Source organism: Rosa chinensis, chromosome 3, assembly GCF_002994745.2.
Source record: "Rosa chinensis cultivar Old Blush chromosome 3, RchiOBHm-V2, whole genome shotgun sequence".
Taxonomy (NCBI): domain Eukaryota; kingdom Viridiplantae; phylum Streptophyta; class Magnoliopsida; order Rosales; family Rosaceae; genus Rosa; species Rosa chinensis.
Window position 1 is genome coordinate 16,695,440 of NC_037090.1, and position 72,089 is coordinate 16,767,528.

At 39.8% G+C, this 72,089-nt stretch overlaps 2 protein-coding genes, 1 long non-coding RNA gene and 1 pseudogene across 4 annotated transcripts; 3 read left to right on the forward strand and 1 right to left on the reverse strand.

The window, feature by feature from the left end:
- Nucleotides 1-4,942: 4,942 nt before the first annotated feature.
- On the reverse strand, nucleotides 4,943-24,002 carry LOC112194194 (annotated as a pseudogene).
- Nucleotides 24,003-29,975: 5,973 nt separating this feature from the next.
- On the forward strand, nucleotides 29,976-32,732 carry LOC112194822. The gene is made up of 3 exons (XR_002934153.2): nucleotides 29,976-30,568; nucleotides 31,857-31,921; nucleotides 32,042-32,732. It is a non-coding gene; the product is annotated as an uncharacterized LOC112194822 (long non-coding RNA).
- Nucleotides 32,733-37,056: 4,324 nt separating this feature from the next.
- LOC112194195 lies at nucleotides 37,057-37,512 on the forward strand. Its single transcript, XM_024334440.1, has one exon. It carries the CDS (start codon nucleotides 37,057-37,059, stop codon nucleotides 37,510-37,512), a length of 456 nt encoding a protein of 151 aa, XP_024190208.1.
- An 11,484-nt stretch (nucleotides 37,513-48,996) lies between these two features.
- Nucleotides 48,997-51,004, forward strand: LOC121052022. Of its 2 annotated transcripts, XR_005807783.1 has the most exons (3): nucleotides 48,997-49,500; nucleotides 50,271-50,335; nucleotides 50,772-51,004. XR_005807783.1 is itself a non-coding variant. In XM_040515853.1 (2 exons), the coding sequence occupies exons 1-2, from the start codon at nucleotides 49,250-49,252 to the stop codon at nucleotides 50,332-50,334; spliced, it is 315 nt and encodes a 104-aa protein (XP_040371787.1). In that variant the 5' UTR covers nucleotides 48,997-49,249; the 3' UTR covers nucleotides 50,335-50,546. The 2 variants fall into 2 exon arrangements, 1 of the variants encoding a protein (XP_040371787.1); XM_040515853.1 differs by lacking the exon at nucleotides 50,772-51,004 and having other exon boundaries at nucleotides 50,271-50,546.
- Nucleotides 51,005-72,089: the final 21,085 nt, after the last annotated feature.

Sequence of the window (72,089 nt, forward strand, 5' to 3'; positions counted from 1 at the left end):
AACTTTTAATGAGATCAAGAATGTTCAAGAACCTAAATCCAAATCACCTATAACATAGAGCGAACAAGAAAAACGAGAAAGGAAGAGGAAGATCGAAGACTTACCATTGTGTTCCATGACAGAACGAAAGGAGTGATAGAAGATATGAGAGACTGGCGCTCTTTTATTTTGGAACCCCGCTCTTAGTCTTTGAAAAGCCCGCTCTTCCCTCATTTACTTATTTCTAATCTCTTTCATAGCATTTACAAAAGCAACAGCAATTATTACTTAAATTAATAGCATTTTGAGAAAAAACGCTATCACTAAATGCTATCAATACACACTTTTGTTGTAGTGATAGTGACTTAGTAATCTGCTTTCACTATCAACAAGATGAATTCATAAAAACTTCAAAGGTCAAGATACCATAAGTTATTCCCACATACATAATGCTTGGCAGTGCCTGTCCATTATTGCCCCAAGACAATTTAAAATATGACAACGAAAAAATAAAACACACACTACATACACTGGCTACACAAGTACTAAATATGAACATTTCTACAACAAAGTATACTTACAGAATTTGCGAAGAGGAGAGACACATAAGGAAAACGTCACCGTGCTTCCAAGTGAGAGGTCTACAAACACGACCAAACCGTTTGCTTTTAATCCCACAACGCGTGGCCAACACGGCAGCACTCATAAGTATGTATACAGCCAAGCACGTATGCTGCGTGTTATGCCCGGTAAGAACCATAGACGGTCCTGCTATAAGCCCTGCTAACAAAGCCCTCCACTTAGCTGTCCTGAACTAGAGTAACACCGGAGCATAATCAATTAAACCAGAGCAAACAACTATCTTAAATCTCAATCAAACAGACCATGCGAAGCTGAATATAAAAGAACAAGGAACATGCCTACGGTGGCCTCCCAAAGAAGCAATAATCTCATCCACTGAAACAAATATGCCTGCAAAAGTCCCAAGAAACAGACCATATCTCAAGGTCTCGTTCAAAATAGCAACAATTGCTTCATTATTCATAATCGCACCCTCAGTGCTAAACAGATACACATCAAACACTTAAATTATAACCAATAAACACATTAACAAGTTTGAATTGTTCAAATATTCGATATAATTAGCACATTAATCACTTCAATTATGACATAATTAGGTTTGAATTACTGAAATATTAAGTTTTTACCTAAGAGAGGCTAAGAGCTTTCTCTTTCTGAGTTTAGCTAGGATGGAGAAGACGGCGAGGCAGCCTTTGAGGCCGGCGCCGATGGTGAAACCCTTAATCAAAGCAGTCACGACCCGCCGTAGCTTCTTGGAATCGCTCGACGGCACAGGAACGTATTTGACTGAAGAGGAATAGCAAAACGACGATGGAGAGGGATCAGATTTCCAGTAATGCGCGCATACCAGATCTTCGGCGTGATCAACGTTGGAGCCGCCATTCTGGCAAGCGCAGCAGGTGCAGACGTCGCAGTCTGGCGACATGAGAGCACGAGTGGATTAGGGTTTTGCAGGAATGGGGTGGCGCGTGGAGACGAAAGAGGGATTCAAAGGAGATTGAGAGGTGGGTGATCGTCGATTCGGAGGTCGTGCTTTAGCCAAACGACGGCGGCGCCGGTTTTCTCTCCGCTGTTAGTTGAAATTTGAGCTCGGAAATGGCACCATTTCGGAGAGTAAAGGTGGGTTCTTGGGGAGAAGGAAAGCGAGGGAGAGTGATGGAGAATGAAGAGTGAAGCCATTACTGTCCAGATTGAGAGAAGGATTATTCCCCTTCTTTCAATCTTCTTCTAAGATCTGAGATTTGTTAGAGAGAGAGAGAGAGAGAGATCTGTGCCAAAGCACGATGTTTAAGAGAAGTCAAGGTTTTTGGGAAGGGACTGTGAAGTGTGAAGAAAGTGACAGAGAAGTCTTTGATGGAAACGATTCAAAGAAAAACCCTTATTTTGTCTAAGTGGGAGTGAGAGGAGACAAATAGCTATGGTGTTTTCATGAGAGGCCCATGGTGTTTTCATGAGAGATTGATGGTTTTTGATGATGTTTAGAAGAGAGCTGCTCGACGAGTTCAGGAAATGGCTGTTTTTGACAAAGTGTTGATGAGGAGATAGCAAATCCAATAAACCTAGCTATCCATTTAAGTTGTCAAAGGCGGGCTTTTAATTTTTGCTTTACGAATCAGACAACACAAAGATGAAGTTTTGTTGTCTGATTTTGAACAAATTAAACCTCAGCTAAGGTTCCAAAGAGGGAAAAGTTCCCGCTATAATATGCAACCAAAGTAACATGCTAGGCAATGCTCATTCACACAACGGAAACAACTCATTTGGTTGTGGGATCATCAATCTGGTGCTATATTTCAATCAAAACTTGGAAGTTTTTGGGGAGCTTCAGTGCCATTTTGGGCCAAATAAAGATCACACAACAAAAGGTAAAAAAACCGTTGTATCATGTTTTGCATGCTACTCTCACACAACAGATATAACTATACTGTTGTACTATGTAGTACCAATTTGGAGCCAAATTTGAGTCGATCTAGGAGGGAAATTTGCCGCTATTTTTTTTATGATTCACACAACAGATTATTCTTGTAACCCGTTGTGCAATGACCTTCTAAACAAAAACTTCAGAATTTTAATCACCTTATACAACGGAAGTTTAGTAAACATGTTGTGTGATTCACTTTTCTTCATCACACAACACTTTTTTTTTTTTCCGTTGTGCAAAAAGTGTTGTGTGTTAACATTTTTGGTGTAGTGGAGGGAAGTTGATTGTAATAGCTTTGGTCTGGTCTTGTTTAGAGTTTTATTTTTGGTTAGTCTTTTCTGGTCATTAGTATGTCCCTACTCTTTTTAGCTAGGGATGGGTCAAATTGAGGTGTCATGGATTTGGTGTCATTCCTGGGGACGAGTTGGTTTAGTTTCAGTTTTATCTTATAGTCAATGTGCTGACAAACGATCCTTGCACATGGTCTGGTATCATTGGGACACAATGTGGAAGAGGGTGTTGGTTTTTATGGACGTTATCTATGAGGTGGTATCGAGATTCTCTGTAGCTCGAGGGGTTGGGCGATATAGGTGGTTAGGGGTTGGGCCCTTTCAGCTCAAGGAGGTCATTCTGGATGGCGGACCTGTAACTGGTTTAGGTTTTAGGGAGGAGAGTGGGGAGTTCTTGTCCACCACCGGTCATTTTCATATTATGTAATTTTGGTTATCAATAAAGGTTTCGTATTCTCCAAAAATATAAACGGGTCACAGCTTTACCCATTTAAGAAATTTAATTGAAAGAAAATGCACTAATCTTGAAGTAATAATACATAACTTCACCACTTCACACATTTATGACATTAAACCCTAAAATATATAAAAGACTACTAATTTTTTTGTTTTGAAATAAAAGTCTACTAAATTTTAAATGGGTCTTGTATATGAATTTCATATAACAGGACTCAATCTTTTTAATATTTAAATGGGTTACATGAGTTGATTTCGTGTTAGCGGGTTGACATGCAAATGACTCGTTTATTAAATGGGTCTTGGCTGGTTGACATGAAAATGATCCGTTTTTTAATCGTTGCCGGTTCAACCTATTTTATTTCATGCAGATTCAACTCGTTTTATTTCGTATGAGTTTCGAGTCATGTCGGAATCGATAGCCCTACTGCTAATAACCACAATGACTTCTCTTTACAACAATTTTATGCTTTTATACTAATTGTTTACAATTCTTAGCCAAACATTAGAATAATTATGTATATGGCAATATTTTTCATTGTTACTGCTAACGAGCAACAGATGATGGAATTAGAGATTCAGACTAACAAAAGCTCCCCAGATGAAACCCCCTTCATCTTTAAGAAATCGATTCGGCTAGTCAAATTGAAGGTAAAGCATATATATCATCAAATCACATATACTCATTGGTCTTTGATCTTGCTTTGTAACTCTTCAATGTTTGATTGATTGAAAGAAATATTCCGTACGTAGTTTGAGGACGTAATCTACAAGATTAGAATTAAGAATGTGGGAATAGGAGGAATATTATGGCCACAAGGAGGAATATTAAGGCCACAGAGGAGGAAGGAGTGAGAAAGTGATATTGAAGGGTGTGACAGGAATGGGTCTGCCATTACAATTTACAAACCATCATCAGTAACACTTCAAATTAAATACAGAAATATTAGCATGTGAAAATAATAGGGTTTTGTCTATTTACCCCATTTTTAGGGATTTTTTTTCCCACTTACCTCATTAAATTTTTTTAATTCTCACTTACCCAAAACACTCTAAAGATGTGTTCCCTAATACCCCATTAAGATTTTTATTTTTTAATATCATTTTACCCTCTCCCTTTGTTACTTAGAGAGAGATAGAGAAAATGGAAGAGGGAGAAACCATAGGAGACTTGGCCGGAGCCGGTCACCGGCCGCCACCAATAGAGGGCAATAAACCTATATTGCCCCCCAATAGACGTCTATTGCCTCCTAATAGGCGTCTATTGTCTCCCAATAGAACTTTCGTTCTATTGCCCCCCCAATAGAGGGGTCTATTACCCCCCAATAAGGGTCTATTGCCCCATAATAGGCGTCTATTGCCTCCCAATAGACTGGCAATAAAGGTCTATTGCCCCCCAATAGAAATATATTACCTCCCAGAATTATGATAAGAACAAATGAACCAAACAAATTGCTACAAAGTGAACCAAACTCGCTGCTAAGCTAGCTAGTTGGACTATCAGAAATAGCAAACGATGTTCGAAGCATCAAATTCAAAATCAAATCAGCAGATTGATGAAGAAACAGAATTTCATATTATTAGCAACAAATTCAAATGCTACATGGAAGAACCATAAAATTTTGCCACCAGGAATATATGTAGTCATCATGATCATCAGGGAAATGTTCAACATCATGGTCCAGCTCTTGATTCGGCTCCCAATTGCGGGAATTCAACAACACTTCCCATTCTCATCCTCATCAGACTCAGATCCAAACCCAACGAGCCTCACCCAGCTCTCAAACGGCTCCACCCTACCTACAGAAGAAGTCTCCTCACTGGATTCCGACCAGGAAACCCTCCTTCCCATGAAGAAGTCATCTTCATCAGGATCATCAAAACAATTCCTAAAATCTAACCCTAACCCTAACCCTAAACTCAAATCCAGATCCAACCCATCATCCATTTCGCAATTCCCCTCCACAACCCCAAAATCGGAGTTGCCGGAGACCAAACGGAACGGGCCGTTACTTAAGACTGCTCGACGTGCTGCTGGAACAGATCCATGACGAAATTGACCTGGTTCTCGCTGTCCGACGATAAGTGGTTGGTGTTAGAAATTGAATTGGGCTCCGAAACAACGTCGTCGTTGTTTCGCTCGGCGTGGATTGTGGAATGGTACTGGGGAAAGATGTCGTCTTCGCTGTCAAAGTCTTCGTCGTCTTCTTCGTGGACCGTGACGAACTGGGCCGACAGAAAATCAGGATCGGAGGAGATGTAGAGGTTGAAGTCGTTGGAGGACCAGTAGGGGAGGGATTCGAAGGCTTGTTTATATGGTTGTCCTCGTCGGCGAGAGAGAGAGAGAGAGGCAGTGTGTTGCTCGTGCCGGAGAGAGAGAGGAGAGATAGAGGAGCATGGCATCGATGTCTTTTTCCAATTAGGAAGAGGGCAAAAATGTCATTTTACTTCAAATATGGTAAGTGAGAATAAAAATCTCTTACTGGGGTAAGTGAGATAACTCTGATTCATTTTGAGGCTTTTGGTCAAGGACCCAAAATAATATCTTTATTAATTAAGTAAATTTCAAAAAAGAATGGTTAAATTTTTAAACTTCCACAAATGCCCTCACTTAATCAATAATTAAGAAATATATTATTTATATATCACGATACAATAGTAATTCAATAATATTAGATTAAAATAAGGACAAGCTTTGAATCGAACTAGTGTGTTGGAGTGCAAATACTATTTGGTGTCTAGTGACATAAATCTCTCATTTACAAGTGAGAGGTCGTGAGTTTGATTCGCAATAAACTAGTTGTTATATAAATATTTGATAAAAAAATAAATAAATGAAAAACTAATGTTTCCAACACACGTCTGAAAGAAGGGCAACCACGTTGCTCATGGATTGGCCCCGTTAGCCTTGAAAATTTTACAATCTTGGTATTGTAAGGAGGTTGGACCTCCATGGTCACATGAGCTGATTGATATGTCTTGATCTCGTTGATGTGACTATTGGGTGGGATGTGAAAAAGATTTTCTTCCTTTCTGGATTCTGGACAATTACTTGAAATGTGCATGGTTCCTATATATGCTTGTTCTCTAATGGTAAAACTTTCTGTGCATACCAGAATACTAACCATATGAGGCTACGAGGCCAATTTTAAATGCCAAAACATTTCCCAGATATAGTTGTCTATATCAAATACATAACCATAATCTTTTATAGAATGGAAAATAATCTCTATTTTCAGGACAATTTGGAATGTAATCTTTCGATTAAAGAAGGTTATTGAAAATGTTCATGTATTAGATTTGGTCAATGATACGTATCAGATGCATGCATCTACCTAACAATTGCCAAACATATTTTCAAATAACATTTCCAAGATTTAATTGGCTATATCAAATACATAACCATAATCTTTTTTAGAAAATAATTTTCTAATCAAAGAAGGTTACTGAAAAGGTGTGTATTAGATTTGGTCATTGATACATATCACTATCAGATGCATGAATCTACCTAACAATCGTCAAACATATCCAAAATGTATGAACTTTCAAATTTTAAAAAGGCGGCCGGTAAACAATTTTGGTTAGGGGTGGGATCGGTTTGGCTCGGCTCGGGAATGAGCCGATACTGAGACCGATATCGACTTTTTAGTCAGCTCGGATTTGTTCGGGATGGTGGAATTTTAGCAGGGATACCGATTGGTCCCGAAACCGATCGATTTGGTACAGTTTTGGGACCAATCGGTTTCAACAGTTCGCAGATGGAGATGAAGAGCAGGCTGAAGGGGCTTTCGAGCGGCGAAGCAACGCTGACGTCAGTGAGTGGGATGACTGAGTCTGTGGTGTTAATGGAGGATTACGAGCCTTAGGAATGGGAAGGGCAAGTGGAGCCTGGTGTGCTTATCACTTTCGATTCAGGTAGCTGTTTTTCGCCTTGTTTCTGGAGTTGGATCTGACCCCCTTCCTCAACTTCAGCCTCGCCCTCTCCGTCACAGGCAACTTATTCCACCCGGGCTTCCACGCGCACGATACCACCACCCCTCCGTTTCCGTCAACCCGTACCCATGACTCACCACGAATCCCAGCAACTCAATCCGAGAGAGAACCGCCACAGGAACCGCCGTCATGATCTGGTTTTTGCTCGATTCGGTCAATACGGTATGTTTTTCACCCATACCTGTGCCGACCCGTTTGCAGAGGTTTCGGTACGGTTCGGATCGGGATTCCGGGGAAACGACTCATCATACTGACCCGATCGGACGAGATCAGTTTCAGGATCTCGGTTTGGAATTCCCAGCCCTAATTTTGGTAACTCCCACATTATTGAAATGTAATTCACGTACCTTATTTCGAGAGTTCTTATCACGAAGGAACTCAAAGACCCTTTTGCGGGGAACAGGAAGCCAGAATGAGGTTGCTGCAGTGAGCACAATGCCTTGAGGCCTTCCTGGATCATCCACACTCTTTCGGGTCATCACACGAACATCATCAGCCCCTGTTCGAGATAGCGTCGTCCATGTATGAGTGGTAGATGCACTCTCACTCACTCCGGCACAAAAACTTATAACCATTCTCTCGGCCAGCTTCAACATGCTCTTCCTCCCTTCTTGAGTTGTTGTCACTAAGCAACCATGCATTCTGATGCGCTAATGGCAAGCACATAATTTAACCCTGAAATGTCGTTAGTAATATAAGTAAGTAGGGATCCTTCTATTCCGGGGATTGAGGGTACACCTGTCATTGTCAAACATTTAAACAATTAAAATTAAAACAAAGTATAATATTCACAAATATATTCACAACTATAAACATTATTTACGAAAAAAGGGGGGATTTTGTTTTTGGATTTTTGAAAATAAAACTAAGTTAACAAAATAATTAAAATGCAAAAACATAAAAATACGAGTGGAATGAGAAAACAAAGATCAAAATCAAAACATATGATTAAAATTGATTCAAACCCTAATATTGTTCATCTAAGTTATGAGAAAAGAGTTGATCATGTGAAACGTTAAAAGCAAACAATTTCCCATATTTTACTTTTCAATGCTAATTAACCTAAGCGAAAGTACCTAGATCAATCCTATCAAACATGCATTCAAGCACTAGAAAGCTAGTTAATCACAACATGTTTAATGCATTACACATAGAGAAAGGCTATCAACTCAAGTGTACAACTTAGTATGGAAAAGTCCACCTAATTGCAATCCTCGTTAATTAAATTCGATCTTTGTACAAAACCTTTACTACTTTGATTCAAGTTTACACAAAACGAAAAGTCGATTTCATGTTCTTAAACCTAGCAACAATTATGCATAAACCCTATAAGTGTCGACCCAAATAAGATTAATACACAAAGGATATCTATAACACAAATTTAATTAAGCAAACCCACATAAGCAACTCTCGAAGAACAATGATATGAATCTGAAAATATCAATTAATCAAAAAAATTCCAGAAATAATACTTTGTTCATCCATATATGTCAACTAGAACAAAACCAACGAAATCAAAGCAAAGGTTACAAAGGAGAATTGGATTACACCGTGAGATGGAGATGAGATGAACGAATTGAGGATGTAGTCTCTTGAATCTCGAAAGCAAGCTTCAAGGATGATGATGGAGGATGATGCTCACGGCAATTCTTCTTCTCCCTTGGCCTTGCTTGAACTCGTAGCTTGCTCTAGAGGGTGGAAAGGAAAATGAAAAGGAAATGGAGAGACAAGGAGATGGAATGGATGAAGGAATGTGTCTTAGAATGAGAGGAGAATGTGTTTATATAGGGAAGAAAAAAGAAGAGTGAAATGATGAGTGGAAGAAAAATAATAAAAGTGGATCTAAGTTCACTTGTAAAATATGGAAAAGATAGAGAAATGATGAAATGAAAGCAAAGCATGAAGGTGCAGCAACATGGAAGTGATGATGATCTATTAAAGAGATTGTAGAAGAAAAATATATCAAAGGAAAAAGAGAAAAGCATCTAGCTTTCTTCATGTGGGTAGGAAACATGAACATGTGAATATTGAGCTGTTTTTAGGTCAGTTTCTGCCCCTTTATTCCTTCAATTATTTCTCCAACAAGACTTCATATTGGGCCTCCAATTTCTTCATAAAAAAATGTTCCTCTATGAGTGTAGATCATCCTGATCAATTTTCAGAGCTTCAATCCATGTGGTTGGGCCAGAAATTCTGCTGGACTCCTCACAGGTCTAGTTTTCCAGTTTTGCTTATGCAGAAAATTGGACTAATTGTTTGAAGGCCTTCCACTTCTATCTGGATCTTGCACTCTTCATATGAAATGTTCCTTTGGGTCTAGAATGGATCTGGAAGGTTTCAGCTCATTTGAAGTTCATTTGGTCAGGCGGCCGCTCCTTCTTCTTTGCTTGGCTTGGTTTCTCCTAGCCGGAGTAGGAATATGTGCAAAATTGATCTTTTAGTACATTTCCATTTTTCTCCATCATTTCTAGGTAATTATGGACCTAACGCTCATTTCACCTTCATCTACTCCAATGTACCTAAAAATAGAAATTGAATTAAAAATGGATTCAGTTAAGGAATTAACTAAGTAAAATGTGAGGAATTAACTATTAAAATATAACATTAAAATGCTCCTATCACATTCAAAATATATAATATCAATCGAGTGAATCGACTAAATAAACCATCTAACCAAATTAAATCTAGGGTTCTTAATAACTAGTCTCTAAACACTCATATGTATCACTATACTTATTAGTTTTTTTTTAGGAGAACGGAAAACTGATCCATTGATATAAAATCATACGACCGCACTCAGTCAACCCCTTATATTACAATCATTGCTCAAGTGGTGCACTGATTGCACATAAAAAATGACTACTATGCCTTGAACACTAAGAATGAGGTTGCTGCAGTGAGCACAATGCCCTGAGGCCTTCCTGGATCATCCACACTCTTTCGGGTCATCACACGAACATCATCAGCCCCTGTTCGAGATAGCGTCATCCATGTGTGAGTGGTAGCACTACTAGAATTTTTGCTTTTTACATCGGCCAAAAACCGATGTTAAAAAAAAACTCATCCGATGTCTTAGTGGGTGATGTTAAAAATCACGATAAAAAAGACATCGGTGAAAAACCGATGTCCAGATCAACAATAGACATCGAATAAGCTTATGGAACCGATGTAAAACAGTTATTTTGATAACATATTAGTGTGTTTAGATATTGTTAAATCTTCATATTTTGCCATTTAATGCTTAATGAAGTATAGGTCCAATAGCATAAATATTCATTTTAACATCGTTACTCATATTAGAAACGATGTTTATTATGGTATCAGACATCAGATTATTTTCATTTTGCCTGCCGTTTGTGAGGTTCACACATATTTTAAATATCGCTTCTTACACAATACATCGTTATCCATGAAAAACGAGACATCGATTTTAGTTTCGAAACTGATGTATTATCTCTTTCTGGACATCGTTTTTGTAGTTTAACACTGATTTGAAACAAGTATATATGCATCATATCTTTTATATGAGATTATGTCCAAGAAATTAATTATAGCTGCTAAAATGCTTGTAATCCACATTCAACAACATGACATTCTGAATTAATTAAATATGGGGCATTGCATTAATTTCTGTCGAACAGCAGAATTATTAATAGTTTCAAAAATAGACAAAAACATTCCAACCTACATCAAGGCTAGCCCAAAATAGACCATTGCAATAACTATATGCAGTTTAGTTCACCTGCAATTGTACAACATTCTACTTCAAAATGATTCTACAAAATCTAGCTAGCCTTACTCAAAATCACTTTGGTAGAGTCAGCATCTATAGCAAAGTCTGCAAATAGTCAGCTACTTCAATGCAGACCTCGTCAAGTTCATCTTGGGTGTATACTTTCCGAGTCTTCGCTGTCCACTATGAATATATTCAATAACAAAAAAAGGGCAGAACTGTAGGCCACTAGGAACTGTAGAAAAGAAATATACATAATCCAGGACCAGTAGGACAACCCCAGTTCTGAGCGACCTCAAATAAACCCAAAAAACACAACAGATACTATTCTAAAACAACTTTCCTAAAAGACCAAGTATAAGCCAGATTTCAAGAATCAATAGGTAAAGAACAAAATCAGAACCAACCCAGAAACTGAATTGTGTTTCATCTTCAGAGGCATTCTTCATTCAGTTGTAAAAATCGTTCTTCGCATTAAGCAGGCAAACTCTACACCTTTTATTCTTTGCTGATGAAGCACTAGTGATCAAAAGCTATAAAATACCATGCTACTATACTAGTTAATTATGTGATTGGCTGTGCCAAGGGTCTTAAAACAACTACACCTCCATTCTTAACACCTGCCGGAAACCCATGGCCATTGGTCTTTGTCTGTACCCTGTTTTATATCCTAGACTCCTAGTTGATTAACATGGCTACATAATACTTTTACGCTGACCATATTCTGAGACAAAATCATTCTATTGCACGTAACAATGGAGGTTGTAAAAATAGTAGAAGTGTTTGCCAAAAGCTGTTTAAAGATACCCTCAAGCTGTCAGACCATTTTAGGGATATTCTATCAGTTTTTCTAACCTTTACACTTTTAAGTCCTATTATACTGATCTAAAAACCTCACTACAAAAATAACAAAGAAAAAACTTACCACTCAATAAGTTTGACAAAAGTGAGCTCAAAGAGTGTAATCATAAAGTAGAGAATCCAATACGTACGCCATTGGCGATCATCAGTTTAGAAGCTTTGAGTCTTGTTGAGATATAGTACAGGGCAGTGAACACTGATCGGGATTGTCCGCTACTATCCCATATTCCTTGGAAGAAAGCCGAGGCTCAGTGCAACTTACTTGGTTTGATTCGGAGGGTTCCTTCAAAGACTGGGGGGAGTCTTGGGTACTCCTCTTTGAAGATATCCTCACAATGTTATACACTTAGGACCAAATATAAATGGCTCCTATCTGAAGAACAAAAGACACAAACCAGATAAAGAAACATCAATACATAATACTATTGAGATCGAAGAAGATGACGAAGAAGAAGTGTACTACTTACTGCCATTGAAAGTGATGCATAAGCCATTCCATAAGTGTCACAGACATCAGGAGCTCCAAATGGGCTTCCCTTTTCTTTACAGACTGCTAGGATTATGATGAGGAGAAAGTTCCCCAAATTTCCTATTCATATCAAGTCAGGTATTAACTTCAGAAATCATTGGTACGAATTAATATTTCGAAATCTGAAAGCAAATTTAAAATTACCAGCCGCACAGCATCCCAAAATGAGGCCTCCGAGATGTGGAGGTGGTCTTGCTAATTGGATGAGTATCCATCCAAGTACAGAACCAACAATGAAGGTGATTAGGATGTTCACAGGCATAAACCACCTTTATGAATAATTAAATACAGAGTCATATGCACCATACTTAAAACACTAATCACTGAAAGTTTTGAGATTAACTAAACAAAGGATTTGAACTCACAGTTTAATCATACCGTCATATGTAATGGTCCGGGCAACGTTAGTTCCCACCAGAGCTGGACTGAATACATAAAATACAACTTGTTCACAAACACAACAATTGTACTATGTCTAAAATTAACCAAGGTAAATCTACATAATCCCATTACCAAAAGTTGATTTGGAATTAACCAGGTATTTCATAATCAAATTACATGTATGATTTGGAATTAACAGAACCCAAAACTCAGAATTTGGAAAACAAAACAGAAATGAAATCCCACCTTGGAGCTTGAGAGAAACGACGCCGTCTTCGACGGACACAATGTCGACGTTTCCACCATCATTGATGGTCTAGGGGCAGACGTCCTCGAGAACCAAGTCAATGTTGGGAACTGTGAGCTCAAATTGCTTGGCCGAGTAGAGTCCCGGAGAAGCAGAAGAAGACTCGGCAGCAGCGCTTGCGTTTGAAGCTCTAATGGCTGAATAGAGAATGATTCTTCTTTGAGGAGCTAGACGGCACCGTTTTACAAGCATAAGTTGTGGGGATCGATGGGATTTCGCTGGGATTTGAGAAGAAGGAATTGGGGTTTTGGGCAACCAGGAGAAATCAGAAGGAACTAAATACCTACCGAAAGGATTTGCATCCAAATCCAGGACTTAATTTATCAAACCATGAATAACCCAAATTAAAACCAAACGGAGAGGGTTTTAGAGAGAGAAAGTGTGTGTCTATGAGAGAGAGAGAGAGAGAGAGAGAGAGAGAGAGCTTGCTTGCGGAGGCAATGGCGCAGGAGAGACGTACAGTAGCAGGAGTGAGCGGAGGAGAGGGAGGCGGTGGTGGCTGTGAAAAGAGAGGGAGAGAGGAAGGAGGAGAGGGCTAGGGTTTCGGGGAAGAGCCAGAGAGATGGGTCACCGTTCTTTCGGAGATAAAGTGAGAATGAAAGGGGCTGCCAGAGAGAGTGGGAAAACTGACCTAAGTGTGAGGGAAAGGAAAATTTTGTTCCCCCCCTTTGAAATTTTTAACTTAGTCTTTTCCGCGTTTTTTTAAATTTTCAGAATCAAATCGTAGACATCGGTCAACAGTAAAAATCGATGTCAGTAATATGCATAGAAATCGGTATTTGAGGAATCGATGTTAATGACATTTTTTTACATCGCGTGTATTCCTCACTGATGTAATTGTCATGATGTCTAAGGCCAAAATTCTAGTAGTGTAGATGCACTCTCACTCACTCCGGCACAAAAACTTATAACCATTCTCTCAGCCAGCTTCAACATGCTCTTCCTCCTTTCTTGAGTTGTTGTCACTAATCAACCATGCATTCAAAATATATAATATCAATCGAGTGAATCGACTAAATAAACCATCTAACCAAATTAAATCTAGGGTTCTTAATAACTAGTCTCTAAACACTCATATGTATCACTATACTTATTAGTTTTTTTTTTAGGAGAACGGAAAACTGATCCATTGATATAAAATCATACGACCGCACTCAGTCAAGCATGATGGGTACAAACACCCCTTATATTACAATCATTGCTCAAGTAGTGCACTGATTGCACATAAAAAATGACTACTGTGCCTTGAACACTAAGAAGCTACAACACCAAAAAATTCAGTACATCCGCCTAAGACCCTCATGGTGTACATCAGTACTGATCTTTGGGCACATTGTAACGTCCTAGAGAAACAAGGTATACAAGGCCAAGGCTCACTGCACCCACCCGTAAAAGAGGGAGCCTTATTAGACAAAAAGAAATAACAAAAAAAAAATGAAGTTGGGCCCAAAGCAAAGCTCAGACCCAAAAGCACTCAAACCCTAGCCAACTCCGAGCTGCAGCAGCCACCACACCTCCACCCCTGTTACAAGACTCTAGCCACCGCCACGAGTAGCCGTTGGCCACCATCCACTCCTCCATTATCGCCAGCACGACGACAAGAAGCACCACCTCCCCCAAAACACCTTGTCCCTGCATGGTTCTAAAGCACCCATATCAGATCGGAGAACTTCGATCCAAAAGAGCCCGTCAAAACCCCACCTCACACTATCCTGCCAGCCACCGCCGATCAAGGGACATAATGCCGGTACCACTAGACTGCTCTCGCCACAGCCTTTAAGCGATCAGAAGATGTAGGACCACCACAAGGCTTGCAAGCTCGTCAAGGTTCAAGCCACGCCGTCGCAGCAACAGGCTAAGAAACGGCCATAAAAAAAGTTCCTGCCCAGCTGCACTCACTGCTCACCGACAAGGCTAAAAGCCTTGCACGGCACGGGAGCCGCCGGACGAGAGCCTCCAAGTTTACCCAAAGAAACCCTAGCCGCCCTCTTCTTGAGAGAGAGAGAGAGAGAGACTAGGGACTCTCATTATACTTATTAGTTAAGTGTGACCAACTAATTAATAAGTAGTTATTACATACCGGTAGGGACGTTTGTCGCCAAGGCTCTGGCGAGACGCTCACATTGGCGGTCCAAGGTCGCAACCCATCTTTTTGCCCCGAATGCGTGGCCAGAGTTGACCAACTGCTTGTACAGATCGTGAACACCTCTTTCATCCACTTCTACATGCTCAACCCAGGTTTCAAATTTCGGTTTCGGTTTCGGTTTCGGTACTTCAAATTTAAGGAAATTTCGGAGAAAGTTTCGATTTCGGTGGAAATTTCGGTTAAAAATAAAGAAATCAAATTAATTGCATTTATAAAATGATATTTTTAAATGAAACTTTTACATAGATTAAACTAACCTATAATAAACCTATTTACAATGGAACATCTCTAAAATTATACATTTATAACAGAATTATGATATTTTATATGGACGAGTAATTAACTAGTACTATAGTAGATTGCTAAACTAGTGTTTTTATCTCTGTGTATTGATAATGTGTTGTATATTGATAATGTAAATATGATTTACTTTTTTTAATAATTAGAAAATTACAAGGGGGTGGGGCAGGGCACGTAAAACCAAAACCCCGTGAATGAAAATGAACAAGTACAACAAAATAAAAGCTACTACGATGTGGTTCGATCTAGCTGGTTGAACTTCTTTCATTTGGTATTATATAATACTGCTCCCAAGTACATGAATTTTGGAAATGATTTTCGTACTTCATCACATGGTTATTGTATGTGTACGTGTTGTTCCCTTTCCACATGCAATCCATATATCGGATATTGTGGGAATTACCTAATATGATGTGACAGTGTATGAAGCATACAATATTTGAGACGAAGCAAAAAGGAAATCGTGTTATGGTTGGAGCATTCAACTTTGTAGCAGATAAAAACAAAAAGATTTTTTGTTGTATTCAACTTGATTGCAAAAAAAAAAAAAAAAAAAAATCAAAATTTCATATTTTCTCTATAAAAGTATGAAGTAAAAATTAATTGTAGGTGACATAAAATTTAACAGAAATTTTAGAGAAATTTCGGACAAAATTTCGGTATGAATTTTTAAATATATATTGTGTGTGTAGATATTTCGGAAATTAAAAATTTCGTGGAAATGTACTGAAAATTTCAGAAAATTTCGGGAAACTTCTGACGGAAATGATATAGCATATGAATTTCATTTCGGTACTTCAAAATTACGGAAATTTCGACGGAAATTTCGGCAGTATCGGAGAAATTTAAAACCTTGCCGCCTCAACCCAAGCAACCTAAAGCAGGCACCAAAGTTTCGAAATGAAATCAAATCTGATGCAAATTGGCATACATATACTGATGTACAGAGTTTTTTATTTAATTGAACTACGTTTGATTTGTCCAAAAAAAAAATGAACTACCTTTCAGTTTCCATTTGGCATTTCTTGGATGAGACAACCAGAAGGTCTTCTTAAACATGATTTCAAAGCAAATGTATATCCGCGTTGATTTTCCAAGGAGATATCAACCACTGCCCAAGTGCCATCGGCATGCTGCTTACAGTACCTCACAAAATAACTCTCACCAGTTGGAACCAGTGGAGATGGTACTTGAAATTCTGCTGTTATCTGCCAAGTTACAATACACGTACATTCATGATAAAGGAGAACCGTCTTGAATAGTATAATGTATACAACTTACGAGTTACGAGACACTATGCATACCACTTGCAAGGCTCCATTGTAGTTTCCGGCTACATCAGTTGATAGCACATCCAGAGTCTTAGCTCTTGATACAATCGCCGAAAATCCAGTTGACCATTGATTCTAAATAGTAAACACAAAAGGAAAACAAGTTACTATTAGGGTTCTCATGTACTCCGATCCTCCATTTCTGAGGCATTAAATTGTATGTACATTCTCAAAAACGTTTCCCTATACAATGTAACATATATTGTCATACTATCAACATCATTAATAAGGAGAGTACGTTCTTGATTAAAAACTTGTAACATCGTACACCATGTTCAAGAGATTGTATCTTTACCTTGTTTGAATATGTAGATCTATCCTAATATTACTATAAAACCATTACATTAGAATTTGACGTGTTTAACAATAGATTCTTACTTTTTAGACACATGGAATTGATCTAAATCTAACAATATAATTGTACTGCAGAGCATGACATGCATGTGTTCAAAAAAATAAATTCTCACTTTTTGAAGATGTAGATCGATCTATTTTAACTATAAAATATGTTCTAAATAGTAGAACACGTGTTTAAACCATATGATATTGATACATATATCGATCTAAGAATATTGCACGTGTTACGACAATAAGTTTTAACATACCACGTAGATCAATCTTATCATTCGTGCTCAAATAATTTAATATCTGTAATATTGTTTCAACTTTCGGCACGTGAATAAATCAAAATTTGACAACATAACTTGCAACCAGAAGAATATCATCCAAATATATATAGATAGTTCAATTGAATTATTAAACTTACCACATCCATGAGAATCTCAACAAGTTTATTGCGGTTCATAATGACAACAGCACTCTCCCGCGAAGCTTCACATTTGAATCCAGGTTGTTTCGGCACAATTCCACGAGGACATGTTCGAATGTACTCATCCTCATTGAGCACAGTGGTTGATCCATCAATGCTATTCATCCACAAAGGCTCGCCAATTTGAGCCATTCGGATTAGCTCCTCCATAGCTACAAATGCAAGCTTAATAATCATGGGCTTATCTGCCTCATCACTAGGTGCACTGATTCACCCCATAATGTCTCCTTAAGTATTCATGTCTGAGTTTAATTAGAAGCTGTGATGAGGAGTCCCCTTGTTTCCCACTCCAAGATCAAGTACTGTGGACTGCAATGAGGAGGAACTGGTGAAGATATAAGAGGGTAGTTCTCCACCGGCTTGCTGACGTATTTAGCAGCAATTAATTGCTGATATTCTGTCAATCTGGAAAGAATTAGAAAGTAGCTAATTGATAAGGAAAGGGAGATATATAAGCTTATCATTAAACCAATATGCATGCATAATATGATTTTGTAAATACAAAATAGGTAAATATCGCCTATTTAAAGAATGTGGTTCAAATTCAAATAGACATATAAATTTTCAATTTGGTTTCTGAACAATCTCCTTCTTTACTGAGGTGTTAGACCGAAAAAACCGGTGTGATGTAATGAGAATTGGTTGATGGCACCGTTGTCGTTGTTAGCTCGTTTATATATATATATTGAGTTCGTATATCGTTTTTGACCACTTATCTATTTTTAATTGAATATTAGTATATATAATAGAGAATAAATAAATAGAAAATTACGTATAAGTAACAGACCAAATTTATAAAAACAGAAACCCCATCTTATATTAGATTTATACAATTAAGGACACAAAGCCCAAGCTCAAGGAGAGTGTAATAGACTTAACTTCTGAAATTTTATGTGTAATTATGAATTAATACAATTTTTCATTAAAATTACAGTAATGCCATTATCAGAAACTTCTCTTGTCTCTCTTCTCTCATCTCCCATCAGAAAGGCTTCAAGGACAGATCTCTCAATTCTTGTTCAACGTCGCCTCGTCCAACTCCGGACGCTGCCACAACTCGATGCCCGTAGTCGATCTCAGGTTAGATTTCGGCGAGTCCAACTCGAAACTCTGGAAAATGCAAAACCTGCCGGAGCTGCTATTCGCTTTCCGGCTTTCGTACTCCATCCACGGTGCACCATCAGACGAAGCACAACCACAGGCGTGACGGCGACGGAGTGAAGAAACGAACTCGACAGGTTTCCAGGTCGGAGCTGGTCGGAGAGAAGAATTCCGGTCGGATCTTGATTCGGGTCGTGGGTCGTCGATCGGGTTGAAGAAGATTGAAGCTTCTGGTAAAATCTGGTGTGCTCGGTCCTATTCCAGCCACTATATTCTTGATCTCAATGGTTGATATCAAGCTATGGAGAAATACACGGACCAGATTGGGCCAGAAATTTTTTTATTTTTTGAAATAATTTCTTTAATCTAAAACTGCTAAAATTCATAAAAATTAGTTCGGGTATCCGAAAAATTCCCCGAAAATTCCCACAAACTCATTTTGTCGCGTCCTTTATTATCAAACTCTTAAATCAATATCAGAAAGAATGCAATAGCAGAACTAGATGAGTATGTGTGCAGTAGCAGGATTAGATGATGAAGAGTGCAGTAGCATGATTAGACGATAATGAGTGCAGTAGCAGAACACGAGTACAAGTGCCATAGCAGAACTATATGAATATGAGTGCAGCGAGTGTAGTAGCGGGATTGAACGAATGCAGTAGCAGGATTAGATGATGACAAGTGCAGTAGCAGAACACGAGTACAAGTGTATTAGCATAACTGAACAAGTATGAGTGCAGCGAGTGTAGTAGCAGAATTGAACGAGTGCAGTAGCATGATTAGACGATTACGAGTGCAGTAGCAGAACACGAGTACAAGTGTAGTAGTAGAACTGAACGAGTATGAGTGCAATAGCAGGATTGGACGAGTGCAATAGCATAACAAGAATAGCAAAACTGGACGAGTATGAGTGCAATGGCAAGATTGGACGAGTGCAGTAGCAGGATTTGACGAGTGCAGTAGCAGAAAACGAGTAGCAAAACTGGACGAGTATGAGTGCAGTAGTAGTAGATGATAAGATGAGAGTAGTAGGAGAGTGAGGTTTTGTGAAGTAACATAAAAGGATTATTCTCAAGGAAAAAAAAAATAGTATCATAAACGGTTAATTTTCAAAAAAAAAAACATAAAAGAATTATTCTAAAAAAAAAAGTAACATAAAGAATTATTCTCAGGAAAAAAAAAGTAACATAAGGGGATTAGAAGTCAAAAGAAATAATTAAAGGTAAAAAAATAAATTAACTCATGACATGTGGCAAGTAGAGAGCATATTGTCCTTATTTGTAAGATTTGAATCATTTGATCCTTATAAAGGGATTAGAAGTCAAAAGAAGTAGTTAAGGGTAAAAAAGTAAATTAACTCATGACATGTGACAAGTAGATATCACATTGTCCTTATTTGTAAGATTTAGTCCTTATATGTTTAATTCAATATTTAGAGCATGTATTTGTTAAGTCATATTTTGTCAATAACTTATATGTAATTTGTTAAATAAATAACCCACAGAAATGAATAATTTTTCCCTTATTTTTTTCATTTTGTCAAGAAAATCTGAAAATATTTCTAAAATTTGTGCCTACTAAACAAAGAAAAGAAAAGTTTCATTTCCTCTGATTTCTCAAATCCGTGAACTAAAATGGCCTAAATCTCCAAACATGGCCTCCATGACATTGTAATAGGGGCAAAAAATATTCTCCATGAAAAATGACGAAAACGGGACCTCAGAAGTCAAAAGTACTTGGTTGGTAGAGAGCCAAAGAGGAGATGATTACACCAATGGGGTTTGGTCCAGTTGGTAGCAGGCTGGTCCTGCATGTTGGGCGAACGCTGCAGTGATACTCCTGGTAGTAAGGAGGTCACTGGTTCGATCATCCGCATGTGAAAAACATCCTATTGGGAGGGGTCTTACCCATGTGCTCTCGGCCCCGGAGTGGTGCTCCCACCCGACCACCATTTTACTTACCAAAAAAAAAAGAGGAGATGATTACCGAAAGCGTCATGATTGTCGTGTTAACTAGTCCTATTAATTGAGGGACCCTTTGTTTCTACCAAACCTTCGTGTGATTCACTCTCTCAGCCCTTTTCCAAAATGCAGGTAAATTCTCAAGAGGCCAGGTACACCGACCACGCACATCCAATATCTGCAACCGTAACTTGATTCCATAATTTCTTTATGGGCATTCGGTCCAAATTATACATGTCACTTTTGACTCTTATACATGAGGTTAAGCTTTATACACAAACCTGTAAAAATAAAAAGAAATGAACACAAATCTAGAATGAATACACATGGTTGAGCTTTCTGTCCACAGAGCACCTTTTTGTTTTTGGGTTTTGGAGTTTAAGGAACAAACATCACAACCAGTTCACCACCACCATACCAGCTTTCGAACCCCTCTATCTTGTGGGAAAGCCAAAGGCCTTAATCACAAAGCTAAAGGGCTTGCAATAAGGTACAAAACATCTATATAGCGGAATCTAAAAACATGAGTCTAAAAGCATCAGGAAAAGGTTTGCTTAAGGGAAACATGAACATTGAACTGATTGAAGTCATATCCATCTCCAAATAATGCAAAATTCCAAACGACCCAAAACTAACAAGATATCCATTTCTTTTTGGAGAAAATTTTATTTCATTATGAATCAAAAGACAAAGGTCACAGTGATACATACACTTAACTAAGAAAACTGAAGCTAGTTTCTCATACCATGATCCTAATTATTTAGACTAGCACTTGGTGTAGAAATTTCCGATCTAACCACCTGAGCAACTCTATAATAATCTCCAAGACTCCAACCATATATCTCAAGAACACAAAAAGTGGGGAACCCGTGCACATATTTGATAAAGGAACAACTAGTCAGTTGGGTAGCTCACATAACAGGAGGAGAGTCCAATATCAATCCAACCATGAATATCTTTGAGACAATTGATTGGATCTCACATTAGATACTCTAAAATATAATTCCACAATAAAAGGATCTTATTGGGAAAAATGACACCAAAGACGTCTTAGCAACCCATCCCTGCCCATGATCCACGAACCGAACACATACGCCAAGTGGAATGATTCTTCCCGCTGGAACTGGAAGAAGGCGGTGAACAAGACTATGTAGGGGCTAGGGTTTCCATACCATCTGCTTGTTCATTGTTTTCTTACTTTCTATATGAATTCACTTTGATAAGAAACGAGTTATATAGATATAAATAGAGATAAATTCACAATTTGAGTAAGAATAAGCTAATGTGCTGCGCAAAGTTACGAATGCTATTGCATTGCAGTTACAACACTAGCGCTTTCCCGCTTAATATGATCCCACACGAGAAACAGGAATTTTTTTTTCATTTATATATATATATATATATATATATATATATATTTTTTTTTTCAATCAAAGGAACATGTATTGATAGGAGGGAGATTATCCCATATTCTTACAATCAAACTTAATCAGGTCCAGAACGAAGTTTGGAGGGTGATTAAGCCAAGTGGAGCTAGTGCTAGCCTCATAGGCAAAATTAGCTAAACAATGTGCTACTCTATTACAACCTCTAGGTGTGTGCTGCAATGAAACATTAGGCAAAGAAAGCAACTCAGTTCGAATGTTGTCGATAAGTTCTTCGGTCGCAAAATGAGTGAAGCTCGTTTCGGCTATATCTTGAATAGCTTCTAAGCAGTCTGTCTCAATGACAGCATTGCTGATTTGCAACTATTTCAGATGGTGTAGCTCTGCAGCAATAGCACATAATTCCACTTGTTTGGTCGAGGCAACTGAGTGTACAGGGGCTGCAAATGCAGCTCGAAAGTTTCCTGCATCATCTCTCAATATTCCCCCAGTTCCACCATGAGTTATCTGATACAAAAAACTACCATCCACATTTAATTTCCAACGCCCTGGAGTTGTTGGTTTCCAATGTTGCTTCTGTTTCGGTACAGACAGTTTCTCAGTCATAGTATCTCGACCAAATTCTTCCAGCCATGCCAACGAAGCTAGGGACAAGTCTTTTGTAGATTGACATTTGCCATCCCAAAGCATCTTATTTCTGTTCTGCCATAATGCCCACAGTACCATCAGAAGCTTATCAAACAAATCTTGTACGTTTTAGGTGCAAAGCATGATCCAGCAGCCACTCTTTAAGGTCAATGTTAGGGAGCAGACTACTCTTTAAGCGAAAAGGTGTTACAGTTAGTATCTCTACCGCAGTCGGGCATTTGCATAGAACATGAGCAATATCTTCAAAAGGATGAGGGCATAGGAGGCAATGCATATCACCCTCATAACCTTTTGTGGACAGCTTGGTTCTTGTAGGTAGTAAGTCCGAGCAAGCTCTCCAAATGCATATTCGAACCTTTCTTGGGACGTTAACTTTCTAAATGCGTTTCCACAAAGCTTGATATATGTTGCCATGGGACGTGGAAGCAAGACTGTTTGCCAACACTTTTGTTCTGACAATCCAATAGGCCGTCTTGACTGAGAAAAAACCTGGTTTTGTTTTTGTTTTTCAAGGACTCCGACAGAGTTTGTTAGCCATAGTTCGGTGACTCAGAGGAATGCGTAGTATTTTTTGAGCAATTTCAAGTGGAAAAATAGCATAGATTGCAGTCGGTAGCCACTACCGTTGTACTATGATCAATGAGGTTAGAAACCCATTCAAAAACACAGTCAAGTGGCTTAGGAATTAAATATTGTTGGCAGCTTGGAATCCACCTATATATCATTCTAAATGTTAACTTGTGTCCCATCACCAATCCACCATTGGACACTCGCTTTTAGTACCGGCCTTCCTTGAAGAATGCTCATCCAAGAAAAGGATGGTGAATCGCCTAACTCTGCATCGCAAAATGAATTATTAGGATAGTACCTGGCTTTGTAAAGTCTTGCAATCAGAGACTTTGGAGTAGAAATCAGCCTCCACCCTTGTTTGGCTAGGATGGCAAGGTTGTAGGCATACACATTTTTAAAACCCATTCCACCTTCATCTTTTATCAGACATAACTTCTCCCAACTGCACCAATGAATTTTGTTTTTGTCATCAGTGTCTCCCCAGAAGAATGAAGCACATAATTGGTGAATGTCATCACAGAGGCTTTTTGGTAGCAGGTAGCAGTTCATGGCATATAGTGGCATGGTTTGGACCACTGTTTTGATGAGAATCTCCTTCCCTGGTGCTCTTAGGATTTTTGCCTTCCAATTCGCTAGTTTCTTTGTGATCTTCTCCTTTATGTAGGCAAAAATAGTAGACTTGGATCTTCCTACTTTCATATGTAATTCCAAATACTTACACTATGTCAATAAACCCATCAGACAACAGAGCTCAGACGACAGAATTGTTGCTTTCTGTTGTCTGAATAACTTTAACGACAGAAAGAAAAAATTATGTTGTCTGAATATAGTGATATACCATGGTAAATTGATTTTGAGAAAAAAATTTTGTTTCAGACAACAGTTTTCTGTTGTCTGAATAATGGAGAGTTGCTTAGTTTCGAAAGTTTGTTTTTTTTTTTGGAAAGGACTGTTTGGTTTTTTGGTAACACATACTTGAAATTAGATCAAGTCATCAAACAACTTAATCAAATCGGGCCCGATGGATTTCTCAAACACTGAAAACGCCCCTCTCTCAAACTTCTCTCTTCTTCACAGCACATCTCTCAAACCAAAACCACTGAACTGAAAAATCCAGCGCCAAATCCAACATCAATCTCTTCTATTCGTTCACTATACTGCTGGTAAGCCATTCGATTAAGTGTTTATAGATTTAGGGGTTTTGTTGTATTGGGAATTTAGGGTTTTTTCGATTAACTGTTTAGCTCACTTTGCCTAGGCAAAGACAGAGGCTAGGTGGAAGACGGAGGTCTGCAAAAACCCAAACCTCCTCAACAGAGGCTAGGTGGAAGACGGAGGTCTGCGAAAACCCAAATTTCTGAAAACCCAAACCTCCTCAAAACCTTCAACCCAGTCTCTGCGACGGTCGACGGCAGCGGCACGACGACCTCGTCTTGTTCTCGCCGGGAGGATCCGAAGCTCAATCAGGTCCACGTGGCTGAAAGGAGAGGCCTTTAGCTCTTCAATCTCAAAAGGGTATTGATTTTTCAATTGGTTTTGCCAATTTTCTAATCTGGGATTGGCTTATTTGCGTTTATTTTCAATTGGGTATGTTTGACTATGATTTGGTTGTATTCTTGTGAGTGCTTGATAATGCTGTGTTTGGTTGGTAGGGACGTGTTAGAATTGGAGAGAAATTCTTGTTTTTCATTGTGTGGGTTTTGACACTGTAAAAGTTTGGTGGCTTGAGAATTAACAGGTTGAGCAAATAGAGAGGCTGTTAGAGACATAACACACCCAGTAGGGTTTTAGGAGTGTGCTGTAAAAAATTTGATAACTTGAGAGTTATGGGGGGCGACAATCACACTGGGGTTAACTCTTTCTGTGAAAACAAGGCATTACAGTTGTTTAATTTGTTCTTTTCAGTACTTGTTCCAGGTGTCATGGATATCCCTCTGCCTCTTAGTAAATTGGCTATGCATCTGGTTAATCATGACGACAATTGTTTATCACTTATCTGGTATTATATCACTGCTATATGGTTTTGTTTGGTGCTATTGGAATGATTGGATATGTCGACTTTTGCAGAATGGATTTAGACAGAATTTTAGTACAAGGAGGAATTGCATAAACAACATAATGCTTTTCTTAATTTGTTTTTCTCTGTTTTGGTCACTAACATAGCTACCCCTATTCATATCTATCTTGAAGCTCAGTAGATTTTTACTTTGCAGCAGAAGTGCGTTTGTTTGTGAATTTCCAATGATAGATGTTTTGGTTCATAAAATTTATCTTATAAGGTGTAATTTACTGGAAAATTTGTTGACTCCCTCTCTACTCTATTAGGGACAAGAAATATGTAGTTCTAGTAGCAACCGGAAGTTTCAATCCTCCTACTTACATGCATTTACGAATGTTGGGCAAGGGGAGGGCATACCAGGTTGCTCCTTTCATTAAGCCTCCAAACAGAACCCTAAAACCCTACCCACTTCAATATTCACAGCCTAAATTTCTAGAATTGAAATTGATATACCAGCAGGTGTTCTATGTTCCCCTACCGAAGAAACTACCCCAATTCATAATCTGTTGAAAACCCATTAGTGAAGATAATAACATCATCTTATCCTTCTGATTATATTAGTTTAATTTAGACAGTCTTTTGCTAATTTCTTCCTTAGCTTTTGGAAAAGATTAAGCACCAACTTGCTTCCAGTTTGCATCGGAACTTGCTCCAGATTAAGCACCAACTTGTTTGTATGAGGTTCAGCTAGGGTTCTTGCAATTACTTTCACAAATAGTTGAATATGATTTATGTCTTGCTGTGAATTTATTGGGATTTTGTAATATAAAAAAACTGATTAAGCAAAATGAAGCATTTAGAGACTACAAATGAAAATTTATTGGGACTTTGTAATTGGGCATGTTATTGATTGTAGTGGGTGAGGTTTTTGGTGGGTGAGGGTTTTGGTGGTAGGCTTCTTTTGGATTTCTTGCTTTTGGTCCAAGAAGCATGATGATCAGTTTTATGTAATTTTCGGTCAGCAATTAGGACTATAGTGACCCTGTTTGAAAGTCTTATAAAAAATTATTAGTTCTAGGTTTGTTTAGAAAAATATTGAAAGCATCTTAATAAAACTAAATTAAATAACCATTTCAGATTTGTTTAATTCTTTGTACTATCAAGAAGATACTCATCAGTTTTCTGTTTTGATTTTAGTAATATAACAATGTCTACATCTGCTTGGGATTTCAACAAACAAGCTTAGTTAACAGTACTACGTACTTTGGTTTCTAATTTTTGGATTGCTGCCTTTTGGTTTCGTGGGAAGTGTTAGCATTTATTCCAATTAATTTGTGGTTAGCTAAATCAATTGTTCACTTCTCAATGTTTTTTTATGAATTCATATGCCTGCATTTTCTACCTTTAGGCTTCAGAACAAAACAAACACTGAAACTGAAATGTGTTATTGCATTGATTGCATGAATAATGATGTGTAGAACATATTCATAGTATGTTGGGGAATGTACAGTTATGGGTTTAGGATTTTAGTGTTCTTATTTAAAACAACTTACATAAATGGTCAGCTTAATAAGGTATAGGCCCTTTCAAAAATAAAAGAATTTGGTATGTAATAGCAGCAAAATCTTATTGAACATTGTTTTGGATATAATAGGATTTCTGTGAAGGTTCAATTTATATGCATCCAGACTTTGTCTTTGGATAGGAAAACTGAGAGCTAATAACTTTATACGGGTAGTTTTTTTTGCCAGGTTTATGGATTGTTAAGCATTTCTTAAAAAGTATAGGGCAGAGAGCTTTAGAAAAGTTTTAGATAATTGGTGGTGAAAGTTTTTCAAAAAGAAAGAAAAAATGAAAGAACTTCTGCCTTTTTTTTACATTAATAAAATATTGTGAAAAGGCACTCCTGGTAAGTGTAGTTCTATCTTTAATTGGTTCTTCTTCTTACATTTAAGAACGTCTTTGGTTGTTTTAAAATGGTGTTATTGATCGAAAACATATTTGGGCAACCCTATTGAATGGTACCGATAACATGTTAAGCTTCTTTCAATTTCTAAATTTGATCAAGTATCCACTAGCTGTACAACTTTTAACGATATCTGACCTCTTTATTGGTTCTACATAAACCTTGAATAATGTATAGTGTTCTACAATACCATTTGTAGGTATGTAATGTATTTAATGTTTGTAAATGTTGTATTATTAAGCTGAACATATTAATAATATACCCGCAGCATTGCGCGGGCTGGAATATCTAGTAGTTGCTAAATCCTAATAGTTCAATGACAAAAAAAATTTATATTCGTTGGTTTGGTGCTGTTTCCTGTTTGTTTGGTGCTGTTTCCTGTTTGTTCGAGCTTTTAGCCCAAATTATTGGTCATCCAATATATCTTAACATGTTCTTGCATGCAGGTCTATTTGATACTTGACTAATTTAGTCTTGCTGGAGAGCTGCAAGAAACAAACAAGAAGGTGAGATTATCCTTTAATCTTTCCACATTTATCTTTTTCATATATCATATATACTATGTTTTTATATTTTTTTTGCAGTGGGATAGAAGAACAAATCTTGTTTACACAGAAAAGGATATTGATGAAGTTCGGGCTGAATGGGCGAAACATGTTATGAAGTTTGCACAAGTGTAGTGCGCACAAAAATATCTGTGGTATATGAATAGTTAGGGCTAGCTGTTTTGGTGCATATTGACATTGAATGCATAGCTAGATTATGGAGGGTTTTTTTGCCTAACTAATATGATCGACTTTTGCCTTTATCGATCATATTTTGACCTCCTAACAGATTACTCAACTTGTAGGATGGATTGATGGTAATGTTGAATATTGATGTAGTTTGCTTGCTGGCTGATTTAAATGAAATGGCCTTTGACTTGTTATAGTTGGATGTTGTTATTGTGCTTACTAGTCAACACAGGTTTTTCAATATATGATGTGGTTATAATACAGCTCATACAATATAAATATCGAATGAAGTTGTTGTTGCACCAAACATCAGACAACTTAAATACCAAATCAAGCTGACGTTAAACAAAACATCAAACAACAGATATTTGTGGTTATAAGACAACTGAGACAACATAAATAACCAAGAAACTGATATTAAACCTTGCATCAGACAACAGAATTTAACCAAATATCTGTTGTCTGAAACAATACAAGACCACAGAAGAAATAGGCCATCTAAATTCCTTATGACAACCAGACAACAGATATATGTGGTTATAAGACAACTGAAACAACATATATAACTAAAAAACTGATATTAAACCTTGCATCAAACAACAGAATTTAACCAAATATCTGTTGTCTGAAACAATAGAAGACCACAGACGAAACAGGCCATCTATACTCCTTATGACAACCAGACAACAGAAAACATAATAAATATATGTCGTCCACAATAGATTCACACAACAGAAAATTAACCAAGATAGATCAAAACTCTATATTCACACCACAGATTTCTGTCGTCTGAACTAAATACATACGATAGAGTTTTATAAATAGATGTTGTCCAGAATCTTTTATAACAACATATTTCTGTCGTTTGATTACATCTTCAACCTCAGAAAGTCATAATTCGGCATATCTCAATACAATCAGACAACAGATTATTGGCCAGCCTCTGTTGTTTGAGTGAAATATAGATCACGGGTAATATCTGTCGTCTGAAGGCCTAAGAGATATCAGGCTACTAGACAACAGAAATTTTATGAATCAGACAACAGTCCTCGGCTGTTGTCTGATGGGTTTATTGACATAGTGTTACCATGCTCCTTAACACATTGAACATTAAGAATATCTGCCAATTCTTGTTGTTTACCTTCATTGACATTGTTGCTGAAAACCACACTACTTTTTTGAAAATTCACCTTCTGTCCTGAGACTCTTTCATAAATGTCAAGGATTCTCTTATAATGCACACATTCCACATTGGTGGCTGAGCCAAAGAGTATACTGTCAATTGCAAAAAAAGATGGTGTAGGATACGGGCTTGAGGGCACATTTTAAGCCCTTGAATGACTTGGTTCTATATTGCTTGTGAGATAAGTGCTGATAAACCTTCAGTGCACAAAATAAACAGATAGGGTGATAGTGCTGGAAGCAAGTTCACCCGTTGGGTCACCAGGTCACATACTATTAACTGCTTTTTAGTATTTATTTCCACTCTTTGGGTCACGGGCACAGTTTTCAATAAGACCTGGGTCACCAGGGTGATCCAAAAAGTGACCCTGGGTCACCAGGGTGATCCAGAAAGTGACCCAGGGTGACACATGGCGACCCAGGGCACGAAATATACTGTGCCCGTGACTTAGAGAGTGAAAATATACATAAAAAGTAGTGAATAGTAGGTGACCTGGCGACCGACGGGTGAAATTGCTCTGATATATATCTTATTGGGATAATAAAGGTGAATAATGTGCCACGTCATTTAATGAGATAAATAAATAAATGGATAACAAAGTGCCACAACAACACTTAAGAAAGTCCATTCTAATAAACTTTAATTTCTTTCATTCAAATTTCTTTTTGATAGAAAATATAAATTAAATCTATTCAAAAAAATATATATAAATTAAACTCCCAATTAAAACAATTTATAGAAATTTATGAGAGGAGTCTTTTTTTTTTTTTTTTTCTTCCTCTGTCTTTTATTTTCTGTCGTCTGCAACTCCTCACTCTATGTCTCTATCCAGACACACCATGAGAAATCCAAATTGCCAGAATTTTGATTTCAATATTTCGCTATGGCCGTTTGGAGAAAACCAAGGATTAAACCCACCAAATACATTTTCAGGGATGTCACCCAAAACATCTAATTATCCATCCCTGATTATGAATTAGAATTTAGAAGTGTCCAGAATGCAGTGCATAAATAACCTGTTTCTTCATTTCCACGTAATTAGAGTCCCCGGACCCAAAAACCAATTCCAACTCTCCCCTCTCCAAAACCCCTAGCGAGACTCAGAGCCGCCGCCTCCTCCGGTTGAAGCATGCATCAGGTGGCGGCGGTGCTGAGGATTCTAGCGTGTGCTTATCTCCTCATGTTCACTTTCTTCTGGACTCCTCGCATTCCCCAACTTATGGGCGGGACACCTCTGCAGAGGGAACTCGCCCGGATTTGGGGCGTCACCAATTTGATACTCATGTTTGACATTCTCCGGAATATCCTCATCTTTGCCTATTACATAGTCAACATGCTACTGATTTACATAATCAACATGCCACTGCTGATCCGCAACTCAAGGTTGGTTATGTTACTTCTTTCATGATTTGCTTATGTAAATTTGCCATTTTTCTCTTTGGTGTGAATTGGCTGTATGGTTGTATTGGGGATTTAGCTGTGTCATGCATATTGAATTTTAGCCATGTCTATGAGAATGCAAATAAATAGGACCATCTCAGTCACTGATGTTGGGTGTTTTATTTTGCACGAAAATTGGGTTTGCAAGTGTGTGGTGTTAGTTTCGATGACTATATCCGGAAAGTGGCATTGTCACAGGGTATGCATGATGGTGCCTGTTGGTTCTATCCTCGATACGAGTTTTCGTTAGCATTTGATGCTTCTTGTGTCTGTTAGCACTGGCTTCTGATGTATTAAAGGGGAGGGGAGCACAGGATTTTGTGGGAAGTAGGTGTTCAGGTTGACAGAATTGAGGCGTATCCATTTCCTGGAGAGAAGGATCTTCATGTGAATGTCAGGATGTATGCATGGTTTGATTGATAGTATTGAGGCGTAGGATGTTTGATTAAACTTTTGGTTTTGTGGAGAGCAAGCAAGCAAGGATTGACGGGAAAAGATTCTTGAGTTAAGGTTTGCTATGTCAGAAGAGGGGGTTGAGACTGAAAAGGATGTAAAGGTTATTGCTGCTAGGGTCCAGGACTAGATTGCTGTTGGATACAACCTACTGAAATTAATGTCATTGGATTTAGAAAGGGTTTAGAGAGCGTTGTGGTCCAGTATATATACAAGTTGGATTTGTTTGGAAACAGCCAAGGAAGGGTCTCCTTTGGTGTGGAATTCCAAGAATATGATTGGAAAGGATAAACATGTGTGAAGAGTAGGTCTCAGGCACAAGGTAGGGGACCTGAGTAATGGTTTGACACTTTGGCTAGGATAGGGAGGGATCTTGTAAATTGAACAAGTGAGAGTGATGTATTTGTGGTAATGACAGAGTGATAGGTGATGGTACCACAAATTGGGGTATGGTCCTTCTCATTTTAAGAGAGAGTTTTATTGATTTTAAAGCAAACTGGCAAAATTGATTCTGCAAGATACTTCTATTCCCTAAATTATTCTGTTTACTATAATGGAAAATCTGCTATCTTTCCTTCTTTAGTTTTGACTAAAGTGACCTATTGCACAAATCTGCTGTATTGTTTTGGATTGCTGTTATTTGTGAGCTTCTTACCACAGTAAGGTATCTAACCAAGTGATTTCTTTCTCATTTATTTACACCCTACTTTCCTTTTCTTTCAACATCTGAATTGTCTTTTCTCTAGCTGATCTAGATGCTCTTATGTCATACTTGTAGGAGGATAATCTGTTTCTTGTGTCTTTGGGGAGCTATATCCCTTGCTCTTTATATTTCAAACTGAGGTACGTTTGCTATTTAATGAGAGATATTTGCTAGATTTACTATTGAACTCTTATCTGTATCTATCATATTCAAGTGTGTTTTTGTTTTCCTTGTTGCATGTTGTCATCTTTAATTCTCAGGCAGCAAAGCATCAGGAAAGGGTGTGTCAGAAAAAGCTTCATCAGGGAAGGCTTTAATTTTGGGTATGGATTAGCAGTTTGAATTTTGCTAACTTGTTGGTAGGAATTTGTGAAGTTAACACTCTAGAACAGAACCGGAAGTTAATCCTCTAGAAGCTACAGAAAAAGGAGTTGCAATTGTTTATAAATGTGTGGAATGATGTTGAGAAGAACAGAAAAAACTCAAATTTATTTTCCATGTTTTAACCAGTCTAAATAGTACGATAAATTTGGAGTACATGTTGTTTTAATTCCCATAGTTTTATGCATTTTCCTTTCGAACTGTTTGTTTGCTCTTTCTTCAACTTATACTTTGTTCGCAAGAAATGCTGGGTCTGAAAAGAAGGCGAAAATGCAATATTAGCGTTTCAGACTTGGGGCAGGAAGGTTTGCAATTGTAAGCTATTCACTGCCTATGAGGCCATCGCATGTAATTGTTGATTCATGTATTGAGGTGGAGCCAATCTTCCATGCTTTATCAGTTCATGATTCTCAATCTGTATGGTTCATACACTTTGCTGGACATAGAAGTTTAGAAAGGAAATTTCGTTCAATTCGTCTTATTTTAGATGGGAGGCAAACTTGTAATCAATGTATTGAATCACCACATCTGCTAGAAAATGTGTATGTTTGGTTTGGGTTTCAATGGTTAGTTACCCAATATGAAGTTGAGCTTCATCCTTCTTTTTGGTTTGAGTATCACCACATAATTGATACAATGATACTGATATAATAGGAATTTGCTAATCTAGAAGAGTTTATTCTACAATTGCTGATTTAAATGAATTTTTGTGCATTATTAAAATATTGTTCGCATTACTGAGGACTTCTGAAAAGAAAACTCAATCATTTTCTCCTTGTGCTTCTAGGAAACTCAATCATAAATAAGAAAAATATAAGGCGCGTTGTGGAGATTTGATTAAATATCAGTTTACCTCAGAATTCCTCTATTTTTAAAGTTTTAAGACAGTGTAATGAACCAATAATGAGGGTTCACAAAGCGCACCTTGCATTAGATCAAGGTCAAGCTTCAAATGAGCCAACCTCTATAATCAATACTCGGAAGGTTTAGGCTTTTGAATAGAATCATATAATTTTTTTTTACCTATTTGAATAAATTGAGTTTAAATTTTTACTATAATTAATAAAATTCATCTAAAGGTTGATAATGTGCCACGTCATTTAATGAGGATAATAAAACAAATAATGGTAAATAAAGTGCCACACCAAAAAACATTGTATCATTTTCTTAAGAAGTCTCATTCCAATTATTAAACTTCAATTAGCATTTTTTTGAGATTTTTTTTTTGACAAATAGTTTTGAGAATTATTTAGATTTCAGTCCATTTCTTCTTCTTCTTCCTCCTCCACTTTATTTTTTTTTTTTTCTCATCTGCAACTTCTCACTTTGTTCAATAATCAATACCCTACCATGAGAAATTGCCTCCAAAGGGATCCTCCACCATCTATTTGTAGACACAATTGGACGTTGATTTTGATTTTTCTATGGCAGACTGGAGAATACCAGGGTTGAGATTAAACCCACCATACATTAAAAATTAAATATTAATTTCATGGTTGATTATCCCCGCTTCTTTGTTGCGCTCCTCCTAATTAAGGTTGAGATTATGAATATCCGTTCGACATGACTCTTAATCCACAATTAGAAGTTTCCAGAATGCAGTGCCAGATCACCACCCATTTCATAAACAACTCCATGCCAACCACCCCAGTCCCCAGCAAACCATGCCTCTCAGAGCCGGTGACGAAGACCTGACGTCAGCAGACAAGGCATCGACGAAAATTTTGGTCGCCTGTGCGCTCTTCCTTGCGATTTGGCTCTTCTCCGATCTCGACAAGGTTGATGAGTTTCTGGACGGCACAGCTCTGCAGAGGGTGTTGGCCATTTACTTTGTGTTCATCACACTTTCACTCTGTGCAGCTGTGCTTTCGTGATCTTCAACACCATGGTCTTGGCATATTATCTCCCACTCGGCTCCACGACCCTAAGGTTCTCTTCTTTATTTGATTTCATTAGTCTGAAATTTATGTTTTTGAGCCTCTATGGATTAATGTGCAAGCAGAAATTGACTACAGAATAGTGATGGACATGTTGAATGGCCCCATTTGGTAGCCCATATGGGAAAGCTCCATTCTACTATGAATGACGACGCCTTTCGTTTGAGGCTTATCAGTGAATAAATACAACCCAAAATTGTTATAGAACAGATGGTGGCATCAGCCATATATTGTAGATAAGCCTAGACAAAATGTGACATACCCATTGAGCCAATTAATGAACTGGGGAGGATAGGGAGAGCGTTGTGGACCTTTGGGAAGGAAAACCCATTAGAGAATAGAGACCCTCGCTTTGATTGGAAAGGAAACTCAGGTATTGACTATTGAAGGGTTGGCCAGAATATGTAGGTAGCATTCTGTAAACGGACTAGGTGAGAGTGATCTCTAACCATGAACCAGGCTGGTCATTCTCATTTAGAGCCTGAAAGTTCTATTGATGTAATTTGGTTCTGCATTCTCTGTTTACTGGTAATTGCAAGTCTCCTGTTTTCGTTTATTAGGTTTTAACCAAAGTAACATGCTATTCTCTTTCTCCAAATCTGCTGTATTGGTGTCGATTGCTGTTATTCTCGTTTATTTTACACCCAACTTTTCTCTTCTTCTGTTGTCTGCTTTTATTTTCTCTAGCTGAACTATAACGAGGGATGCTCTTATGTGATATATAGTTATTTTTAGTAACTCTGGAGAGCTTTGATCCCTTGCAGGATAATAATCTGGTTCTTGTATCTTTGTGGAACTTTTTACTACGAAATTGCAATTTCAACTTGAGGTATGTCTGGTAATTGTTAATTTGGCCATGATAGTAATGAAATCCTTCCAACAAGGGATGATAATGAAATGTGTCCTCCAGCATGTCATGTCCAAATTTCAGCTGTAATATTAATATTTCAGCATGTGTGTGGTCTTTTGTGATGCAAAACAGATAGCAGCCCAATTTGAAGAACAATTGGATCGTGCTAAAAGAAGAAAACGAAAAGTGACTAGTAGACGCGAAATGGGCTTCCGGAGTCCGATTGTGACACACCTTACCTTTCCGGAAAGGGAATCAAGCCAGAAATCAAACTCGTGGCTTTGCCACGATCTGTGGCCTTTTTCGGGCTTCCGGGGTCGTTTAGGGCCTCAAAACTGCATTTTTCTATTTTTCGGCGTTTTGGTTTTTCTAGTTATTTTCGGGTTGTTTTCGTTTTTATCCATGGGTTTTAGGGTTTCATTGTTAGTCGCCCTAGGGTTTATTGTCTTATAAATAAGCCGCCTTAAGGCTGCAGAATGCATCTTTTCATCTTTTATCAATAAAATTGGGATTATTCTCTTTTATCTCTGGTGGACTCCAGAATCCTTTGCTTAGGTTTATTGCTGGTAAACCTAGATATCAATCCGTCTGCGTCAGGTGGTATCAAAGCAGGTTTTCCCTGTCTCTCCTATTTACCTTGGTAGCAATGGGTGAAGTTACAAAATCAGATATCGAAGCTCTCACATCAGCTTTTACCGCTGCCATCAACACCATGAACAATCGGATGGACCAGCAGATTGGAAAAATTCGTGGGTTGTTGGGAGAGAGAAACAACCACAACAACAACGATCGGAATAGAGGCAGGGAAGGAGGCCAGCGAGTTAGGGCTCCACGTAGAGAGGTTGTTGTTCATACTTCAGAATCTGAGTCTGAAGAAGAGATCGTGCAATATGAACCTCAAGGACAAGCTGACCAAAATTACAAAGTCAAGGCCGAAATTCCTTTCTTTTCGGGCAACTTGGGTGTAGAAGATTATCTAGATTGGCAGCTTCAGGTGGACAGGTTCTTTGAGATTATGGAAGTTCCTGAACACAAGCAGGTTAAGCATGTTGCATGGAGATTGAAGAGTACTGCTGCAGTTTGGTGGAATAAATTGCAGAATACTCGAAAGAAGCAGAGGAAGCAGGGTGTTAAAACATGGCGAAGAATGAAGCAGCTGATGATGGAGAGGTTCTTGCCAGACGATTATGAGCAGATGTTGTACAGGTTGTATATTGAATGTGTCCAGGGAACTAGGACAGTGGCTGATTACACCGCTGAGTTCTTACGCTACTCAGAGCGTAATGAATTAGGAGAAACTGAAGGGCAGAAGGTGGCTCGCTATGTCAGTGGGCTGAAGCCTTCCATTCAGGAGAAAATCGGGTTGCAAACTGTTCATACTATGGCAGAAGCTTCAAACCTAGCATTGAAGGCAGAGTTGTTAGAGAAGCCTTCACGAGCTTCTTCTTTCCAGAGATATAACTACCAAAGGAGCACAGATTTAGTAAACGCCTCAACTGACAAGGGTAAACCCACACTGCAGAAAACAGAAGGTGCTTTTAGGGCTTCCAATCCTCATTTTAAAGGGACTAGGAGTTCTAGTGGTGCTCAAAACAGGGCCCCGAACCAGAGGCTTAATAATCCTTATGCTAGGCCTACAACAGAAGTTTGTTATCGATGCAACAAGCCTGGTCATAGATCTAATGTATGCCCTGAGAGGAGAACTGCCCTTATAGATGATTATGATGAGGATGAAGAAGAAGTTGGAAGAGATGGCGATTATGATGGGGCTGAGTTTGCGGAGGAGGAGTCTCCTGAGAAGGTTAATATTGTGTTGCAGCGGGTTCTACTATGTCCTAAAGAAGAGGGGCAGCGGCGCAATATTTTCAGGTCACTTTGTTCCATTAATAACAAAGTGTGCAATTTAATTGTGGATAATGGAAGCTAAGAAAATTTTGTAGCCAGGAAACTGGTGGAGTATTTGCAGTTACCTACGCAGCCTCATGAGACACCTTATTCCCTAGGGTGGGTCAAGAAAGGTCCACAAGTTCGAGTTGTTGAATCCTGCAAAATACCGGTATCCATTGGTAAACATTATAAATATGAAGTTTTGTGCGACATTATTGATATGGATGCTTGTCATATTTTGTTTGGACGACCTTGGAAATATGATATGGATGTGACTTATAAAGGCAGGGACAATGTGATGTTGTTTATGTGGAATAACCATAAAATTGCTATGGCTCCTGTGTGTCAATTTGAGAAATCTGGTGTGAAGAAAGGGGAGAGTTTCCTGACCTTGTGTAGCAGTGAACTTGAGATGGAGAGGGCCTTTAAAGAATCTGAGGTTTTCTGTCCAGTGGTGATAAAGGGGTTGTTGTCTGCAGAAAAGGAAGAAGTGGTGATCCCCAAGGAAGTGCAGGACATGTTGGGGGAATTTGAAGAGTTGATCTCGGATGAGTTGCCCAACGAGCTACCACTTATGAGAGACATTCAACATCAGATTGATTTGGTGCCTGGAGCTAGCTTGCCAAATCTGCCACATTACAGAATGAGTCCCAAGGAGAATGTGATTTTGAGATAGCAGATTGAAGACTTGTTGAAAAAAGGGTTCATTCGAGAGAGTATGAGTCCTTGTGCAGTTCCAGTCCTCCTTGTTCCTAAGAAGGGCAATCAATGGCGGATGTGTGTTGATAGCAGGGCCATTAATAAGATAACTGTGAAGTACAGGTTTCCTATTCCTCGTTTGGAAGACATGCTTGATGAGCTAGAAGGTTCCAAAGTGTTTACTAAGATAGACCTTCGAAGTGGATTTCACCAGATTCGAATCAAGCCAGGGGATGAATGGAAGACAGATTTTAAGAGCAAGGAAGGCTTGTACGAGTGGATGGTTATGTCATTCGGGTTGTCTAATGCACCCAACACTTTTATGAGCCTGATGAACCAGGTTCTTCGCCCTTTTATAGGTTCCTTTGTAGTAGTGTATTTTGATGATATACTGATATATAGCATGACCAAAGAAGAACATATGGTGCACTTGAAGCAGGTTTTGGGAGCTTTACAGGAGAATAAACTGTACATCAACCTGAAAAAATGTACATTCTGCACCAGCAAGTTATTATTTCTGGGATTTGTGGTTGGGAAAGAAGGCATTCAGGTTGATGAAGAAAAGGTACGAGCTATAAGAGAATGGCCAGCTCCAAAAACAGCTTCTGAGGTGCGGAGCTTTCATGGTTTAGCTACCTTCTACATGAGGTTTGTGAAGAATTTCAGTACCATTACTGCCCCTATTACTGAATGTTTGAAGAAAGGCAAATTCCAGTGGGGAGAGGAACAAGAGAAGAGTTTTTCTTTGATCAAGGAGAAACTTTGTACTGCACCAGTTCTCGCTCTTCCTAATTTTGATAAGGTTTTTGAGGTTGAATGTGATGCTAGTGGCGTGGGAGTAGGTGCTGTATTGTCACAAGAAAAGAAACTAGTAGAATTCTTTAGTGAAAAGATGAGTGAAGCTCGTCAGAAGTGGAGTACTTATGATCAAGAATTTTATGCAGTGTTCCGAGCATTGAGGCAATAGGAGCACTACCTGATTCAGAGAGAATTTGTACTGTTCACGGATCATCAAGCCTTGAAGTACCTTAATAGTCAGAAAACTGTGAATAAGATGCATGCAAGGTGGGTGAGTTTTCTGTAGAAATTTCCTTTTGTGATTCAACATAAATCTGGTAGTCTTAATAGGGTGGCAGATGCTTTGAGTAGGAGGGCTTCCTTGCTGGTCACCTTAGCTCAGGAGGTTGTGGGGTTTGAGCTCTTGAAGGAGTTGTATGAGGAAGATACTGATTTTAAGGAGATCTGGACCAAGTGCAGTAGCAATAATGCAGTTGCAGATTTTTATGTGAATGAAGGGTATTTATTCAAAGGCAATCGGCTATGTATCCCTAGTTCTTCATTGAGAGAAAAACTGATTAGAGATCTGCATGGAGGGGGTTTGAGTGGACACTTGGGCCGAGACAAAACTATTGCTAGCCTTGAGGAGAGGTGTTTCTGGTCACAGTTGAAAAAGGATGCAGGAACTATCGTGAGGAAGTGCTACACCTGCCAGGTTTCTAAGGGTCAGTCCCTAAACACAGGACTTTATCTTCCTTTACCTGTTCCTGATGATATTTGGCAGGATCTTGCTATGGATTTTGTGCTGGGATTACCCCGTACCCAAATAGGTGTGGATTCTGTGTTCGTGGTAGTTGACAGGTTCTCTAAGATGGCGCACTTTATAGCTTGTAAGAAGACTGCTGATGCGTCCAATATAGCCAAACTGTTTTTCAGGGAGGTAAAAGTGATTACCTGGGTCGTTGGCTTAGTGATTCCTTCTGCATCAGATGACAGCCCAATTTGAAGAACAATTGGATCGTGCTAAATGAGGAAAACGGAAAGTGACTAGTAGACGCGAAATGGGCTTCCGGAGTCCGATTGGGACGCACCTTACCTTTCCGGAAAGGGAATCGTGCCAGAAATCAAATTCGTTGGTTAGCCACGACTTGTGGCCTTTTTCGGGCTTCCGGGGTCGTTTAGGGCCTCAAAACTGCATTTTTCTATTTTTCAGCGTTTTGGTTTTTCTAGTTATTTTCGGGTTGTTTTCGTTTTTACCCAAGGGTTTTAGGGTTTCATTGTTAGTCGCCCTAGGGTTTATTTTCTTATAAATAAGCCGCCTTAAGGCTGTAGAATGCATCTTTTCTTATTGATAATTGAGATTATTCTCTTTTATCTCTGGTGGACTCCAGAATCCTTTGCTTAGGTTTATTGCTGGTAAACTTAGATATCAATCTATCTGCGTCATTTTGAGTTTTAGCCATGTGAAGTAATAATGAAATTGGAATTCTATAACAAAACGTAGACAACGGTTAATAGAGACTACATCTGATCTACACAATTCAATGAGGTTCCCAAGTTGGCTATTCTACGGGAGATGTTTACTAGATTAGTGTTCAAGTCTAAATGATTATCTATCATAATTGAGTGGTTATTTTTATGTTGTTGCATGTAGTCATACGTTTTTTTACCATGCTTCTCTTATTGTAGCGGATTCTATGATATGCTTTGGCAATTGGAAATTTTGGGCACTATTTATTTTTTCTTTTTTTTTTTAATTTCGGGTACTCTCTTCATTTGCATGACAATTATATTGGACTGTGTTTCAGGGTCTGCAGGGGTTTGCAATTTTGCTAGTATCTTCTAGGAAAAGATGGGCTAGAAGCGAGAGATGTCGATTTGGTTTCTTTCTGGTTTATTTAGTTTCAACATGCTCATCTATCATTCTCAAAAAAAAAAAAAAAAAAAAAAAACATGCTCATCTATGTTAGTACTCCAGTAGTTTGGACTTTTTCTATTGTCACATCAGTCTAGCTTTAGCTTCTCTTTCTTTTGGCACGTCTGTTGACCAATTTCTGGTAATTTTTGGCAATACAATGTATGTTACTAGATTTGCTTATTTCCATCTGATGACAGGGGAGCACCTTTTACTTTTCTTGCAAAGCAAACTAGCTATGGTGAGCCAAAGTCATCCCAATTGCCAATCTCTGTTACTCTTGACTGTGTAAAAGACTAACATGCCTCCTGGTAAAAAATGTTGGAAGGGTGAACAGATGAGTCCACCAATCAAATTAACTAGAGCTATATATGCATAATCCTTGCTATATACTAATGTTGTTGGCCTATGCTTCACCGCATTTTGGGTGTTAACCGGACCCCAAATGAGTAATGACGATCCATCTCCATGTTGAAGGCAGCTTCTGTAAAAAAATCTGCCTCTCCCGTCAACCAAGTTATAAACACCAATTTTCCTAGGTGTTACTTGGGTATGTGCCCCGGAAGTATAGCGCGCAGATACAGATTCTTCCACCTCCAAGTCCAAGAAACATGTCGTCATCGTCCGTCGTCTTTGACTTGGTGAGCTTAATTGGGCATTGAAATCGAGATGCTGGTTGCACTGGATTCTTGCGGAAAGCGTACAAACACCATCTGATCTCCAATACTATTCATCTTCACCCATTTAGGATCAGAACGTACTACTTATTATCTACCTTGAATGGCAAGGAAGCATCACATGCATTCGTTCAAAACCATTACAAGCTCACCTCCTGTAGAGCACCACATAAAGGATACATGCTGAGAATTTTCCTTGAACACCTGCCTAATATTATAAATGCTTAGCTCCCAAGCTCTTGCAGTCCGTAATATTTTCTTTCCCTTGTAAGGAGTATTATTCTTACTTGTGCCTTGATCAAGGATAGAAAGCAAGAAGCCAAGATTATGCATGTCAAATGTTACGCGCGCACCCCACTGAGTATTGCACTATTGCTTGCCATCGTCGATCTTGGAACTTGGTTTCAGCCAGAAGATCATCAAGCCTTTCTGATAAATGCAGTCCATGATTCATCATTTGGCCTGCAAAACTTAGACTCCTTATATTTATTTCGTGTTGTAATTGCAGCCACAATGCAGTTGGAACATCTTGGATCTGCGGAGGCCACAGAGGTCGTGAGTATGGTGTCCGGAGCTTTATATGATCAACTTTCATTGGGTTAAAGAAATAACTGCGGCACCTCTGAGAAAATATATTATATATATATATATCCCATCCACTCATTATCAACCAGCCATCAACAGCACCTGATCATTTTATACGTCCCCTTCTGAAGCATTTGCATAAGTTATATATATTTTCTCTTGGACACGTAATGGTGTACTGTCGTCACTTGGCGAATTAACTAACTAGCTCAATTAGTAAAACTCATCAAAAAGTTGATAATATGTTATGTTAATTAATGAGACAAATAAAACAATATTTGATCATGTGCTGCGTTATATACTGAGGCAATTAAACGATAGTTAATAAAGTGCCACAACAAAAGTATGGTATTATTTTCTAAAGAAATCCCATTCCAATAATGAAACTTGAATTACCATAAAATTTTACATTATTTTCTTTATTTTTGGGGTTTACAGGATATGATTATCACAACAAGACACGAGCTAAGCCTTTCATTAGGCACGTTTTCAAGTTCATAACTGTTGAAGGAAAACCTAATTTGTGTTTAGCCCAAACTCTAGGTTACTTAACCTAGTGGTAATATGATTTAATTAGAAGGATCTAGAATCCTAATCAATGTAGAATTACTTTCCTTGTATGATTGAGATTCTATGCATTGTAATCCTCTATATAAAGAGGCCCCTATTATCAATGAGAATACACAGCAAATTCCTCTCAAATTCAGTTTCTCTACAACACGTTATCAGCACGAAGCCCTAACCCTGAAGCCCTAAATTCGTAGCCTTCAAATCCCAGAAACCTCCGCCGCCCACCTTGAAGATCTCAACTCCAGGAGTCCAGAACCGGCGGCCCCACCCCCTGAACCGGCCGGCAAACCACCGAACCGGCCACCAGAAGTAGAAAAAGTCCCTCTGCCCGGTTCAAAGCCTTCCTCACCACCTCCTGCAGCCATACTCGACCACCTGCAGCGTCTCCACCCCAGAAACCCGGAACCGGAAATTTCATCACCAGAACTGGCCAAAATTCCACCGAACCGGCCACCGGAATCCTCCTAACCTGAACCGGCAGAAGAAGAAAAAAAAAAGGACCTGTGCAGCCCACCTGCTGCAGGCCCAAACCCATAGGTTGAGCCCACGTGCAGCAGGCCCCAACCCAAGCTGCCAAGCCGCCAAGCCGCCAACCGATCTGCCACGTCAGCAACCTGCCATGTCAGCACATCCGGTCAACGTCAACTCCGGTCAACCACAGCCGGCGACTTTTCCGGCCAACTTCCGGCCACTTTCCGGCAACTTCCGGCCAATTTCCGACGACTTTCCCGTCAGCTACAGTCTGACCGCCGCTACAGTAACTTCCGGCGACGATTTTTCCGACCATCTTTTAAGGTAATTTTTTCTAAAAGTTCCCGTTTTTGTGAAGTTTTTCAATTCCTTCTTCTTTTCTCGGGAACTTCCAAAATCCCTTCTTCTACCCCTCTTTCTCTACATAGGGGAGACCAAAAGCAGAACTGTGGGGGTTCGAGCTTACTCCAAGCTTGGAGCTTGTAGAGTCCTCCAAACTTAGAGTTTGTTGAGAAGAAAACGATCGACCACATACATCGTTATTTTGATCTAATCCAAAACCCCTCTTGGAATCGGATTTTCTTGGAAGCGACTACGCTCAGAAAATTCCTAATTTCTTGGAAGCGACTACACTAAGAAATTTAATAGTTTTTCGTGGTAGCATTTTTCGCTCTGAAACTAACCCTAATCTTGTGTTGTTTTTCAGGATGAGTTACCTGAACAAGTTGAGCTTTGTTCCACTCGAGACAACTGGCGTAGGATACCATAGGTGGGTCCGAGATGTGCGCCAACATCTTAAGGCTGATGGAATTCTGGAAACCATCCAAGAGCCTGGTCAGAACGTGCTCTCAATCGAGCAAGCTACTGCTTTTGAAGCAAAACAAGCTAAGGCCATAATTCTCATGACAAGGCACATGAATGACGCGCTCCAAAATGAATACCTCAATGAGGAAGACCCAAGAAAGCTATGGGTAGAACTTGAGCAGCGATTTGGCAACGTTCGTGACTCCCTGCTTCCTGATTTAGAAGTGCGATGGCATAGCCTCCGCTTTTGCGATTTCAAGTCTGTGCTTGATTATAACTCGGAAGCTCTTCGTATCAAGTCTCTGATGGAGTATTGTGGCCAAGCCATAACTGATACGATGTTGATCGAGAAGACTCTCTCTACCTTCCCCGTCTCTGCACTGATGATTTCAAAGAATTATCGGATTGATGTAAATGCAGGACGTATCACAAGGTTTCATGAGCTCATTGGCGCCATGAACGTAGCTGAAAAGCACGATAATATCCTTGTGAAGAACTATAATGCTAGACCCGTGGGAACTAAGCCTATTCCGGAGTCTAACTATAGTCGCGCCCCCAATGGAGGACGCAAGGAGCGAAACCCTAAGGATAGGGACAATTCTGGACGTTCTGGTCCATATATTCGCCCTAAAGAGAAAGGAAATCGCCATGAGAGGCGTGCACGGAACCGTGGAGGTCAACGTGTGAAGAGAGAGAGAGGCGGAGCCTGCGACCATGGTGGTAACGCCACCAAAAGGATAGGTCGTTCAAATCACGCCCCAATGGAGCCTCGATCAAGGGAGCCTGACCATAATGATGTTTGTTTTCGATGTGGATCAACTGAACATTGGGCCAAAACATGTACCGCACCCCAAAATGTTGCAAACGCATACAAGACGTATCGTGAAGCAAGGGAAGCAAATTACATGGCACAAGAAGATCAAGATGGTGATCTAGATCTAAGGGTGGAAGACTACAAGGATCAAGACCCAGAAACTGGCGATTTTGATTAAGTCTTTTTATTTTCCAAGAGATGTAGGCGATTGCCATATTCCTTTTTATTGGATTAGATTTTCTTTGATCATAGAAACAATGATGTATTTCGTTGGCTTATGAATAAAATTTCTAGTTCTTTTCATTATGACTCAATTTTGATTCTGAGCATATGACTTTGTGACTACGATGGCTAGACCATCAGTATTAATTTAAGGACATGGAATAGCCCAAGTTCCACTTGCCAAATGGCACCTTGATTACAGTTGTCACAGAAACTCTCTACGCTCTTAGGGAAAATAGTACCCTATGAATAGCCAACGAATTCCATGCGAAAATGCATGTAGAGAACGGAAATGAGTTCCTTTGCATTACCTCTAATGATTGCGAACAAAGACGCATCTTAGAGACGTTTATGTGTCTCTCTAGTGGACTTTATGTCATTATTCGAGATCTTTAATCCAATAAACTTATGAGAGAAGATCTCTTAGATTTAGACACATATTGGCTTTGTCACGATAGGATAGATCATCCTAGTCATGATATGATGATCCGTCTACAAAAGACTTCACATGGACATCATTTCTTTTGAGCAAAATGAAGCAAGATGCCGCCATAAAAGGCGCCAACCATGGGCATAACGCCATGGTTGTTCCTCCTTGTGGCCATGACGCCATACATGCTAATTTCCATGGCTCCCACGCCATGATGGGAGATGTAGTCACACATTTTGCTTCTAATAGCGCTACAGACGCTTAGGCCTAACCAAAATCCTCATTGGTTGCTTCTAAGGCCTCTCGCTCGTTTTACTAAGCCCGTTCCTTAGGGAAATTAGGACTGAGACTGTCCTATGCAAAGGATATGACAATACTCATTCTGTTCTTACAAAGAATCCGTAGGGATTTTGTGGATTGATTCAACCAACTTGCGGACGCTTAAATATTTCATGATGTTGGTTGACACGCAAACACGCCGGTCACGTGTTGTGTCATTGTCCACCTATAAATGCTACTTACGCTACACTCCTAGCACATATCATGTGACAACGGGCTCACTCCCCGAATCATCCTATTCAGTCAATTGAATTTGACTATGCTAGAGAGTTTGCATCGAAAGACTTTCGATGGATATTGCAATGGGTTTGATGTTGGACATCACATTCTCATGTACACACCCAATTGGTCTCGCGGAAACGACTACGATGGTAGTCCGAACATTGGTAATGCGCACCAATCTTCTTACACCCGCTTGGGGTGATGCAATATCGCATGCAGCCATGCTAATTCGTCTACGACCTACCGCCACTCAATGTACCTCTGCGTTACAGCTAGTGACTGGGTACACGTATTTTGTACTTACGCACATTTGAGTGAGCCATTTATGTGTCAATTGCGCTGCCACAGCGCTCTATGATGGGTCCTTACAGACGAATGGGCAACTACGTTGGATTTGCGCTTCCAACAATCGTCCGCCACTTAAATGCCCTTGCTAGGCGATCTCCTTACTGCTAGATTTGCGGATGTCACTTTGATGAGACAGTCTTCCCGTCGTTAGGGGGAGATAAGAACACGAATGTTCAACAGGAACGACAGGAATTGTCGTAGTCTGTCCCCACTATGTCTCATCTTGATCCCTGTTAAAGTGACGAGATCACACAAATATGCTGCAAACATGCCTGCAAGAAATGACGTCCCAACGAGAGGACGTAGCGCCACCCTACACGGAGGTAGGCATGGCGCCAATGCCAAAGAGAGTGGCACTCTGGCGTTACAGGCCCTGGCCTCAGCTAGGATGCGTGGGAGGCCCGTGGATTCGAATGATACTTTGGCACATTCCAATCCTTTAATCATCAAGACTCAAAATCCGTCTCATGAGTATCTTCCGGGTTATGGTTATCGTTGGGGGACGCCTCAACGTCAAACCCTATTCCTGAGAATATAGAGCTCTATGAAACTTACATTAGTGTACATGAGACGTGGGATAGAAAATCCATCATAATTGATGATGTAGTTACGCATTTTGTTGCGCATGAGTTTGCTGAGTCCGATGATGTCGAACCACGCTCCGTTGATGAATGAATGCCAACGTAGAGAGTTTTTTGCCTAAATGGAAAGATGCGATCCAGGTTAAGATGGATTCTCTAACAAAGACTAAGGTTTTCGAGCTAGAGATGCCAACACCTCCTAATATAAAACATGTTGACTAATGGGTCTTCGTTAGAAAGCGTAGTGAGAAAAAGAGATGGCAATCTCGCCTTATGGCGCAAGGCTTCTCACAAAACGCCCTGGAATCGACTACGATGAGACATATTCTCTCGTAATGGATGTCATTGCACTCCACTACCCTGTCAGTTTGGTAGTTTCCGAATAACTGAACATGCAGCTTACAAATATGGTCACTACGTATCTCTATAGGGATCTAGATACGGAATATACATGAAGGTTCATGGTGAACTTCATTTACCCAAGTCAAGTGGCTCTAGACCATGGAGAGCGTTTACAAAGAGGTTGAAACGTTCACTAAAGTGACTACTTGATTGGGAAGGGATATGCCCACGCGTTTCTATGACAAGTTTCAGATTCTATCGCGGTTCATGTTGGACATGATCTTCTTTAGAAGCCCTTAAAGAGTTAAGGGAAACCGCTGAACACTTGAAATCTGAGTTTGAGATGAAGGATTTTGGGAGAACACGGTTATGTCTCAGTTTGGAACTTGAGCATCGTGTCGATAGATGCTTAGGCATTTTGACTAGGTCAAGCCTTCAAGCACCCCCATGATCGTCCGTAGTCTTGATCCTAAAAAGGATCATCTTCGTCGAAAGGATGATGACGAAGATGTGCTAGAGGCAAAAATGCCTTACTTAGTACAATAGGCGCATTATTGTACTTATCTCAATGCACAAGACCGGACATCTCATATGTTGTGAACTTGTTAGCTAAGATATAGCTCTGCGCCAACGCGACGCCATTGGATTGGTGTAAGAGATATCTTTCGATATTTGAGATGTACGATTGATATGGGCTTGTTCTATCCCTACGAAGAGATGATGGATTCGGACCCATCACACACCAGAAACACCGCCAACGCTGGCCTGCGTTCTCTATCCCAATTCCAAAATGACATGTGTTTTGGAAGGTTTTGCTGATGTTGGGTATCTGTCTGACCCACACAATGGTCATTCCCAATCCGGTTAAGTGTTCACCATGGGAAAAGACCGTGACATCTTGGAAGTCTACATATTAGACCCTAGTCGCTATATCTTCGAACAATGCAGAGATCATTGCTCTTCACGAAGTGGTTCGTGAATGTATATGGATTGGATCCATAATTACGCATGTTCGAGCAGTTGTGGTTTGAATTCTACCACAGATGAGCCTACGAGCATTTAGGATAATGTTACTTGTTTTGAACAAATGAGGCAAGACTACATCAAAAGCGACAACACCAAGCATAATCAGCAACAACAGACACTCCTCGAGATCAAAGTGAAATAGGTTCGATCTGAGGACAGTGAGGCAGACTTGTTTACTAAGTCATTGCCCAATACCACGTTTGAGAAACATGTGGCAAGAATTGGCTTGCGGAAATTATCTGAACTCCCATGATCGTAGTCATCAGGGGGAGGCGCAGACATCAGGGGGAGATGTCTACATGTTTGTCTCGAATCGTGAAGGGTGTGTTGTGCTCTTTTTCCCCTTCGACCGAGGTTATTTTTGTCCCACTGGGTTTTTGTTACTCGACAAGGTTTTTAACGAGGCAACGAGAGAAGCACCGCGTTTGGGCAACACAAGGGGGAGTGTTGAAGGAAAACCTAATTTGTGTTTAACCCAAACTCTAGGTTACTTGACCTAGTGGTAATAGGATTTAATTAGAAGGATCTAGAATCCTAATCAATGTAGAATTACTTTCCTTGTATGATTGAGATTCTATGCATTGTAATCCTCTATATAAAGAGGCCCCTATTATCAATGAAAATACACAGCAAATTCCTCTCAAATTCAGTTTCTCTACAACAATAACAAATTTTTAACCAAAGTCCATCCAAGTCAAAGTCAGCAATATTGCAGATATCATTCAAGACAAAATCAACACTCGTGATCGGTCCAAATACACACACCTAAGCACTCGAGAGGAGTAGCAGACGATAATATAACAGCTAGCACCAGCACGCCATATCACTCCAAATACACAAAATTTGTCTTACTTTGGATACCATTCTCTTATTTTAGACAAAAATTGGGGATAAATGGGGGAAATTTATTTTTGCTGCAGGAGTGGATCAATGACTCATTCAAAAAATAAGCCCGATTTATCACTCTAGGGAGTAGGGACACAATCACTCAGATAAATAAATTTGAAATTTTGCATACATTAATGTTAACGTGCCACAACATTTAATGAGACAAATAAATAAACAAATGTTTGATAAAATATCATGTGTCATTATTAAGGAAATTCATAATAATAGTTAAACTTTAAACAACATAATTTTAAGAAACATTTTGATAAGAGAGTCATTTTTTATTTAATTTTACTTTCTTCTTCTTCTTCTTTTGTATTCCTTTATTTCCTGTCATCTGCTGCAAATTTTTTTTTTTTTTTTTGGTTACAATCATCTGCTGCAAATTGCCTCCAAAGCACACCATAAACCACCATATATATAAGTCTATAACACATTTTGATATTTGATTTTTGGCAGATTGGAGAATACCAAAAAGGATTAAAGTCCCACCAAAACTCCTGATTATCATCCCTGTTAGTTTCCTTGTTGCACCACCTAATGACGCATTAGAAGTTTCGAGAATGCAGTGCCTAATCCACCGCGCTCATTTCCGGGCACAACCCAATTCCATGGACAACCCGAATAGCCTTCAACTTCAGACCCCCCGAACGAAAACGCAATTCCAAGGGCGAGAGAGAGAGAGAGCTCCGATTATCGAACCATGCCTCCGACTCCGGCAAGGGCCAGTGGTGAGCTGACGGCAAAGCAGAAGGCAGCAGTGAACATGATCATGACTGCTACATTGCTTGTGATTTGCGTGAGCCTCCGTCGATTCGTGGTTCCACTTTCGAAAGGCAACTTTCTGCTCAGGGAATTGGCTCTCTTCTGGTTCATAAGCACAATCATGCTCATTCCTATCAATCTCTTCACCTTTGTTGTCTTTGTCTATCATTTCCATGGGGAAAACATCAGGTAACTACTTAGCTTAAGTTTCAGTTTATTTTATTTGCTTACTGATTTCATGTACCAAGTCTGTGTGTTATGCATGTGTTTGATTCTGCATATTTGGTTTCACATTGATGCTTGAATGCTGCTTGGGTTTTTTCCCCTTTTTTAGGCTGAAATTTTTGTTTGCCTTTGTATTGGACTATTGAGCTTTATGGTTAATATGCAATGATAAATTTACCACTAAACGGAATAGAAGCCGGAATTTAGCTCTGTCCTTTTTAATGAACATGTTTGGTAATGGACGGGACCATAAGCAAAAACCTTTTATTGGGACAAGCCTCCAAAGTCTTGTGGTGATGAGGGGTAATGATACCACAAATCATGTTATGGTCATTCTCATTATAGAAAGAGAAAGCTTCTTTCTCTTTCTGTTACAGACCAAAACTGGTGTAATTTCATTGTGCTAGTCTGCAAGATACTTTCTATTCTCTGCATTGTTCTGTTTAGGGGTAATGGCAAATCTGCCATCTTTCATTTATTAGTTTTGACCACAGTGGCATATTATTGTTTTTATCCATATCTGGTGTATTGTTTTGGATTTGCTGCTATTTGTGTGCTTCTTACCATGATAAGGTATCTAGGCATCTAGCTATGTGATTTCTTCCTCATTTATCTACACCCTACTTTCTTCTCTTTCCGTTTCTGCATTGTTTTTGTCCAGCTGATCTAACAAGCTGAGTGCTCTTATGCCATATATTGTTATTTTACTAACTTTGGAGAGTTTTACTTTGCAGGAGAACCATTGCTTTCTTCCGTCTCTGGGGAGCTTTATCATTTAGTCTTCGGTATTTAATTTGAGGTACATTTTGCTTCAGTTCATGAATTTTAACAAATGATATTGAGGATGTCCTCCAGCATGTTGAAAGTGCATCTTTTAGCTGTAATTAGAATGGTGGAAGATGTGTGTGGTCTTTTGAGTAATATCCATGTGAGAAAAATGATGAAATTGGAATTCTATGAAGTGTAACATGGAAAATTCGATGAAATCCTAATCTGACTATTTCGAGATATATTTGCTACATCTACTCTAAATGTCTCATACTTGAGCGCTTTTTCTCTCTTCTTGTTGCATATAGTCGTATTATACTTAATGTGCTCCTCCTGGAAAATTTGAATGAATAGTAGATTCAATTTTTTTTTTTTTTTTTGAGAATGGATAGTAGATTCAATTATATGCATTGGCAGTTGGAAATTCTATTACATGACAATAGTTTTGGACATTGTTTGATTGACAGGGTCTGCAGGGGTTCCAATTTTGCTGGTATCTTGTAGGAAAAGATGGACCGGGATATCAGTTTGATTAGTTTTAGAAAGAGAATAGCATGCCCATCTATGTTAATAACTCCAGTACTACAAAGTCAGTATCTAAGTCATTACTTACATTACGGATGATTTGATCAGTATCATTATAACTACTGATATAATTGTTACATATTGCTGATGTACCTAATTATCCACATATTGCTTATTGCCATCTGTCGACAGGGACAAAGCCTCTTGTTTTACTTGCAAACCAAACTAGCTATAGCGAGTCAAACTTATCCCAATTGCCGATCCTTTCTCTCTCAGAGAAAAAAAAAAAAAAAGCAGGAAGACTCTACTCTAACTGTTTGAGCCCAAAATAACATTTTTTCCCGACGAAGGGAACTCGAAGAGAATCAGGCCAATATATGTGGCCCAAGCTATATATTTTCGATAAGTTCGGAATATATTGTTTAGAGGCTAAACAAAGCCTACTTAGAGGCCAAGCAATCTTGGAGCAAATCTGAATATTCTTTGATTTATTATTAATTATCGAGATATCTGATAATTAATGGTGATTTGTTTGCTTGATTGCCAAGTACTGTGCAAGCGAGCAGATTGGCTTTAATCAATTAAGGAAAGAGGAGGGCGTGATGCATGCATGGCACAAGAACGAAGGCTACACATACATATATATTTGCAATTAATGCATATCCTACTGCTCGCATCCAGATATTACATCCAGGACCCAAGAGGCAATTAACCCTTGCCTATATTCTAGCAGCGACAGAAGAGGATAATTATTAATTATTATCTACGATTGATATCAAAACTATTAAGAGTTTTGATTTGATTCAAGGCCAATAACTGTGGCCTAAAATATAGTATTTCATTCATATTAGGAAAGTGAATCTGCAGCAGCCTATATATAGAGGCTAAAGACCTTTGACCTTGAACCTCTCTCTAATCAATCAATCCCAGCGATTACAAAGCCTCCCCGGAGCAAACCTTCAACCTCGTTGAAACCCGGTGACCGCCCGCCAGTCCTAGTCTCCTCGCGAGCCGACTGTCAGCTTCGCCAGATCAACTCGGCGACAGTACTTCCAGTCCCAGTCTCCCGAGGAGCCGACTGCGAGCACAACCGCCACTGTTACTTCCAGCGAAGCAAGGGTAACGCCCTCGCAACCCAGCGAAGCTAAAGTCACGCTTTAGCAAACTCGTGCTTCTCTCAACTTCCCAGTGATTGCTCTACTTAGTCTACAACACTAAGTATCGATTCGGTGAACGCAAAGAGACCACAACCAAAGCCCTTACCCGCGTAAGGCAAAAAGTCCTTTCCTCAAAGGCAAGAAAAGAACCCAGTGACGAGGTTGGTGCTCTCCTCGTCCACAGCGCTTGAAGAAGAAGTCAGGTCACGGGACTCCCCCAACGACTGCACCCCGCGGTGCTGGCACGCCTGCGCAACCACTCGCCCAAAAGAGACTGTTTGCACACCAGCTGGTTTTGGAGCCAAACACTAACCATGTATGACTGTGAGTAACATGCCTCCTCGTAAACAATATTGAAGGTGAAAAGATGAGTCCACGACTCAATCTAACTAGAGCCATATATGCACAATTCTCACTCAAATTTGTCAATAAGATTAATGTCGTTGGTCTAGGTTTCAAGGCGGTTCAGGCCTAAACCAGAGTACCAGACGGGGGTGCATGATGAAGGTAGCTTCTGTAAGGAAATCGGTGTCTCCCGTTATCCGAGTTATAAACACCAATTTTCTTAGGTGTTACTTAGTTAGGTGCCTCCGGGTCATAATAACAGATACAGTTTCCAGCACCTAGCCTCTAAGTCGAAGAAACACGTTGTTGTTGTCGTCTGTCGTTGTCATCGAGTTGGTGAGCTTCGACATTGAAATTGAGTTGCTGATTGGATTGGAGGAATAGTAGGGTAAGCATACAATTATCATCTGGTCTCCAATACTAATCATCTCTACTCATTTAGGATCACGACTACTTGTATCTTACCACGACTACTTTTATCTTACTTGAACACTACGAAAGCATCAGTTTTTGAGAAAGCATCATTTTCCGTCAAAACAATCAGAAGCTCGCCTCTAGTAGAGGACCAGATAAAGGACTGCCTAATATAAGGCATTCTGAACTCCTGAGGTACGTAGTTTCCCAGTTAAAAATAATTTCGTGCCCTTGTAAGGAGTACTAATCTTACTTGTGCCTTGATCAAGATTTCTGCAGGATCAAGAACAAGTACATAAATGTAAAACGTTTTCCGTCCTACTGTGAATGGCTTCCCATCTTCTTGGAAGTTGATTTCGGCCACATCTTCTAGCGTATCTGATCGAAGTAGTCCATGATTTACCATTCGGCCTGCAGAACATCAGCTTGGCCTGCGAAACACCTACTCCACTCTTTCGTGTAAGTGCCGCCACAATGCAATTAGAACATTGTGGAGCTGAAGAGGCCATATAGGTAAGTATGGTGTCTTGCGGCCGTGGCTGCGGAATACGTTCACCTGTCATTGGCTTAAAGAAGTAACTGCAGAAGCTCTGTTTGAGACCAGCCCAACTTGATGAGTATGTACAATATCTACCCGATTATATCATTATCAACCAACCATCAGCAGAACCTGAGCAGTATATGTATGCTAGAAGTTGAGATTGTAGAGTCTGTCGTCACTTGGACTCAACAAAGTATATGTCACAGTTGTGGAATTTAGAAAGCAAGTAGATAACATGACCCAGGGAGACTGGGTTTCTGGTCGTGGAAACCATTGCGACGATACTCTTCTCCAAGATGGACAGACAGCTGCAAATCTTATTGTGTCAACTAGGGCTAGCTGCTTCCCTATGATTTCAATTACATTATCAGGAAGACTCTCCGACCATTTGTTGTGATAGCCTCATAGGTCTTTTTTTTTTTGAAAGGGGGTTAGAAGCCCCATCAAATGTTATTATTGATGGAATTATTATAGGGGGGTGAAATTTGCACACCCTAATTTGTAAACCACACACCCTTTAATTTTTTTAATAATATTTCATTTCACTCCCTTTTACATTTCCTAAAATACCCTCGACAGATTCTCTGTCTCTCCCTCTCTCTCCAAAACCACGTCCTCCTCCTCCTCGTCATCTTCCTCTTCATCCACAGTGTTCCTCAGAAAGTCCTGCCCCCCTCCTCTCCCAATTCCTCAGCCCCAATCCTCCTATACGGCCTCACACTATGCACAACCCCCTTGGGAAAAAACCTCGCCGACGACAGGTCCTCCATGGTCCGAAACAGCTCGGGCCTATCCCTCAAGGTCCACAAGTCAAACCCTCCCGGCCACTGGAACCGATCGGCCAAGACCTTAACCTGCTCATCAGCGCTGACGGAGAACAAAGTGGGAGGCTTCTCGACGGTCTCCCAGTGGCGCTCGAGCTCCGACACGGCGACTTCAGCGGCAGCAACGGACTGCCGCCGGGGTACAACCGAAGATACCCCCAATGCAATTTCAACTTCTCGTCGTCGCAAGACCCGTCATCGCAGTGGTCGCAGTTCGATTCTTCGGAGCCCTATCCTCCCCAATTGAAAAGGCCCAATTCTCGAAACGACGACTTTTTGATGAGGCCGTCGAATAAGGGGAAGAAGGTGGCGGTGGTGCTGGCGCCGATGACTTTGATGGAGGCATAGGAGTTCAGGGAGATGATGGAGCATGTGGACCAGGTCAATTTCGCGCTGGATGGGCTGAGGAAGGGTCAGCCGGTTCGGATCAGAAGGGCGAGCTTGTTGTCGTTGTTGGGGATTTGAGGCACGCCGCAGTAGAGACGGCTTATGAGGACTCAGGGGTAGGTTCTTGCTGGGTTTTCAGTCTCAAAATTTGAGCTTGGTAATGGGATTCTGTTGAACTTAGTGAAATTTTTAGTGTGTAAATGGTAATGTTAGTTTCGGGTGGTTCTTGGATAAGTGAGGTGTTCCAATTTAATGAAGCAGTTCTTGATTGGTTTCCATATTTCGAGCTGGTTTTTTAGGGATCTTGATTGTAGGGGAATGCATTGTTTCTAGGGTTGCATGACAATTTATTGGAAAATGTGAGTGTTGATTGTCAAAATTTGAGCTTGGGAATGCATCGTTGGTGAATTTTTACTGTGTGTAAATGGTGATGTTGGTTTCTGGTTGTTCTTCGATAAGTGGGGTGTTCGAATTTAGAGATGTAGTGTGAGGATCGTTCAAGGAGGGGAAGAGCTCATCGCGGAGGAGAGCAATCAAGAGGCCGAGCATGGACGGCGACGAGTTCATTAACCTCCTGCACGGCTAAGATCCGGTCAAGGTGGAGCTCAATTTCCTAGAGAATGAAGTCAGAGGTGTGAATGCGGCTCGATCTATTGGTTTTCTTTGAGATTTGGAGCTCGTTTTCGAGAGTCGTTTAATAATTTTTTGCAGTCGTTTTGTGTGAGTTTTGCGGATAAGGACCGAAAGTTGGGAGAGGTGCAGGCTCAAATCAAGGCTCACAAGCTCTCTAAAAGAGCCAGGGAAAAGGCTGTTGAAGCGTTTATTTTCACCATTTTCTGTTACACTGATTTTCCGAGTTGTTTCGGACCATGGAGGATTGGGACTGAGGAACTGGGGGAGGATAGGGGCAGAGAGACTGAGAAAGAGAGAGAGAGAGAGAGAGAGAGAGAGAGAGAGAAGACCCAAAAAGAAAAGAAAAAGAATCTGTCAAGGGTATTTTAGGAAGTGCAAAAGGGAGTGGGATGAAATATTATTAAAAAAAATGAAAGGGTGTGTGGTTTGCAAATTAGGGTGTGCAAATTTCACCCCCCTTATTATATTGCGAGGGGACGTCCTCAGGGAGTCATCTTTTCTTTCTGTAAAAGCTTTGGCTTATTACTATTACTATACTGCTGCAAACCAGTCCCATTGTCTTCGACTCTTCGCTAATGAAATTTGCAAGAAATTGATAATCTCAATCGCCTTCTTAATTTAATTTTGGGCAATGATATAGGGCCTCAATGAGGCCTAAGATTTGTAGTCTCAATTCATAGGTGTCATGCCATATAAGCAAATGCACATCATACTATTGCAACACCAATTTTACCCTTTTATATTTCCTTCTAGATGTTAGGGGATGAATCAATTACATTGATGAATTAAATTAGGTGACGAATAAAAATAAGCTATTAATTAAGTATTAATTTAAGAGATATGTCTACAAATTATTTGACAATTATTTTTCTTCATTTAATTAAATTCTTTCCTATAATTTTTCTTTCCAAATAGCATCAATATAGTCAAGAAATAGGCATTAACTTTTCTTTTCAAATATTGATTAATTTCATCTAAAAAATAGCATTAATAAATTGAATTTGAGAAATACGTGTGTCTAAATTAAGAGGTAACAAAAAATTCCAGCCATTAATTATCATCTACAAATCTAAATATAAGGGAAAAAACAAACAAAAAATAATAAACTCAAATATAACGTGTAAACTCTAGCTACATAAAGAGAGAGAAAAATGAACAAAAGAATATATATAATCATATGAATATGTATTTTTCACATTATATTTTCAAAATTTACAGGAACCCAACAAATATTGAATTCATATACATATGTTATGCAAATCTATTGATCGAGTGTATGTGCAAATTTATTGACTGAATTACATGAATTTTTTTATATTCTTAATTGAAGAAAAAAAATTATTGTTTAAATCTAAGCATGAGTGTAATGAAAAGAAAAAACCAAAATAAAAAAAAAACAAAATAAATTTTTTTAGAAGAAAGCTAAAATAACTATTTTTTTTTAAAGAAGCCAAAATAACTTAGATTTATTAGATTTTGGAAGGATAAAATGGTCTTTTTCTTAAGAATTACATGTCATGATTTGACAAATCAGTGATGTGTATAGGTGACATGGCATGACACCTAAGATTAAGGCCACAAATCTTAGGCCTCATTGAGGCCACAAATCATTTCCCCCCTTTAATTTTATATGAACTCTCATAAAAGGTATTTACAGTACGTGAACCCTAATTAACGCTTAAAGTCCTTGAAATTCAATCTTATCTTTCTAGATAAATCAAAGCTAATTAGGATTAAAAGGTTTCTAGGGTTTCCTAAGTCCCGAGAGAGAGTTTCTCTCCTTGTCGTTCTCGTAGCCATCAGGTCGTGTTCTTGTTTGGTGATCTCCTCTCTCCTTTAAATTTTCTCTCTTTTCCCTTTCTCCTTTCTCTTTTGATCCAAATGGTTGGTGTGGATGATGTCACGTCCAAACTTGCTACTGCTTTGGCAATTGGAGGTGACAAATTCCACTGTGAGGATGCTGTGGAGGATCTGACGGAGCCAACCTATCATTGGTTGGTGGGTCATCTGATCTCGGTGGAACCTATGAAGACGGCAGCGCAGATTGGGCAAGTTTGGCCTGTCTTGGATCATGGTTTGGTGATTTGAGAGTATCCAAATGGTAGATTTCTCTTCCACTTTGTCAATCTGACTGAAAAACAACAGGTTTTGGCAAAATCCCCATAGTATTATCGATCGACGACCTTAGTTCTAACAAATTATGATGGTGTGGGAGAGGTGATAGATGTGCCTCTCAATCGGCTGCTAATTTGGGTCTAGATCTCTGGGCTACTGCAGGCCTAGGCTCGGAAGATTGCTGGATGTCTGGGGTGGGTGGTTCATGTTGATGAGCGGTGGTTACGACACTATGAAGAGGTGAAGGTATTGGTGGTGGTGAGCCTAGATCGTGCCCTCCCAATGCATTTCAGGTATTCATTTTATGATTCAATTGTTAAGGACCTGGTTGTTGAATACCTGAATGTGAGAGGATTGTGTATGGTATGTGGTTTCTTCTAACATGGGGTGGGAGGCTATGGTGGTCCTCCGGTGGGGGACTGGGGTCTAAATATGGGAGCGGTTTCATCTGGGGGAGCGATGAAAGGAGTGGTGTTGGTAGAGGGATCGGCGGTTGTGGTGGATGTAACTCCGCAAACTAGAAAGGTGGGTATACCACCGGGTTTTGATGCATTGCCGGCACCAAGATGTGTTGGTGTTTGACTTGGTTCATAAACTCTTCGCAAGCGTACGAATCGTTGTCAAGTAAGGGAAATATTAAAACCTTAATTATCGTACCTCGGGGATTAGGTGTTGGACCTAACCGAGGTAATTGGCGCTAGAGTGACTCAAAAGCATACAATGAAAAAGTAAAAATAAAAATAAAATAAAATAAAGTAAAATAAAATATTCACAAGGCACCAAGCCTCTGCAATGCTCGGCTTAGCTCACACTAAGCCTAATCAAAGCCACTAACTTGTAGCCCAAATGAGTTATGCACACATGAAGGTAGAATTTTGTTTGGGAGTTTTTAATTTGGAATTAACTAAATTAAATGCAAACTAAAGTAAAACCAAACAACTAATTATCAAGCAAGAAATTAAATTTGGATTTCAAATTAATGGGAACATGGGAGTGTCGGGTGATTCACACTAACTCTCTTGCAAATATCGATGTCAATTTCACAAATGCATGCATTTCCTATATGTGTTAAGTCCCGTATTTAGTACCTGTTAAGGCTACTAAACCAATTATCTTTTCGGTGTATCGATTATGCCGGTTAGGGCCACAATCAACTCTCTAACTTAGGCATTACGCCGGTTAAGGCCGCAATATCTAAAATTAGAGGCCTAGAGTGCAAGATAATAGAGACCCAAGCAAGCTTAGCTACAATTAAGCTAGCTAATGGTTACCACACTTAAATCCTAGATGCAACAAGACCAATAAGTTGTCAATTTATCAATCTATTCATCACAATTGCCCACAACATAATTTCAAAGGGTGACAAAGCCTAGAAACATGCTTCTAAGGACCAATAAATTCGGATTTAAAGCATACACAATGAAAATTGCATTTATTAAAATTAAAGCATCAATATTTATACAACATGAGTTAGGGCTTCACAACCCTAACTCCCAAAATTGAACTACTCACAACCCATTATCAAATACATCATCAAATACATAAGAAATTAAGAGAAATGATAGAGGAGAGAAGGAACACAAGCTAAGCTCACAAATTGCTAGAGGCAAATATGAACCCAACTTGAAATTAAGTCCTCACTCTTTACCAAAGTCAAAATCCCTTGTGGTGATGAAGCCTTGATGATGTGAAGTGAAAACCCTTAATTCCTCCTTCCAATCTTGAGAGAAAATGGTAAGAGATTTAAAAATGGAGGAGAGAGAGAGATGGAGATGGTGGGTTCGGCTGATTTTGGGATTGAGGTGAGGGGGGTTGGGATATGGGGTGTGCGGCTCTGTTGGAGAGATTGAGGTGAGGGAGAATAAAAGTGGGTAATGGAGTGCGGCTACTATTGAAGAGAGAGAGAGAGGAGTAGGGTGTGCAGCTCTGTTGGAGAGGGAGGTGATTTTTTGGGGTCTGGGGGTGTGCGGCATGTGTTGCCGTGTAGGGTTTTTTTTTTTTTTTTTTTTTTTTTTCGGGTTCTATAATTAGGTGGTGGTCTATATATACTATGAAGAGAGAAAAATGATGTGTGGTTGTGCAGAAGAGGAGAAAGACTGGATAGGGTCATGTGTCACCATTTTATGGTAGTGACCAAAGAAGAAGAAACAAGCTGCACGTGCATGACTGGGAATAGAGAGAAGGACGAAAAGATTTGAGATTAATTATAGCTTAATTAAAGCTATAGTCATGCACCTCCATCGTAATCAAATCAATATGGTATTATGGTTTAATTAATATATAATCAAACCATTGTTCCATTCTCCAATTAAGCCCATGCTTAATTAATTTAATTTAATCTGCCTTCATTTCTTTCTCTCTCTCATTTGTTGGACGAAGGTGCCTCATATATGGTTGACTAATTGACCAATGCCTACTTGTCAAAAACTTCAATTTGCTCTAATTTCGCACGATTTTCTTTCGGTTTCCGCAACTCGCTTATTTCCTACACAATAAATAAAATTGGATCAATTACATATTAATTGACTTGAGGATTGACTTATTTCTAGTGTTTTAGATATAATTACACGCATATAAATGCGTATAATCAGTGTTTAGTCTGGGGACGAGAATCTACTGTTGGAAGGGAGGGAGCATTCACTGCTCCCAGAAACCAAGGAGGTTGTGGAGGAGGTGCAGGCTATGGTCGGTTCTTTTCTTGGAAAGTAGGGTGGTGGTGGAACTATTTCTTCCCTGATGAAGAAAGGAAGGTTAGGAGATGATGTTGATTCTGGGTTGCTAACTTCTGATGGTTTGGCAGTTGGGGTTGAGCCTCTGGTACCAATTAGCCCGGATTCTTCTGAACACATGAAGCGCAGGATGAAGGCTACTTCCTTCAATTTTGGGTTGACGGTCTCCCCTACTAAAAGATTGCAATTTGAGGTAAGGAAGCCTTCATCACCTATCAGTTGAAAGATGGGGAGTGGGAAGAAGCACACACCTAAGATTCTCTCAGCTGCCAAGCGTCGTGCTCTGCTATCTAGTCTTGAATATGAGGCTACTACTCCTTGAAGATCTTCTTATAATTTTAGTTTTTGGCTTTTGTTTTCTTTTTTGTCTTTTAATAATGAAACGGAGCTCGGTAAGGAGGACCCTAGACGTTATTTTGAGCATCTCCCTACTCTCATGCCCTACCGTTTGCGTATGTTGTGTTTGTCAGTACATGGTTACTTTTAGGTTCTCATTTTGTCATGACCACATACGTGGCGGATTCCTTTGTAACTTTGTTGGCCAGAGTAATGAAATTGTTCTCGTTCCTTCTCTAAAAAAAAAAAAAAAAAAGTATAAGAAGAAGAAGAAGCTAATTAGGATTCATAACTAGATAATAAAGAAAATTGATTTTCAATACTCCAAAAAACACTAGTGGTGAGAAACCCTCGAGTTAGGACAAGGCCGAGTCCACTAACGTAAGTACATGATACACAAAAAAGAGAGAGAGAGAGAGAAAAAAAACGTTTGAAAGAAAGGTAAGACTAGCTAGGAACCAGATCATGTCATACATGTTCCAATTATTCAAACGATCCACCACTGATTTCTTTTCTTCAATATAAACCTTTGTTGGTATCCAAAGAATTATATTGCAGACGACTAGCACGCAGCTAATTATTAATGAATAAAACAAGTAAAAAGCACCGGTATCAGCAAGCACCTCTTGGCAAGCAGTAAGCAAGCAGGGGTTTGGTTCGATGCGATTATCAGCATATATACACTATTGCCTTGATTGGGGTAAGGGATTTTACTTCCTCTATTGGCATCGGGTATCGGCATATGGGACATAGAGGACTAATCTCCAGCCACTTGACAATGCAATCTCCATGATAATAGTCTGAGCACGGTAATCTAGTAACCACCAGTTGATCAATACCTTGTCCTGCAAAATCCTCCAAACAAATTGCACATGATGATTTTGTTGCTTCAGATTCCAAGCTATCAAGTCTCATTTGCTGCAAACCCTAGATTGACAATTCCGCTGTCGGAATGAAATTAGGTCTACATTCTTCATCTTCATGGCTATTCCTCCAGACAGTACGTGCTATCCCATACGCCAACAACAATAGGGTGGTAAGGGGAGGCTGCCACGTCAACCACCTGGAATATGTTTTCAATAATATGTGGATGCTCATCTTGCGGGACACCAAAATATGAAAGAGAATCCACCATCATTGCTCTATACTCCTCGACTCTATTATTTGACTTGATATCAGCAAAATTGACCCAAACTTTTGTTTGACATATTGGGATGGTTGACTGACTTCTGTCATAAACTGGATCACCCCCCTGAGATTAGCTTACGTTTACCCTGTAAAACAAAAGTTTGATCAAAATCTTGACCTCGCCGCCGCTTCTTTCTTCGGGGTAGGGTTCCCTTAGGCTTGTGTACTTACATGAGCATTTGCAAGCATAATTAGCTATAATGAGTCACGCTCATGATACCGCCAGCGGTACCAACTACCGCCAACGGTGTGACCTACGGAAACAAAGCCAAGCAGACTACCGCCCGAGCCCCGGGTCACCCCCAGATCACCGCTGACGCGCCGCCACCTTTCGAGCCAAGATAGCATCAAAAGCTCCAGAAGCTGAGAACTGAAACACATCAGTCCCACATCGAAAACATGGAAGAGCTCGACCTCTTCCCCACCTATAAAAGGTTCCCTCTTCTCTCCTTATTAATAACACATTTACTACTTTTCTACTGTTATTCTGTCAACATAAATACATTGACTAACTTAGGCATTGGAGAAGAGAAGACCGCCCAGCGTGGTCTCCCTCTGACGCCACTTTGTATTTCACTTGACAAGTAGCGGAAGCTCTGAGAACATTGCAAGTAGCGGTCTGCCCATCGAACCAACGTTAACAAAGAGCTGGGCCACCACTCAATCCTAAACATTAACATTAGTGCTGTACTTCCTCCATCGTAGGTCCTTCACATCCCGACAGGCACTAGAGTGCATTCAGCGCCATCAGTAACCGCCACATGTTGGGGAAAATCTGCCCAAAGTTGAGGCCAAACTCGCACACCAGGATCTGGAGATTGGGGAGTAGTGGAAAGGTGACACCTTGGCTGAAGATGGCCTAGTGAGCGGCAGCATACCCCGCCGGCAGAATGGAAGCCTTCTCATCAACGGTTGGTGGATGCAACTTTACCACTCCGGGCAGGTGGAACACCCGCTTCAGACGGTTAACGGAGGCCACAGTCATCGACCCCCCCTAATCAACTGCGGTACTGTCACTTAGAAACTAGGCGGACTCTGTTTCTTTGCCACCAACCTCGCCCCGGTCAGCAAAACCGCTAGCTGCGCTATTGCTCGCTAGCCTCTCCTCACGCCTTTTGCGGGCAGCAACGTCCTCCCTTGCCCTAGAACTTTCTGGAACACCTGCACCATTGCAACTTCCCAAGGTATGGTCTGCAGCGGCTCGATGACTATTGGTTCGAACAGTGAGGTTCCTGCAGGGGCAGACGGACACAACGAGTCAATAAATATCCTGTCCGCCACGGTGAGAGACACGTCAGACCCGGAATCCTCACTGCTCGAGATCTCTACGACGCTAGCCATCACAAACCCTAAAACCCAGGTCAGTTAGTTCCAAAACCGATCTAAACTATCCCTCTGTCAGATTTTAGCCAAGAACAACCAAACCCAGCAAAATCCAGAAAGTGCCAAAACAAGAACACAACGCATATATATATATATATATATATATATATATCCAAAACACATATTCGACAGTTTTGCTAATCCATAAACCCCAACCCCCTGTCAAACAATTACACCTATCCTTAGAGCCCATTCTATACCCTCAAACACACCGGGAAATAACAGAACTCGCTCCAAATACCAAAAACAAAAACTGGCAGAAACAAACAAAAACCAAGTAAAGCAGGGACGAGATTCAGGTTACCAACCTCAAAGATGGGAACTCTGGTGCGCTTAAAGGTGCTCATCTCCGCTTCAAGAGGTCTTAGTCCTCCAAAGATCGATAACTTCTCGGAATTGCAGAATCTTCTTCTTGACTCTCAGAAACAAAGCTTGAACACGACAACTTAGAGTTTGAAGTGAAGGAGATGTCAAAACCACTGTGGTTTCCCTCTCTTTTATGTCAATATCAAACCAATCCAGGCCGGCCGCTGAAAAACGACATCACGCGACAGCCGTACACGTGCCCCATGATCGCACTTACACTCCTAATTAACCGAGGCGTAGCATCAATTACAAAATCAATAATTACTAGCATTAATGGCGAAGACGCGGGCGTGTTGTGGAGACATGCATTATTCCACAAGCAATCCCAATACATGTTGGCCACGTGTTGGACTCCGTCAGACGAAGCGTCCAGCCGAAGTAACCATCAAGGGTCACCAATCCTCGGAAGTCTCCACTAAGCGCCACACCGCTAGCGGAAATTCTCCCTTCATCTTGCAAGCGGAAATTCCCACTAAGCGCCACACTACTAGCGGAACTTCTCACTTCATCTTTCAAGCGGAAGTCTCTGCTAAGCGCCACACCGCTAGCGGAACTTCTCCCTTCATCTTGCAAGCGGAAGTTCCCACTAAGCGCCACACTACAAGCGGAACTTCTCCCTTCATCTTTCAAGCGGAAGTCTCTGCTAAGCCCCACACCGCTAGCGGAACTTCTCCCTTCATCTTGCAAGCGGAAGTCTCCTCTAAGCGCCACATGATACGCTAAAATTAAGCGCTCAACTTAACCCTGCAAGATGTAGTCGTTAGCAATATAAAGTAAGCAAGGATCATTCGAGGCCAGAGATTGAGGGTAACCAATTAATCACAAAGAAAAATAAACTAAGCTAAACTAACAAAGAACACAAATCAAACAAACAAAGAAAACTAACTAAAGAAAACGCAAAATAGGGGAAAAAGAAGGGAGGAAGCAACAAAGTAGAAAAAGAAAAGAAAAATATATATTTTGGGGGTTTTTAAGTTTTACGAAAATTAAAGGAAAGCAATTTCAATTTTAAGTTGAAAAATAATATGGAGAAGACGTTAGAGACTCGGAAATCCACCACCAATTACTTTCGAACAATGTTAAGTTAACCTAGTTTCAATTACTAAGGTGTGAACAGAAATCAACCAAGAAACAAGTCGGAGCAGATCATGTCCCTTATTAATGTTTCCCTGATTACTTAGTCTACGTGAACGCACAATAGCTAAGCCTATCAAACATGCAATCAAGGTATAGAACGCTATCCTATCAACAACACATATAGTGTCAACATATTTGAAGCATTAAGATCTCATGGAAACGATTGATTATAGAGTTGCAGTCTAGTGTGGAACGCCTACCTAGCATGCTCTTCTAGTTGTTTAAAACATCAACTTTTGTTCAAAGCCTTGCATACTTGTGGATTAGAAAACAAGACGATTAGGTGAATTATTTTCTAAACCTAGCTCCAATTACATGCATAAATCCTATGTTGGCCACCATAAAACAAACACATGCAAAAGTTTTCAATCAATCAGAGATAAACAACCAATCCACACCAAAGATCAAGAAACTAAGTTTAAACAAACATATATTCTACATAATTGGGGCTTCAAACCTAGCCCCTAAACAAAAATAACTAGCCACACATCGTCTTAAATTCAACAATTAAAAACATGAGTATCAGATTACAAGATAATAAAAACAGTAAAGGGCAGAGTATGAGAGCCACGAATTCACTTTTAGGCAGCCTTAAATGCAGGCACTCCTTCAAGATAAGTCACGGCAGAAGCTTGATGGAGATGGATGGTGATGTGCACGGTTTTTCCTTCTTGAAGATTTGGGAATTTTTTAGACTTTGTGAGCTAGGGTTTGGGAGCAGAAGCTGTAGGATGGTGATTTTCAATGTGTTCAGAGCCTCTATATATATAGAATACACAGCCCAAGTTTCCTTTTCCAATTCCGCTTTGAAAGCCTCTCCTAGTTGCTTGAGGATTACTCACTTGGTGCATAATTAAATGATTTTCAAGCCATAATAATCTTCCCAAAATCTTGAGGAATCATTCTAGGACTCTCCTTCATATTTGCAGCAGCAATAACCTTCCAAAAATGCCCTGGAAATCCGTCCAAAGAAGAATCTCGGCCAAAATGCCCTGTTTTGACTAGGATTCGATTTCTGACTCTGAAGCTTCTTTCTTGGACAAGGAACGACTTCGTCTTGACAAGTTTCTGGATGGTTCTTGACTCCCACGTGCTCTATGACATCATATCATCTAGAATGATCAATAGACTTCTGGAAAAACTCTAAGAAAATTGCCGGAAAAGATCTCCCAAAAAGCTTCGTGAAAAGCTGACAGTTTCTGCCTTATCGGGAAACATACTTCGACTTTGATTTCCTACTGCCTCGTTGATGCTTCTGACCTGTTCCTTAGCTTTACTTGAAGTATAACATCATATCTTCAAGGATCTCTAGTCCTTTCTGCAAATGTGCATCTGGAAGGGTGCAAGGATTGCTCCTCAAAACCGTTCCCAGATAGCTGATTCTGAAACTGCAATTTTCTGCTTTGCAGCAACTGTTTTGCACAATGAATTCCGTGGACTTCCCTTGTAATTTCTGGCCAAATGGTTGATCAAACTTGGTCCTCTGCATCAGTACTTCATGTTTCATGGCTTCGTTTCTCCCTTTCAGCTCTTATTTCTCTTGAATCACTCTATGAACTACCTAAAAAGAAAACAAAGTTAAAATTGACTTTTTAAAGGAAATAACTAAGAAAAGTGTAAGGGATTTCACACTATATTCATCGCATTTATGCTCCTATCACCACACCGCTAGCAGAACTTATCTCCATCTTGCAAACGGTCTCCGCTAAGCGTCACACCACTAGCGGAACCTCACCCTCTATCTTACATGCAAGGCAGTTTCTGCTGAGCGCAACACCGCTCACTGGTCTACTACCAAGCAGGTCCCCGCGACACCACTTGCCGCTTACTATCAGCGGAGGGATTTCCGCCAACGGCGATTCGCGAGGCAAGGCCTCGTCTTGACGACTATCGCCACGCGACGTTACAGTCAGGCTACGTCCCTCTAGGACAAGGGAACATGTCAACAGTCTATGACGGCCACGTTGACCCCAGCCATTCGGGTAACAAAGATTGTGCTCGCTACCCAACACCCTCTGCTCAGTGCAGCTCCCCTCAACAAACAATATACTGACCAAACAGAGGTCTATCTTAGCCTGGGAGTGGAGGCCTAGCAGGGGCCCACCCGAAAAGGTACAAAGCGTTTGCTCAGTAAGTCCATGGTTGACAACACATTGATGCTAATTATGCTTTTGCAAGTCTAACAAAAATAACGCTTCGAACGTCTAGGCAACTCCCTAACCAAGATTGGCCTCCTTGACTGGGGACTTAGGGGACTTGCACTTACATGAGCATTTGCAAGCATAATTAGCTATAATGAGCCACGCTCATGATACCGCCAGCGGTACCAACTACCGCCAACGGTGTGACCTACGGAAACACAGCCAAGTAGGCTACTGCCCGAGACCTGGCTCACCCCCAGATCACCGCTGACGCGTCGCCACGCGTAGCGCCAAGTTAGCATTAGAAGCTCTAGAAGCTGGGAACTGAAGCACATCAGTCCCACATCGAAAACATGGAAGAGCTCGGCCTCTTTCCCACCTATAAAATGTTCTCTCATCTCTCCTCATTAATTACGCATTCACTACTTACCTACTGTTATTCTGTCAATATAAATACATTTACTAACTTAGACATCGGAGAAGAGAAGACCGACCAGCGAGGTCTCCCTTTGACGCCGCTTTGTGTTTCACTTGACAGTAGAAGTGGCAAACGGGCCGGCCCGACCCATTTTAAGTGAGCCTAGTCGTGCTTGGGCTAGCTCATTTATTATCGTGCTGGGCTCGTGCAGCCCATTTACTTAAACATTAAGCCCGGTCCGGCCCATGTCTCGAGCCCATATATATCGTGTCGGGCAAATAAACGGGCTGTGCTCTTGCCGGTACTATAAAGCACGATTTAAAAATCTTAATTTGAATAAATAAAAAATAATTTTATTTAACTATTTAGAAAATTCAATTAAATTAAGTTCTACAATGTTTTTCTCAATCTTAGCTTTTTAAGATTAGTTTTCTAATAATTATTTATAGGGACCGTGACCACTTACCCAATTTCAACAACAAAATTGCCCACTTACTCCACTAAGAGTTTTTTAACCCCACTTACCTAATTTAATATCTATTGACAATTTTGCCCTATCAATTCACCTAAAACTCATCGATCTCTCTCTCCTCTCAAACTCTCTCTCCTCGCAGAGTGTCTCTCTCTCTCTCTCTCCAGCCGGCAGTGCCGACCAAGCCTTCAACACCTTCATCGTCGACCTCGAGCCCGGCGCCGGCTAGCACATCCCAAGCCCCATCTTCGTCGACCTCAAGCCCACCGTCAATCGCCGAACACCGATCTGGTACCGATCACTGATCTGGACTCCTGGTAACTCTGATGATCAAAAGCTCGCACTTTCTGATGCGATTTAGGGACCGGTGACCGCAGTTTCTTTGCTTCTTTGCTCCCGGAGCTTACCGAATTCCACTTACCCAAAACCCCGCAGTTTCTTTGCTTCTTTGCTCCCGGAGCCTCTTTGCTTCTGGAGGCTCACTGATCTGGAGTTGCTTTGCTTCTGGAGAAGACGAAGGCAGCCGGTCGGAATCGTACCGGAATCGAGCTGAATGAGCATGGGTGTCTAAAGGGGAAGCATGGGTGGCCGGAGAAAAATTTTGACGCTTTTTTTTTTTTTTCTGATTTATCCGGTTGCTGCGTTGTTTTTTTAAGAATTGTTGTTCAGTTCATTTTTTTGGCAACGAATAGCAATTTTTTTTTTTTTAATGTCTATTGGATTGGAGGCCAATGATCTACTATATGTTCAACAATGTGAGTAATCTGACATTGCAATGTAACTGTGGGGTTTGTTTGATGGTCTACTGGGGGGCAGTAGACACATTATTGGCCCCCAGTAGACTTTGATACGATGGACAGTGATCACTATAGTGTGGTGTTTTGATAAGTTACCTGTTGTTTTCTGTGTATTAAAGTCAAATTATCTGTGAATCCTACAAAATGGTGCATTTTTGGTGGTCTATTGGGAGGCAGTAGAAACATTGGACTTTGTATTGGGGAGCAATAATATGATTACTGGGAGGCAGTAATATGATTATAAATTGATCAATTGTTCCTGTAGTGTATTCATTTTGGTTTTGGGAGTTCATACAATTCACTGGACGACAATAATATGATTTTTGGGAGGCAATAATATGATTACTGGGGGGCAGTAATATGATTACTGGGGGGCAATAATAGCCGGATTCCGGATTCCAGTCATCAGTCGCCGGATTCCGGTTACCGGTTCCCGGAATCCGGTCACCGGTCGCCGGAATCCGGTCACCGTTCGCCGGAGTCCGGTCGCAGGAGACCGCGCCTACCACTGGCCACCGGAGCATAGCAAGGTGGAATGTGACTTCTCTCTCTAAGTGAGAAAGAAGGAGAGGGAAAAAAAGTCTCAAAAAAAAAAAAAAAAAAAGAATTAATTGGGTAAAAAGGAAATAATCCCTTAGAGTGTTTTGGGTAAATGGGGTTAAAAAACAGTTGGTGGAGCAAGTAGGCAATTTTTAGCCTAAAATCGGGTAAATGATCATTTTCCCTTATTTATATTGCACTACAAGAAAGAAAGAAAGAAAGAAAGAAAGAAAAAATAACTCAAAATATATTGCTTTTAATATATTATTGTGAGATTAATCTTTATTAATATAATGAAGATTTATATAATGAGATTTAGTATCATATTATTCTTTCATTCATTTTATAGTTGTATTATTATGAGATTAGTCTTTATTCGTAAACATATATTTAATATTTAGAAAAAGTACTTTATGTCAAAACAAGGATATAATGTTTTGTTTCACTATTTTGACAATATAAAAGAAATAGTATTGGTGGAATTGTCATGAAATTTTAAATAAGGAGGTCTAACATTCAAATCTCATCATTGTGGTTTTTTAATATTTTTAAAAACAAAATGAAATTTTGTGTTTAAAACGGGTCGGCCCAAATATGTCATGCTCGGATCGTGTCGGGCGCATTACGGGCTCGGGCCAATGAGCTAATATTCCTATGCCCAACCCAGCCCGTTATTCTAATGTGCTCGGGTCGTGCCGGGCCACTAACGGGCTTGGGCCGTGCCGGGCCCGTGCAGTGCTCGTGCTTAGTGACCCGTTTGCCACCTCTACTTGACAGGTAGTGGAAGCTCTGAGAACATTGCAAGTAACGGTTCGCCCATCGGACCAGCGTTAACAAAGGCTTGGGCCACCGCTCAATCTTAAACATTAACAGCTTGTTTGCACCACTCTGTGCTGAAAATACCATTCGTATCTAGGCATGACTGAAAGTTCTTGGATTCAAAGAAAACACAAGTTTAATCTAAAGTCAAACCAAAGATTAATTGTTTTGAGCTAGATTGGTTAATAAATAAGTAGTTAATATATTAATTTTGGGGCAGCTAAAATAAATTACAAAAAAATTGTTAATTAATAATGGTTATTGATGGTATATGTTAATAATTGATGGATAAAATAACCTAATAAGGAAGGTATTAAAAAAATTTGTCCGAGGTCGGGACCATAACATAGGTCTGTCCCTAACTATTGGACAATGTCACATGGTATTAGTGATTTCTCTAATTTATTTATGATCGAAACACATTTTTTCATAGAATTCTTGTTGATTAGAACAGTATTACGTTAGAGTATTCTCGCTGATTATAACAGAAACACACCACCTCCAGTTTAAACATAGTCTTGTCCGACCACAATTAAGTTCCTAACCATAATCCATCCAAGTCAGATTGTCAGTGTACTCTGCTGACAATGCTAGCATAGAGAGAACACTCTTGGAGAGAACAACCACCTGATCAATCATTTCATGCCAAACCAAAGCAATGAGGATAAAAGCACACACTGGGTACCAGTCCAAAATACACAAAAATTGTCTCACTGATTTGTACGTACAACTTTACCACTAGCCTAGGCGCCTAGCTAGGCCGCACCACCACCACTATGTACGCATAATTCTTCTTTTATATATATATATATATATATATATATATATATATATATGTATGTATGTATGTATGTATGTATGTATGTATGTATATATATATATATATATATATATATATATATATAGAGAGAGAGAGAGAGCGGATGTCTGCAACTCAGAAAAAGTGTGGACGTTGCTCTTCCGGCCTTGATCAAGCGTCGACGATGCGGCACAGCTTGCAGGACAGAGGCCAGGGGTCTGAGAAGCCAGTCTGCAATATGGTGGAGTCGCCGGCGACGAGGTTGCAGCGTTGCCCAGAACTTGAAGTTGCAGGTGAGGTCGCTGCCTAGAAACCATCAACCTCGATTGCTGCCCAGAAGCTGTCTAGGTTGCCCAGCCATCGTCCTGCAAGCCCCGCGCCGCCGCCGCCTGAAAGCTACTACAACTTTGACGTCCGCATGCACTTTAGCGATAGTGCGAACGTCCGCCTGTGATCGGCCCTACACACACACACACACACATTGCCAACGAGAGAGGTTTGGCTCAGTTGGTAAGGGTGGACTAGTGCTGGAACCGCCATCCAAGTTCAATCACCGCTACCAACATGCCTCCTTGGTTTGCGATCTGTAAGTCCCCTACGGAAATCCATACATGTGGATTGTGCAACAGGCACGTGTCACACATAAGTCCTTCAGTGTTGAAGTTGTAAGCTTACCCTGACGATGGTGGTGTAGCGTGACTCAATATTTTTACTGCGAATTTATATATTCTAAATTATCTAATTTATATATTATATATAATATAAGCTGTTTTCTTTCACTCATATAACTATTTGATTTAATTCTTCAATCTGAATAATGAATAAAAAAAATGAAGATATCTAACTTTACTCAATTCATTCCACCGCTTTCCTAGAAAGGAAGAATAGAGAAAATTTTATGTCTATATATCAACGAATCGCACGTAGAGATATTGATAACACACATAAATAAGTTAATGGTATTTCATAACTAATCGATTGAGCAGCAACTCGTAGACCACCTAAAAAGGAATATTTATTATTTGACCCGTATCCTGACATAAGAAGTCCAATGGGAGCAATACTTGAAATAGCAATCCATAAAAAAACACCAATATTGAGATCCGCTAAAACAAGGCGATAACCAAACGGAACTACTAAATAGCTTACTAAAATTGATATCACTGCTATGGATGGACCGATACTGAATAAACGAGTATCCCTTCTAGATGGAAAAAGATTTTCTTTGAAAAGAAGTTCTGTCCCATCTGCTAGAGCTTGAAAAACTCCCAAAGGACCAGCGTATTCAGGTCCAATACGCTGTTGTATTCCCGCGGATATTTCTCTTTCTAACCATACAATTACTAGTACGCCTATTGTGATTCCCAATACAAGAGTCAAAATAGGAATAAGTAACCATATAATTCCATAGACCCCTTTTAAAAATTTCAATCTAGAAAAAGAATCGATATCTTGTACTTCTGGTGTATCAATTATCATTTCAACGATCAACTTCTCCCATAATGATATCTATACTACCTAGTATTGTCATAATATCAGCCAATTTCATTGTTTTAACTAACTGAGGAAGAATTTGCAAATTGATAAAATCCGGCGGTCGAATTTTCCATCTCCAAGGAAAACCACTCCGATCCCCTATCAGAAAAACCCCCAACTCTCCTTTTGGAGCTTCGACTCTCACAGAAAGTTCTTGTTTAGGCAATTCAAATGTAGGAGAAG

What these genes read in the sequence shown, in the direction of transcription:
- LOC112194195 (XM_024334440.1), top strand. Translation starts at nt 37,057, where the DNA reads ATGGATGCTTGTCATATTTTGTTTGGACGACCTTGGAAATATGATATG.
- LOC121052022 (XM_040515853.1), top strand. Translation starts at nt 49,250, where the DNA reads ATGCCTCCGACTCCGGCAAGGGCCAGTGGTGAGCTGACGGCAAAGCAG. An exon ending in TTCCATGGGGAAAACATCAG is followed by an intron (nt 49,501 to 50,270) that starts GTAACTACTTAG and finishes TTTACTTTGCAG; the next exon opens with GAGAACCATTGCTTTCTTCC.